The sequence below is a fragment of the Aplidium turbinatum genome, chromosome 1, assembly GCF_918807975.1.
Source record: "Aplidium turbinatum chromosome 1, kaAplTurb1.1, whole genome shotgun sequence".
NCBI lineage: Eukaryota > Metazoa > Chordata > Ascidiacea > Aplousobranchia > Polyclinidae > Aplidium > Aplidium turbinatum.
In genome coordinates, this window is record NC_137472.1 from 54617800 (window position 1) to 54689888 (window position 72089).

Sequence of the window (72089 nt, forward strand, 5' to 3'; positions counted from 1 at the left end):
TGTTGGTGCCAAGCTCGTGTGTTTACTTTGTCGTTCTCTGCATGTTTGCGCTAACAATAATAAAAAATAATTAATTATTTTTTACTTAGCCTTTGATGGAATAGGACCAACTTTCTTATCAGCTTTTAATTTTTAACACATGCGTGGCCTACGCCCCAGGCCAAGTTAACCTGGTTGAACGAACGAACCGAGCTAGAAAACGTTGCACAAGCATGGAAAACTTGTTTTGAGGAGCAGCTTTTACATAAAAAGTTTCTCCACGGACCCTCTGTTGTAGGCTGTAGGCTATTAAAGGTACAGTACCACATGGAACTAACTTGCTTTGTACAATAGCCTAATAGCTTATAAGTAACTCAAAAGAAACAGAACACCTTTGAGAAGGCACCTTTGTCCATGCTAAAAACCAATTTTAACACAAATTTGGTTGTAACCTAGTTTACGGCAGTTTGTAATTCTTTAAACATTGTAGGCTCCAGCACAAAAACTCTACAGGTTTAGCAAATCACATTTTGTCTTTAAAAGATGAACTCAAAATCAGTTTGCATGTAAAACCGCTTTTCAGTTTCCATTTTCTGTAGGGAAATAATTTTTGTTGTTTATCGCTTTGTGCTATTTTGAGCAGATATTTGAGTTAGGTTTTTTTTATCTTGATCTTGTCATGCCCACGCGCACGTGCAAAATTGTGTACAGGCTGATAGTGAAACAAACAGACATGTGCAGGGAGAAATACATTGCAGTAATGACAAAAAGATTAGAGCAATAGTTAGGTGCAATTTTGCAATTTGTTTTTCTAAGATTCTACTGCTTTTGCGTCAATAGTTTGAGTTTAAGCATTGAAAACTGATTAGTTCTGTCTCATCTTTTCAAACCATTGAGATACGGTAACGAGTTTAAATTTTCTGCGGCCGTTAGCTTGATTTTAAACAACAGCTGCAATTTAAATTTATTTTCGGACTTAGGATTTGAAGAAAATAACGGTAGGCCAATGATAAAAATGAACAGTTTTTAACTTTGATAATAATAGATATCGTGATATTTCAGTAAATAAAATTTAGCTGAAAAAAGAAAGGAACAGTATTTCAGTGTGTAGCCTATACTATCAATTTAATACATAAAAGCTTTCGGATTGCCTTGAAATTTTATTGAACATAGTTTTGCTTTTTGGCTGTTCGTTAGGCTATTTGTGTGCAATAGCGGACTTGTCCATCAGAAATATTTAACAAATGAAAACTGATTTACCCTAAACCAGGGGTGATGAACCTTTTTGCGGTCGCGGGCGTCAATTACAATTACATAGCGTCAATGAACCTTTTTGCGGTCGCGCGCGTCAATTACACATGAGTTATCGGGCCACACAACTTTTTAATCGTAACCTACTATGAAATTTTTTAAAAGCGACTCAAGATATTATTCATGAAAAGTAACAAACGGCAGATGAAAAGTAATAAAACCCACACAATTGAAATTATCTTAGGCAGAATCGAAACATAGGCTACAACAGTAAAAAATAAAAACAAATCAACTTGAGCAAAAAGGATAGAGCAACAGTACTTGCACTGATAATGAAGACAGTTTAATTTTCGAAGCGTTTGCTTTCATACGAGTATGATTTCTTCTTTTTTTTGGCTCTATCCTTTTTGCTCAAGTTGACTAAATGTTTCGACCATTATGCTCCGAAACAACAAATCAGTTAATGGAATTTCTTTTTCAAACAACAAACAAAAGCCCATGCGAATCATACAACTGAAGCTATCTAATGCAGCATTGAAGTATAACATATTAAAAAATAACATTGAAGCATTGAATTTTTTGCTTAGTGAGATTTTTGGAAAGTTTTTTGCTTGACTAAGCGTTCAATATTAGGTCTTCAATATATTCAAATATGTATTTCATCTGTCAGCCTCGACCTGTAACGACTTTTTGTAAAGTGCATTTTAGAAAAGAACTGTTCGCATAGGTAGCCTACGTGCTGCCGAAAACAGCTTTGAGATGTCTTTTGTCTTTAATGCATGAGCGATTGTCAAATTGTTTTGCGGGCCGCACAAAATTTTTTGACGGGCCGCATGCCGCAGGTTCGTCACCTCTGCCCTAAACCGAGCCCTAAACCTACACTAGAACCGTAAACGATGCCTACTTGAAAAATGGCAATGCCGTAATGGATTTTTGGGTTTCAGAGTAACAGAGCTTCAGACATATTTCAAATGTGTTGGCTAAATTCGACTTTTAGCGTAGACGCCGCGACTCTGCTAAGTTTATCATAGTTTAACGTCTGAATATATCTGTTTGAAACAAAGTTATCATTTTCTCCAGTGTAGACACTGCAAAAGAAGAAGTGTCCATTACCTTATACTGCATGGTTCGGTTAGACAAGAAACTAAATAAAAACAAAACGTGATATTAGTAATAGGCGACAAGACACACAATAGTTTTCAGCTTTTCATTAAAAGTATTTTGTACAACATTGGTTTCTAATCAAAGTTTATTTTTACAGCGTTTGGTTTGAGACACATGCAATCGTTTAATAGGCCTATAGGTTTACTTTGAGAGCAAAATATCGCAAATGCAAGGTACCTGAGATCAGAAATGTTTAGACTGTTTATAATTATTAACAGTTCAGACTTGATTTAGTTGTTATTACACGTATTTTTTGTTTTAAATTTTTGCCAAATAACTGTTGCATGAGTTACCCAAGACGCTGTAGCACGTTTCTGAAGCACTAATTAAACTGAAAGATTAGATTGCTGTGCAAGTGCTAGCATTGGGTATTTTTGAAATGAATGCCGGTTCCCAGTATAGTCTACTACCTTTGTAATAGGAAGCATAAACAAAAACACTCAAAGTCAAACAATTGACAGTCGCCCTGAAAACTGGAAAAAAAACTGGGTCAGCATCGTCTACAAAATTCAGATTAGAGAAATAAAACAAAGTTTCAGCGGGTTTAAACCCGCGGAAGTTACTTTGTTTTATTTCTCTATATGGTTCAACACAGCAAACTCTCTACCAAAGCTTTAAAATTCAGATTAATTTGAGTATCTGCATCTACAAATTATTATGGCACATAGATTAAGGTAAAAGGAAGTTAATTTCAACTGAATTCAGGCGAGATTTTAATTGAGTTTCTTAAAAAATTTAACTTTTTGTTGCCCAATATAGAACTGCTTCGGTTCTCGATTTTAGAACTGCTTCAGTTTGAGGCAAAAATAGCTTAAGATTATAGGCTACGAGCGGTTGTTCCTTATAAGCTGCTATTGTACATATCCCACGAGATTCTAGTATGCTCGTGACATCTATTTTGGTTCCAACAAATAAAAAGTTTTTGATACATCAAAAGTTTTTCGTGAAAGTCCACTTTCATTATCTATTGTCAAAAAATTGAAACTAGTAAGCTCATAGCCCATCAGTTTGCAGTGGGTTTGCCTAGTCTTGGCTTTGGTGTTTTAGCTGCATATAGCATGGCTGCATAAAACACCAACGGGATGTTTTTGCAAAAGGTTCTTTCAGCATATTGCATAGGCTACTAAAATGTGTTTATACAGTTAGAGTTAGAACAACCTAATCTTGTTACATCGGAAACCGTAATTTCCATTTTCTACAAGGTTTACTGTAAAATTACGTCTGATTGAATGAAAAAAAGAAGATTCAATTGTTTAAGTTTAAGACATAAAGTTGCATAAAAATATCGTCATTTAATTGAAAAAAAGACAAGTTATTTATCAATTTTATGTGCGTTCAAACCAGAACAGCTCATCCGTTGTTTTTTAATTCAGCTGGGCGTGTTTGTTTTTTTTAAAGCGATTGGCTTGAGAGACACACCAGATTATCCCTTGTTTTCATAAAACAAGACTTAAACAAAAATAGCCGACTGCTGAAGGCTAATCTGCTTTACCATCTGTCGCGTTGGTTGTTACAGAGGATTGGGGCTATCGGTAAGATACCGACATGAGCCATCTGAAAGTGATGATGACGGCATAGAGGATGACGTTGCACAACATGTTAGCCTGAGGTAATTCTTCAAGTTATAGAAGAAGAATTCCAAACAGAAATCATACTGTGCCCACTACGATCGGATCAAATACTGAACCAAGTGTTAGCTTCTAACTATATTTTACATCCAGTTAGTCTTGTGATACTTTTTTTACCAGTCTAGAGTAGAGTTGGATGCTGATTGCTGATACCAGTCTAATATGCTGTGCTAATGCTTACTCTAAATAATATACTGTATATTTCAGTCAATATGAAATTTTAAACATGCGTAATGTAAATGCTCAACGAGGACGACCTATTTTATAAAAGGTTTTGTACAATCTGAAGTAGAATTATGGACTTGTGCAATTGCACTGACATCGTACACAGCTTTAATCTTCTGTCTACATCACTTCTCATGTATTTGGACGGTAAGTAGTTTTGGTCTGAAAAGCAACTTTTAAAGCAGTTTTTGGGCATTTAAAAACATGTTGTGACTTGTATGACGATGCAGCCTGTTTGTCAATTTTAGTTTTAGCAAACAATAAAACTGCCGTTGTTCTCAAAACGTTTTTGAAGCAATTAATAGATTTATCAAATGTTTGAAGTAATATGAAGTAGCCTACTTACAGCCCTTTAAATGTTCGTGATTGATTATTATTATCGAATAACCTTTTGAACTGAAACTGTATAATCCCATTGCTGGCTGACTTGTGTGGAAAGAGTTATCAAGCATATTTAATAAGATCGTGAGAAGAAGAGGGGATTGTACCTAAAAACATCTGTCAGATTGGCTCATGAGTCATGATAGATAGATGTTTATTGGCTGCTGCAAAAAAGAGGACCATGAAGCTCATTACAAGTATTGCCTTTGAAAAGAAAGTGTTGTATATGTGTGGCAAGTATAGCAATAGCTTACACAGTAGCGCAGCAGATTGCAAAGTTCATCACATGCATAGATTGATATGCTTGATTTCTCGCTCTTAGAAAAAAAAAGGATGATCACGACAACCCTAAGCAGTAATTGTACATGCAAATGTCATCAGCAAATCTACACAAACACCAACGACTTTTACTTGACTTGAAAACCAAGCAACTTAGTAAATAATTGTGTTCTTAAACGACTTTGTCTGCGCTGTATGTTCATGAGCAATTGAGGTAAATGTAGACCTTTGGCTTATTTTGTAAAGGTTTTTCTTCCGGATATCTGTCACGTTTTTCTGTCATATTGGACAATCGCAGCATTGATACCATAATATTAAACAAGTGTAATTAGTTCAAAATCTGTGGCAACTGTACGCTCTTACTTTCAAATCCACAAGTTCTTGTTCTCGAATCACCAAACTAGTACGTCGCTTAACACAGTGGTGAGAGCGCTTGCATGATCCTCAAAAGGGCATCGGTTCGGCAGCGCTCGAGAACAAATTGCTGTGTATACACTTTGGTTTGCCACATAACATGTCAAAGTGTAGCAGTCGACCAGACGACAATACCTTTTACTGGTTTCAACTGCTTATGAAAGTAGTGAACAAAAAAAATCTTAAATAATATGAATTTGAGTGCTTAAAATTTAGATATTTTTTTTACATTCAATGCCTTTATGAACCCAAAGGGGTTCGAACCATTGATATGTAAATTTAGTGTATTTTTTTGAAAAGTGTGGAATGTAATAGGCTACATTGTAATGAATAAATTTGCACCAGTCCAGTGTCTTATTACTTGAATATATGCCACTAAATACCTATCACTTTCATTAACACTAACACAAATACTAACAATATATTGAATATTTAGCATTAAAGTTTTGCAATTGTCAACAAATTGAAAAGGAATGCTCAGAGAGGGAACACACCATCACGTCGTTTCACAGCCTTGTCTACGATCGCTTTTGTGAGCCGGAGAAATTTAAAATGATCTGCAGGAACGACCACACAAAGTAAGTGATGGGAACAGCGTTTGAATTAGTGCGAAAAGTTTTGAAACAACTCGGACCTCCAGTAGAAATACGAGTAGGCTATCTAAAAATGTTTGAAAATGTTTGAATTCATATTGGGCCGAGATTCAATGGCTTGTTGTTTTGTGAAATTTATGTGTTTATCTTAGTGATGTACAATAGCTACGCTGCTGTGAGGGCTTGAGGTAATTAACCCATGCAGTTTCACCTTTTATTTAAAAACTATGGTCTTGCTGCCACACGACTGTCAAGACTTATTTTCATTTTTCCAAACCAACACTAAGCAACAAAATTCTACTAGAAAAATTTAAACAGTGTCTAACGTTTTTGTATTTGACACTTTTTTTCTGCAGCGACTCTGCGTTAGCTCGCAGATGCCTCCAGGTCTCTCAATACGAACGTGGCGTTTCCTTCGATGATTGGTTTATAGGGTGGTCCCCATTTTGTCCTACTTACGGATTGGGTGCGAATCAACGAATTTACAACGACAGCCCAATTCTTTATTCACCTTATAATAATATGACTCCAAATTGCCGGTAAATTTGTGTAATTTTTGTTATTTTAAAATATAAACTTTGTTGTAACTTAAGTTATATATTATAATCTAATTCTAAGTTATGCAATTTATTTCAATGAACATTCGAAACAAATTTGTAAAAAGAAAAACGTAAAAACAAGTGCATAAACACATTTTCATATCCGTAAATAGTCTAAATCTCATCAGACCTACAGTTTTTGCTTCATTAAATGTTTCTTCACACAAAAGACTACGATGGTGAGAAACTAAACTGGTAAACGGAAAAAAGAGCAAAGTATTAAAACAAAATAGTTTTAACCTGAGCCCTGTCTCTGGTTGCTGGTTGCGCAATAGCTCAGTCAAGTATCTCAAGCAAGTTGGACAGTTTTTTAATTATGTCTTATACATTTTCAGGGTTGCAACAATCATTTCCATGATAATTTTTTACTTGTTGGCTATCGCTATCATTGTAGCAAACACGACAGTAATTTTAGTTGTTCGATTGGATCAATATTTTCACAGTCCATATGGTTATTTTAAAGCTTCGATAGCTATTGCAGACCTGCTCGTTGGTAAGTCCTTTTTTCAATATAATGTTTTAAATAAACGAAATTAAATGGCAAGTAGGCTAGACTGTCCAATCGAATATCTAAGCCAATAAAATTGAAAGAGTTTATGTATTTGATAACTTGAATTGAATTTTAATTGTTTTGAAAGAAATTGTTTTTCTTGTAACTTTGACCACGTACCAGAGACTTACCTGAGTAGTGTAGTAGCCGACTTATCACAAAACTTGCTGCGTTGATAGTAAGAAATGTTTTTGTGTTTTGTTGGCAACTTGTAAATATGCTTGAAAGTTTAGCGTACCGTTTGGCCTACTGCAAAAGCATAAGTTTAAATCAGTGTGTCAAGCTTATGTGTTTTGTTGAAGGTATTTTAGTCATTCCCGCATTGATGTATCAACTTCACGTGGATACTTTTCATCCACTGCCGTTTCGGAGTCCGGGAGTGTTTCCAGATCTACATAAAAGAAATACTTCAGCTTTCTTCATCAGTATAGGATTCTTTACTATACTCACTCTGAGCGTGTCTGTGTATTGTCTCACAGCATCAAGCTTAGACAGGTTGGTTGTTTGAACGAAGCAGTTTTTGTTTTCTGGTTACCTATAAATGGCCTACAAGTGTTTCTTAGTGAAGGAAATTTAACGCCTGTTAAAAGTAACCCATCATACATTACAATGCATTGGATTTTCTCTTTGTGGCTATGACTTGTAGCCTACAATGTCACAAATACTGTAGGCCTACAAGCCACTTGAGGAACTTGGTCAATAACAAACCACTGAGCATGAAAAAACATATTGTTTTACCACCACAATATGACAAAATTTGTTAAAATGCTTTGGATGGGATGCGTGTAGGTCCATGAGCCAAGCTCTAATCATTTAAAGTTGGCTTTTGATTTTTTCTTGCCATGCACGTTTGGACATTCCCCAAATTTTTTTGAAGATTTACTATGGTGTTTGATCCGCTATGAAGATCCCTTATGATACCGATAATAACACCAACATAGGCTACAGTGATATGGTACCAATAGGCTACAGACAGATTAAAAAAGATGTGGCTTTTAGCAGCTTACGTAGGCCTAGTATAGTCGCCAAGAGAACTTCTATTGTTTTTAGTTCCGTGGACACTTCAGTCTATTATGATAAATTGACAATAGCCTGCTTACGATTGTAAGTTACACTATTTCATGTTAATTGCAGTTTTAACAAACCACTAAGCCACTTTCGAACAGTACATTCGTTTGTAATTTTGTCCAAAGATGGAAGGCGGAGTTATCTTTGAGTCCAAGTTACATGAAAAAAAAAATTTTTTCTTGAAAATAATTACTCAAGTGGTTTTCGCAAATGATGTTATGAATTTAATTGAAATAGTTTTGAAGAAAATTAATTGTCCATTAAAAAGTAATTAAAACGCTCAACAAAGCGTTTGTCGATCAACTTAATACCTGGAAAATATACTTGTTCTGTTTTTGCAGATATTTATCAATCTCTCAGCCGTTCAAATATGAAGCGAAACGTTTTCTTACAAGAAAAAAAGCGTTGATCGCAATTTGCGTTATCTGGCTTTTGTCAGCTTTTTATGGAATATTCCCATTAACAACTCAATCCACTTCGTATGGAAAAGTTTCGGGTAATGCGCATTTACATATGGAAATAAAGTGTTTTTTACTTGTTTATTACTACAGGGAAGAAGCTTTGCAAAGAGATTGCGTTATGGTTGTTCCGTATTACAAATTAAGAACATCACATGATTAGCTACAGGGTCGTAACCTCGGGAAGGAAGAGGGGGGGGGGCTTGGGAGAGCAATCATCAATCAATTTTATTTTTTTCCTCCTAAAAAATGGGTTTTTAATACCATTACAACGTTTTAATGACATTGTATTACATATTGAATGACGCTTCATAAATGTTTGGCTGCATTCAGAAGCTACATTTTCAAACTCTTTATTTATGAGGGTGTATGCTGACTTCGCTGGCCCTGTGATCGTTTGCTGTCATCCTAGTACCAGTATCACATTGAATGTATTTATTTATGTATCTACATCAAATAAAGTTATTACTTTCTAAAACCTCTACAGCAGGGCTTCCCGATTGGGGGTGCTCGCACCCCCTGGGGGTGCGAGTAGCTGTTGCTGGGGGTGCGAGAATCCACCGGGGAAGAAGAGCTACAGTATACCTTACATAGAGATGGATTTTGTTTAACGAGAGAGGTGGTGATTATCTCTCAGAGCATTCTATGTTGGCCTATAGCTTACAGCACAATGCACAGCAACAAGAAAATACCACCCGACAAGTTGCTGATAACAGAAAGGTTGTGGTCCTAACGTCACCTATGATTGGTGGCGGGACAATGCGATAATATTGTGTCAGCAATTTTTTCATTGTTGGCAATTTCTGTTTTGAGCGCAGAATGGAAATTGAACAATTTCTGCGAGAACGAAAAAGTGCTCTTGTGCATACTTTCGAATCTCCTAAGTTTGCTCCTATGTTAGAATACTTGGCGGATGTTTTCCAACAACTAAATGGCCTAAATTGTTCGATACAGGGAAAGAATGTGAATATTGTGACCGTTTGTGGCTTTTTGCGTGCTTTCAGACAGAAACTGCCGTTGTTTAGTCGGCGTATCCTGCAGCAGAATTTCGTTCATTTTTCCTTGCTAGAGAATGTCATCTTAAAACACAGCAACTTGGACTTGGAAGAAAGTGAAGGCAGAAATCAGTTAGCACTTGGAAAGCCTGAGAGAGTCATTTGACGGATTTCTTCCCAGGAGATCTGGAAAAACCGGAAACTTGGACCATCAACCCCTTTGCCTTCAAATTAGAGAAGATGGGAGATGAAGATAAGGAACATTTGATAGATATGCAAGTATGCTAATCGACAAACCTGCTTAATGAGTCCAGTTCACTCGAAACTTTCTGGTGCAGCGTTCAAACTGGGTATCCAATTCTGGCTAAGGCAACATTGCAAGTTTTGGTTTCATTTGCTACCACTTGGCTGTGTGAATCGGGATTTTCATCCCTATTTTACATGAAGAATAAATACAGCAACGCCATGGACCCCGAAAATGATCTGTGCATTGCATTGTCCCACAAAGTTCCACGTTTCGAACAGATAATTGCAAAGAAGAGGCATGATAAAAGTCAAAGATCTTGACAAACGCCATTATGTTCTCAGTTTGTGTTATTTCTTTATTTATTCGCTTTTTAATTTTGTGCGATTGCGTTGTTGAAGGCTGCCTTTTTTCCTAATCGTTAGCCATATAAAGGCCGGTAAGCTGCTTTTCTGCGTTGTTTTTGTACGTATTTTGAATTTTTTGTCTCAGAACCACTCCGCTTCAAAACAGGGGTGCGAGATTGACTTCATCAATCCCATGGGGTGTGAGGTGATAAACGAATCGGGAAGCCCTGCTCTACAGCCTGTTTCACCTTAAAAGGGGGATCATCAGAAAGTCGTTTAAGGGTCTTCTGACAACTTCCCTTTTAGGGTGAAACAGGCTGTAAAGGTTTTTGAAAGAAATAACTATATTTGATGTAGGCTTAATTTGCTCTGCTTGGCATTTTTGCTTGGCCTTTGAGTAGTATCAATAGTATTTATTATTGTTTATTTGTGTATCTATATATTAATTGATGTATACGTGCTGTAGTGCTAAATCAAACAAAAATAATCTGAATCTATTTCAAACATTAAAGTTTTGTCCCACTGCATTTGTTTTCAAGCTGCGTAATTGTTCAGCTACTGACGTTTTGACGTTTCGTTTCACTTCCAAATATGGAATAGATTATATTTGGCCACCACTCGAACGATGGAGTGACAATATAAACTACGTTACGTTTATGGGAATAAGAGTTGTGTTATATTTACTTTGCCCTTTCCACAGTAGCAAAACGTTCTCCTACGTAATTTGTCTGCGTAACGACGTAAAGTACGCAAGTGTCATGCTGACGTAACACGTAACTTTTACTTTTTTAGCAACTTACATTCTGGCTGCTGAAATTGCTCAACCAAGAATCAGTCACACTTTTCCTTGGAAGGATTTGTTTAATTCTACCACTGTATCACAAGACATTACTTCCAATGTCACATTTTTGAATGAGGATGATGTTCAAGGCAGATCTTCCATTCCAAGTAAGATAAATCAGGACAAATTGTAAAAAAACAAAAAATTACTTTTGCAAGTGGTTAAATAAAACGTCATCACCAAACTTTTCATTACAAATCGCCTTTTAAACTCACCAATGATCCAACAGGCTTCGTCCACACTTGACACATGTGTCGCTAGTAAACTTGTTTTCATCAATTTAGCGTGATATTTGCTTTTTTTGCTAAGCGTGCCTGGAGGACTGGAGGTTGCTAAACTATATAGCAGATAAGCAACAACGGTTTATTTCGACTTCTTTTTGATTGATTCGGCTTGTCACATTTCTAAATTGCCGCCGTGCTTTAATGTGGGTGGCACTACATCTGGCAGCCGTTCTAGCTGTCAACACAAAGTTGATAGGCTATAGCAGTGGTTCTCAAACTTTTTTTTGTTGCGACGCCTCTGGAAAAGTTTTCTGGACTTGCGGCGCACCAGCAAATAAAAGTAAATGAAGAAACTTATGATTAAAGTTTTGTTTATTGATACAACAACAAAAAGCAATGCATATTATTTAATGTAACGTGTGGGCTTGTTTGTTTTCACAAAGTTCATTGAATCTTGAGAGAATTTTTGAAATTGCCACCAGCATTTCTCTTTCACTGTTTATTCGTGATCGATATTTGGTTTTATCAGCGCCAAGGCAGAAAATTTTGCTTCACATAAATACGACGTAGCGAATGGGATAATAATTCGCAGTGCTTTCTTTCACCAAACCTGGATAGTGGATAATCGTCATTCATTGAATCCAAAAATTTACCGGATTTCCTACTATGAAAGGATCACGAATCCATTCGTAGTTTGAAAAATTTTCCGGGAAGTATTTTGCAAATTTCGACTCGAGCTTGGACAAATGTAAATAAATATGCTTCGCAAATTTGAAGAGAAAAAAACGCACTTGCAACCTCAACTCTTCACTATTTTCAAACTGAAATAACACCAAGGAAAATGATTCAGAGTTTCCAATTTTTTTTTTGAAGGATAGACATCCAATACTACGTTAGGGTATCAGCAGTGGCAATTTTTTTAGTTAATTGCGGTGTAGGCTAATCGGCTAAGTGCATTGGACACATGTGTCCCAGCGGTCCTCAAAGGGTTAACCTCATTTTTATAATCATAAACTGAGTTCAGCCAAGAAACGGAACTATTTTGCGACGCCCTTGGAAAAGTGAAACGACGCACCAGGGCGTCGCGACGCACAGTTTGAGAACTACTGGGCTATAGCATACTATCGGGTATTGCACGTAATCCAGCCCTGAAAAAATGAACAACTTAGAAAACATAACAACGACGAGTGAACACATAAACTGAATAAAGACTTTTAAGTGTTTAAATACATTTTTCATTTACTCGCAAATGCCATATCACGGAGTTCACCAAAATAGCAGTGACAAATTCACTGGGTGAATCACATAATGTTTATGCAGAAGTGGTTGCAGGTCACAAACTAATCAAATTTAGCAAACGTCAGAATTTTTGTTATACAAAACGTGAGTCCTTTTACAAGTCATACTTTTAGCAAGTTTTCTGCGAATAAGCTACGATCTGGTGCGGCTAACTAAACGTTTAAACAATTTCTAGATTTTGTTTTTTGAAAATCAACAACTTCGACTTCCTTCAAAAGTAGTGGAAAATTATTCAAAACATCGCAAAAATGCGAGTTTTTGCCTGTGGCGTTGTATTCGCTAGATCGAATTTGTTATACTTTTGTATCTTGAACGTACTATGTGATTTTTATAAACCGCTTTAGTGTTGTACCTTAGCTATGATGAAATTGGCTTTTTTCCAGTTGCCACATGGCTTTGCGTTGATGAACGCGATTAGTAAACAATGTGCGAGCTTTGATTTATGCTGCCAAATGAATTTCTATCTAATGAAAGGCTTCTCATGCCACTTACACGTCAAACAGTTAGATAATAAAAAGATGAATATTTTATTAGGCTACTTCTTTATCTTTTATTCCAAAACATAATATGTTTATATGCAAATATTAATATGCATATAAATATTTGTATATAGTATATGCAAACACTTGCACTTATTCTTTTAAACTTGCAGTAGAAAGTGATTTAAAATTGGTCGCATAGTTGTTTTCTTATTGGCAAACCGCATGGCAGTAAAAACGTGCCACATCCACGCTTTGAAAGAGTATCTTCTTGTTTGGTTTCCTTTAGACCTGTTTAGACTTTATCTGTTTACTACCGTTTTCACTGTCAATGTTCCAACCTATGCAAACGGAACAGTGAGTCATTAAAACGAATTTTCACGAAAGAGACGAGGCATCACTATGATCTTAGCTGGTTAGATTTTTGCGACTGCTTCAGAGATGATCTGATGAAGCCAGGGGCGGCTCCAGCAAGTAGCTTTGCGAGGGCGATTTCAACACAACATAATGATAATTATGTAAGTCAATATTAATCCGACCTTGCAAATACATCATGAATAAAATTACTCTTCTATGTTTTAGGTGAGGAGGGGGGCAATAGCCTGCCTCTTAGATCCGTCACTAGATGAAGCAGCAGTGTAGAAAAAAATTGCTTCTTCCTGAAATTGCTTACTGTCTTAAATTGTTTTTTGCAACATGAAATGTTATTGACAATGTTTTTGTTTCAGTTGGTGTTTTACAATCCCCGATCCCCGACATTGCAACAACAACTGCCACTCAGCACGCAGTACAGAATAAAAGTATTTCCAGTAGTTCAAAAGGAATGTATTTGATTCTCAGCATGTACTTGTTTTCTCTCTTCATTCCTCTTATCTTGGTTTGGGTTGTAAATGTTTGTACAATTCGGGCGTTCAAGAAGAAAAATCAGGTTAGCCACAACAAGTAAAATAAAATGATGATTCAATGTGATTAGCGTTTAGCCAACGCTTCAATAATAGCCCAGACAACAAATCAGTCGTTTTTTATATTGATTCAACATTTGTAGACGACGTCTGTCAACGTCTGTAGACGTTGAATCAATGTGAAAAACGACTAATTTGCAATCCAGGAGGCCCACTTTCGCTTGGTGGTCTTTCTGCATTGAAAATGCTGTTTAAACTTTCAAAAATTACATTTTTTCAATATTGTGCTCTGATTTCCTTTAGTACGTGGAATAGTTGCTGACGTCTAAGATTTTCTTTGATTGGTTAAACGCAGCTATCAGCTTAAACATACAACCGTGTCAGGCACCGAGTTGCCTCGTGACATCTTCAAAAGAATTGTTAATCCCAGAGTAACGTACTACAGACGGTGCAGTTGGCTTTGTCATACTTTGGTGGCTATTATAAAAAAAAGAACAATAATTGTCATTGATCCATCGTCGGCAATTCGCTGAAAACCACAAGAGGTGGGTTGCTAATCCACAAAGATTCCCTTGAGATTCCATTGCTTGGTTAAGAATTTTCCCCAATAGCTGTCCAAACGCTTAGGCCTTCCTCTTTCCAATAGCGCAACTGGAGGCTTGTAGCAAAGTGGGAAAATACAGTATAATTAAAACGGAGACACTGGATCTTACTTAATACGGATAGTCGGATATACATTTTTAATATAAATGCCGTATTTTAACACAATACAGTATATAGGCTAGGCAAAATAGCGCTCCAGTGTTTGAACTTACATTAATTTGATATTAGTTTGTCTGATTTTTAAACCTAGTTCCTAGACTACTTGCATTGCCCAGGGCCTCCGAGAGAAGTCAGCACTGGTCGGGAAAAAACACGAAAAATGGGCCCCATAATATTTTTTAGCAAATATTGCATTGCATTTTCGTGTTAAGCTGAAATTAGCCTACTTTCCTCAGCATGAAAAGAACTTCGTTCAATGTAAAAATCATCAATATATAATCACTGGATTACACTTGCAGCAAAAATGCCACTGAGGCAAACTATTTTGTCTAGAAAGTTTTGTAAACACACAATAGGCCGACAGGCAACGAAAATAGTTCAACCAAGCATTTAATTCAGGAGTGTCCAAACTTTCTCCCACGCGAGCCAGTTTTGATAATAAGTGTTCGCGGGCCAACAGCCACAATAATTTTTCTGAAAACTGCAAGTTGAATTTATATAATTTTTTTGTGTATGCAGGCCAAAAATAACACATTGTAGCCTACAACAACAGGCGCGGGCCATACAAAAACGTCTCGTGGGCCGGAGTTGGCTCGCGGGCCGGACTTTGGACATGCCTGATTTAATTCAACCCTTTCTGGACTGTTTGCAACGCAAAGTTACGGATCACAGCATCAAATGATAAAATTTTGCGACGTCTGAATTGATGCACAACATGTCTAGTTAGGCTTTTCAATCGGTTTTGAGTCATAGGCCTACTAGTCATAGGCCTACTGGAGCGCAAACATTTCTTTACAAATTTCAGTAATTGCTAAAACCACGTTCTCAAAGCACAACCGTTAGAGGTAGCTACCGGAACACAAAAAAATCATAACAAAACTATTTGGAAAAACCTTTCGAAAGTTGCAATCAATGATTCCTTGTGTAGAGATTATAGGGTGGTTCGTTTTGGTTTGCAGCTGAAGTTTGCTGTGTGGCTTTCTGTCAAAAGTACCAACTCATCCAAAATGTCTTGAAAAATGTCATTGTTGTAGCCTACAAATGGTTTAAATTTGTCTCACATGCCCACAACTGCACAGTGCACAACAGACATATGATGAAATTTTCATGGAACTTCAAACTCATCGACGATATGTTTGAGTTTGTTGATACATTTGTCAATTCCAACAACTATCGAATCTTTTGCAATGTACGGTAGAATACATTTCCTTTGAATGATTCAGCTAGTTAGGTGGAGTAATAAAAGCGTTCTGTCCTCAGGAAAAAAAAGTCATTTTTATTTAAATTTATAATTGCCACTGCAACTTTGGCTTGCAAGTAGTAGCCTACTCTTCTCAGCTTTCTCTTACTTAGATTACATCTTCCTTTAATTTCATTAAATTCATCAGTGAATCTTGTTTAGGACCGTAATCCACATAATGCAAAGCAGTCACAAATTTAAAACTGCTAGTTGTAGGCTACTTTAGCATTGACTCAGCTTCCGATCAAGCTCTTGTTGGTTTTAACTTGATGCATTTAAGAAACGTCTTTAGAGCTCCAATTGCAAAAGGGTAATGTGAAGCATTGGGTTTGACTGCACCACGCCTTGATTACTTTCTCGAAGTCAATTTTCTTTGCGAGATGATAGGACAGCTTTCTTTAGATTTTTCAGAAATTTTCCTTTGACTGGGCTATAACTTTAAAGATGCCACAAGCTTACAGATAATCAATTACTCCAAAAAGGATAAGACATTTGAACAACGCTGTCTGTAGGCAACATTATGAATTCCAACCAGATTTAAGCAACAACATCCATAAAGAAAAAACTCAAATAAAGAAAAAACTCACTATACCTTCCAAATCACATCATGAGAAGCATGACTAACAAAGGCTACTTGACCACACGAAAACAAAAGATCTTTTAACTATGACAAAATTACATCCAGTTGCAGCAATAAGTTAATAAAATCAAAAGTTTTAAAACTGTTCGGCCACACTAAAAGATCACAATTCGGAATCAGCAAAGTTTGCACAGAAGGAAAAGTAGAAGGAAAAAGAAAACGTGGCAGACAACCAAAACGATGGCAAGACAACATCCAATCATGGACCGGACTCAACTTGAACTTGGCGACACTGGGCGAGCTGGCTCAAATCGCCACTCTTGGAAGCAAATAACTCATGTTGATGCGCAATCTGATGCATGAGGAGATAATGACTGATGATGATGATGATCCATAAACAAATATACAGGATTTACTTTCTTTAATCGTGCTTGGACTGATACCTTTAACTTTCCCAGATAACTTATGTTGGATACAACATCCTATGCATGGCCAAAGCAGATTTTGAAGTTATGGTTCAGTTGTCAAGCAAAAATAGTTCCCGCTTAGCTAAAATAGCGCCACTTTTCAAATTGAAACTATCAATACAATCGAAACCGTTCAGTGATACAGAAATCATTTCAGCTTCAGATTTTACGTCTTGAAGCTGTTCAACATCGCCTACATTAACACGAAAATGATTTGTTCTTGATGAGAAGCATCGAGAGTGACATTTACAATGATTGAGAAATACTTGGAACTACGCACTTCATTTAAGAATTTGTTGATTTTTTAGTTGGTACATTTTTACTTTAGTACTAAAAATGGGCCCCCCTCAAAAGTGCAAAAACAAAAAACTACTCGTTTTTCCTTTACAATGTTTTGCTAGGGGGGAAACTGGCCCGACTTCCCCCCCCCTCTCGGAGCCACTGGCATTGCCACACACTTAAACGTAGCTTTTACATTTACTGTAATTGCTTTAGTTGCGCAACATTCCTTCAATATTGTTCATATTTTCTTTCACTGTTGGTTGATGCTGATTAACCCTATTCGGACTAACGGGTGGACGGGTTCCGTCCATACCTAAAACTTTCATCGATTACATAAAAGTTACTGGCTCAAATTAGCTGAAGTTTTATGACTTTTCCTAAAAATTATTCATCTTTGTTTTAGTAATAAAATGACATTTTTATGTGGTATAGTTTTTTAGTTATCAGCAGTTTTTGACACCCTACTCATAAAATTGCCAGGTCATCTGAAAAACTTTATCATCTTGTACAAGCAAGTTAGCAAACATTTGTATTGTTTTGTGCCTTCCAAGATTTACTGCGTGACCTACATGACTACTGACCATTTCGGATTACATGCATGACTGGACCGTGTGCCTTTTACGAAGATATTAACGATTTCAGGAGATTATGACGGAGACATCAGAAAAATTAAAAAAAAATGACTACTTTTAGCAAAAAAGCAATAGGCTACCAAATAACTGGTAGAGTATGTGTGTCCACTTAAAATCTTAACCAGTTTGTCAATAATTTTGATTTAACTTTGCGAAAAAAGCAACCTCGTAACGTTTTCATATCAAAAGTTGTTTGCAAATGAAAGTGTGGATGGAATAAGTCCACACGTCAGGCCATTACCTCACAAAAATAGCTTAGTCCGAATAGGGTTAACCTACGCATCGGATCTGCCGCTTGCGAATTGACACGTTTGCAGATGCTGAATCAACGTTAGAAACAATTGACTTGCTGGTGGAATTCCACGCTTATGTTTTTCAAAATCAAATAGCTTACTTTCACGTTAAATATGCACAAAAATGTCTTGGTTGATAAGCATGGGCAAAAGCATTTCTCCTTCAAATTATGCAAAGAGCGGTGGAAAGTTGTTCTATCATGATTCTGCAACTATCATCGATTGTGATCGAGTCGATAAGAACTGATGCCCACAGGTTGTTGCGCAAACAACCTATTTTTTCTACAATGGGAAATTTTTCAAAGTTTAGAATAATTGATGCTGTAGGCAGGGCCCACAAGAGGGGGGACAACCGGTGCATTGCGCCGGGGCCCGGTGAGTTCAAGGGGGCCCGACAAAATGTATAAATTCACGCGATAAAAAGATTGATTTCAACGATTTTGCATAAAATATTGTTTTTATATTAGTTCCGTATGTCGAAGGAGGCCCCCTTATGGGTAGCCTAGGCCCTAGGCTATGCCCATTTTTAAAATTACAGAGTTTTCAATTTTTTGAGTTTAGGGAGGCCCGACAAAATGTTTAAATTTGCGTACTCAAGTTGATTTTGCATAAAATATTGTTTATTATATGAATATTAGTTTTGTATTTTGAATGGGCCCCCTCATGGGTATGCCCTTTTTTAGAACAACAATATTTTAATTTTTTTGCGTTCAGGGGGCCAATAAAATGTTTAAATTTGCTTGTTAAGGTCAATTTTGCATAAAAATTTTTTAATATTTTGAAGTTGGTATTTCTTATATGAAGTTGGTATTTCTTATATTGAAGTTGGTATTTCTTAAATGTCATGAACAATAGCAATGCATTCATCCTAAGTTTGCTGCCCTAGTCTCTGCAGATTTCAAGGTCAGAAATATTGTATATTAATGTAAAGCTGTAAGCACACATATGCAACGCTATGTCAGCCACGTCGGATAGTATTGCAATTTTTATCTTCGAAATGGCTGATTTTACCCACTTGTTGCCATGGTTACAATCAGGTGTTGCCAGAGTTAGGAAGGGTTAGGAGTTAGGAAAGGTTAGGGTTTTGATCTTTGCCCAAGACTAAAAAAAATATCCAAAGTACAAGTTTTTGTTTTCAACAGCTATAAACTTTTCCTCAAATTAGGGCAGAATTCCATATCTGACAACGCTATTGAAGCTATATTTACACTATGTAGTGTTTTAGCATTTTACAGCGTTTTATCTTTGTGTATAATTAGTGTGTATCTGTGAATTTAAAGTTATATTTACAATAGTGCATTATTTGTGAAATAATGGAGTGTTAATACTTTAATCTAATTTATCCTTTGTGAGAACGCGCACCGCAAATTTTGCTTGTGATTGGTGAGATATCACGCGACATGTCGCGCTGGGGGGCCCGGCAGGGCTCTTGGAGGCCCTGGCTGTAGGCCTACAGTAAGCTACAGTATTTGAGCAAGGCATGCTGCCAAGGGCTGGGATAACAGACTAAATAAGTCATTGTTTCCAATAATTGTCGGATGCCTGGTAATGAGGTAGCCTGGATGGCGCTTGATTAGGCCATCGGTTCGACACCTCTCCAGAGCATGCGGCTGTGTATTGGCATCCATTCGCTGCTTCCAGCTGCCTGGTGTTTTGTATATGTGATTTGCAGTGTGATGTTGTCGTGATGGACGCAAGCTAATGTGCATGATCATTATGTTTATGTGACCTTGGTTCAATACCCTGGAGCTTGTGATAGGCTATCCCAACTTATCTCTAAATTGTGTGAGTGTTATAGCCAAACCAAGGCAGCCATTTTTTGGAAAGTTTTTCATATTTCAACAAACTATCATGACGACGATACTGCACCTGTGTTGAAGAACTTTAGTTAAACTTTAACTACGCCCACCCAATTTATTACGCTCTTGGTAGAAGTGAGCGGTATGTATCAACATCTGGCTTAATCCGGATGTCGAAGCAGGTTTGCATTATTCGGAAGCTAACGCCTTATCGGCTGCGCCATCCCACCTCGTTTTTAGTAGAGAGACATTATAAATGTGTTGTCTGAAACTGTGTGCACTGTAGGTCTTAGCTCTATGTTGTTTGTTTGTAAACGTGACTTGTAATAAAAGATTGTCACCATGAAGACAGGGATAGTAGAAAGTAGCCTATACGCTACTGTCCCTACATGAAGGATATATGATAAATCAATTAAGTTTATCAAGACGATGAAACACCTACTGCAGGATTTTAGTGGCAAAAATTAAACTTTCAATATTTTTTCCAGAAAAAGTCTTCTCAAACGCAAATGAGCACCAGAAACGGGATTGAAGTTATTGAGCACAATCATTCTTCTTCATCACCTTGCGTATCAACATGTTCTTCCGTGCTCAGCATCCAAGCCGCAATAAATGATGAGGCTGCTAAAAACAACGCTCAAAAGCTTGAGCAACATCTACAAAACACATTTGAAAACACTGTAAATAATAATCAATTTTTAACTGTTCCATCTTGCTTGAACTATGGACGAAAGTCTCTGCCTAATATTCTCACACATACTGCCCCGAGCAGCAACAGACAGCAATCACGATTGTCTTCAAGTGTGAGGTCATCATTTAGCAATGCAAGAAGCAGAACTGTCCGACGTAGAGCGTCCAGACAATCTGAAGGTAGGCCTAATCGTTGTTTGGAAAGTCGTAGTAATTAGGCCTACCATAAAATGTAGTTTTAACTTAAAACCTTTACAGCCTGTTTCACCATAATTGGGATCATCATCATCATCATTACGTTCTTTCCTCGCATTGAGGGTTGGATACAATGCGCCATTGTTCTCGACCATGAGCTGTTCGTACTGCATTTTCATAACTCAATTTTGTGTATTTAGTGATGTTTGATGTCCAAATCATTCTTGGTCTTCCTTTGTTTCTTTTACCGTTTATTTTCCCTTCTATTAATGATCTTTGTAACTAGTTTTGCCGTATTGTGTGTAATTGGGATCATCTGAAGGTTTTTATAGGAATTGACAAGTCAAATCCAAGTTTTTCTTTCAGGACAAGTTGGCGCCAGAATGCAGAAAATTTTGTTGCGGATGGTCATTGCCTTTACGATTTCCTTGTTGCCAGCAATATGCAGCCTTGTCCTGCATATTTTACTGGCTCCTTACACGGATCCGTATAACACCAAACGATATTCTAGCAACGTCAAGTTATTTCAGGTGAGTTTAGGTTTGTTCTCGAACAACGTATTCAACTTACTTCAGAACGGAGTAGGCTAGGCTCAATTTGGAATCTTCACCATACAGTTTAGTCGCAACTAAGTTTACTATGTACTCATATAGATTACGATAAAGGTCCGAACACATCATTAGTTTAAAAGATTTTTACAAAACTACAATAGCAGCCTAAATTTGAAGTAGCCAAGTTCGGAAACATGTAAAATTTATGTATTTTTTCAAAACTTGTTGGTTTTATTTAGGCTACTTGTTATGTGCTGTTGTTTTGGTGGCATTCTAAATGAAACAATAGAAACATCATTCAGTAGCAACTTAAAATTCTTCGTAACATCAAGAAACTGGAACAGATTTTAGTGACATCAGCATTTTTTTGTTTGTTTCTTGTCATACAATTATAATGGAAACTGTAAAAAACATCACAAAATTTTTTATCTTCCTCCTATGCAATTAATTTTAATAGAGGTTATAATAGGCCGACATTAGTTATCTTTGAAACTTCACTTATCACTTGCTGACTTTGCAAAGTTATTGCAAATTAATCTTTGAAACATTTACTACAGAGAGCAGACAGCTTCAAAGATTTTCCAAATTTTATGCAAAAATTTCATGGACTGAATTATATTATAACTTACTGCATCTATTTTAGTATGGAAATTCTAAAAACAGAAATTCGCTGTTTCGTGCCACTTGCCAGCTGAGCTATGTTGTAGCCTGTTTTCACTTCTCGTTCTCAGTAAACGAGCAGTTTTAAATTTGACATTTTTTTACTCAAACAATAATGAGTTATTTCAGAACTTTTAATTTCTTGTTTTGCAAGCGATGACACAGCAAACTAAACTTTACTGCATTAATAAAATAGGCTAAAGATGCCTACAGGGGGGACATTTTTTTAGGTCTTATACTGACATTGCCGTCAAATGCAAACGCGTGAGCATCGAAACTTTAAAATTAGTTTGTGATCGGTTATCCGTACTTAACTTTCAACCTTATTTGGTCTCAGTAGGCTACCAGGTTGCTTGATAGGTTACAGTAAAAAAAGTACCGAGAAGTTTGGATGTGCCTGATGCTGTTACTTTTATGAATTTTCCTTAAAAGCTACCGGTATTTTTAATTAGAATGGATTTGCTTACATCAGCTCTGTCTTCTTATTCGGGAACAGTTTTGTCAATTGCCTCATATACACTGTACTGGGAACCAGATTTCGTGAAGTCACTCGAAAGCTTTACGCTGGCAAGGTGAGTTTTATAACCTTTTTTCGCAAGCTTGCGTTTGGCCTACCCAGCCATACAAAGCTTCATAGCCTTCATATCAAAAATGTAATCTACAAACCCTCCACTTTTGTGGATATGTTTGACTACTAAGATTGTACCAGTAACCTACATTAATAAATGTTCATAAAACTTAGCCTACATGAGCTCATTTATTGCTGTGCGGTAGCAATAAACACCATTCAAAAGAAAATAAGAAAAACTAGATTCATTAAATTATGTAATCTCAACCCATACAGAAAATTAGCCGTATTTTACATTGATTCAACGCCTGCAGACGTTAAATCGATGTAAAAAACGACTGATTTGCTGTTTGGGAAGTTTATTTTGAAGAACTGCACTTCCATTCGACAGCTTAAAAAATATTCGATTGTTAAAACGGCTTGAAATATTTACGAATGGCGGTTAGAAAACCTTTTTCGTATCCAAAAAGTAGACAAGTCCTTCAACTTGGTGGCATATAACGGAGAAAAAGCTAGGTTAGGCAGTGATGTTTCTCACTCGATAATTTTTATCATCCATCAAGTCTATGAAATGCCTTGCGGATATGGACAGCTTTGTCTGATGCAAATAAATTATTATATTATTATTATTATAATTACATTGCATGTCATAGGGCTACCACGAGAGAGTGAATAGTTCCAACATCTATGCTACTTTTATCGGGTTAATCACAATTTTGCAAAAGATTTCGATCCTTGGTAACGTATTTTCAGTGCAACAACAGAAAGAATGCGAATAAATATCGCAGATTTTGATAAGATACTGAATTTGGGGGTGGTTTTAAGATGGCGGTGAAAAACCGCAAGGTTAACTGCCACGCACGCTTAGCAACAAAATAGGCAAAACAATACAGCATAATAGATTGCGTGTACTTCCTTCTGGACCACCCTGTCAACGCTACTGTCTCTAACGGAGCACTTTAGTGTTATTGAACGGTTTTCTTTTTGCGCTTGAAATCCCTATTTTGGAAGTTGATAGGTTTTAGATAATGAAGAATGCAACACTAAAAGACACTGCTTTTGTGTTTAGATTTCTCAAGTCCAAAGCACTTTTCGCCGAATGTCGATCGCCATTGATTCCTTGACGAAGAAAGATGATCCTTCGCCTATCCCTGTTGTTGTTGAGCACCGGGTGTAGCACAACCTCGAAGTTTATCAACTATCTTCAACTACTGTATGCAATTTTTATCTTCAAGTTTAGCGAAATAAACGTTCTTAAAAACTGACTTCCATTCTTTGAAAGCAAGTCATGTTAAAGACGCTGCAAATCAAAACTGCACAACAGGTTTAGACTTAATTGATTTTGATCTTTATCCTCTGACTGTGAAAGCTTCGTTGAGAGCTTCATCCTGGCAGTTTTGCATAGCCCCGATAGCTCAGTTGGTTAGGGCGTGACTTCGTGAACGAAAAAGCTTCAAGATCAAGCGGCGCTGGTTCGACTCTCGGAGTGTGCGCTTGAGCAACGCAAACTGAGGACTGCTCTCCATTCAGCGGCACCTAGTAAATGAAATAATTTCCCAGCAACAACTTGTTAGTTTGTTTTAATGAAAAAGTAAACAAACAACACTTTTAACAATCGGAAAACTTCACTCTGTTTATCTCAGTAAACGGCCCTTTATCAAAAGCCTCTACAAATATGCAAAACTACCAGGAATAACCAATCAAGGCTTTGAACTACTGACGCAGGCCGGTTACCCAGGCTGACAGAGCGGAGTTTCCGATAGTTGTTGATGTGAAGGTAACGACCTACATGTGTTCATCTCATATAGGCCAAGAGAGCACAAAGCGTCGAAATCGAACACCGATCCTTAACCGGGAGGGTTTTTTAATTGAAGACGTGGGCTGTACTGCTACTTGTAATATTTGCATCTAGTGGATGAAATAATTCCCCGGCACAACACTTCAACAATCGAAACTTCACTCTGTCGGTAGCCAGTTTAACAAGAAAAAATCCAACCATTGCCACTGAAACCTCGAACCAATCACAAGCTACGTTTTTCGTGACGTGAAAAATGGCAAAAAGAAGATGATACAAAGCAAATCAAGTGATGGATTCTCTGTCAGCTGCTTGGCTATAACACACGCTGGTGTTTGCATGGAGGTAAAAGATTAAACATTGAAAGAACTTTAACTTGCTTCATCTCAAAAGTTGTGGTTTGAAGTTACGTTGTTCTTCGATTAGAAAAGCCACAAAACTTAGAACCAAGAGTATTCGTAGATTTCAGGTTGATTACTCATAAAAATGATGGTTCTCAATAAAGATTCTAAAACGGCTTAAATTCAGTTAAAAGCAGACATTCAACAAAAAATAAGACACAGGAAAAGACAAGAACCTTCACATTTGGCCGACTGAAACACATCTGTCTTCAAATGTGCCTTAGCTTTGTATTCTTATTTCACTTTGCCTACAGCACCTTGCTACTTTGACAACTCGTCAAGCAAATGATATATTTTCTTGCCTGTTCACTATTTGATGTTGAAAGTTGTTGTAAAACTTAATTAAATGCACGAAAATTAATCACATTTGTTTTATTGTAAAAATATAGTTACATGCTTCATGAAGTATAGAAAAACTATGTAGTTCGCCAACCCTTTAGAATGAGTTTTATGCGACTAAATATGAAAAGAAGATTAATGTACTGCAAAATCCATCATATACAATAAATACATATGGTTTGTGCACTATGGTATAGGATAGAAGTAGAACAAAGAACGTGCTATATATTTGCAGGACCAAGGCCAAAAATCCTTTTAGCCCTTTTCTAAAATTGATCTACGACACATTCAAAATACAAAGACTAGGCTACACATGAATTTACAGTGCAATACGCTGAAAAATATTTCAATACGGGTAAGCATGATGATGAAAGTTTTTACACCAATCCAATCTTCGTGGATACGAGGCAGCTCGGTTTTACCTTCGTCGTAAAGGGTCACGAGGAATTAAAAACTTCAAAAGAGGAGATTAAGTGCATCGAAAACAACATTTTAAAAACTGCTTTGAAAATAATCTCCGAAATACAAGTTTCAGGATATCCTAATCTTACAAAGAGGAGCTGTTACACACAAAAATGCAATAAATGAGCACTTGCTAAAAACAGTATTAAATATACATAAAATATACATTTTCAGGCAATGAAAGAGTCAAAACCCAAACCAATAAAATCTCTCATATAAATGTCAAAATAAAATCTGATCTGCTACAAAATCTCTTTCAGTCAAATTCTACGCTAAATAGAAATTTAGCTTTCAACATGTTGGCGCTTTGCAGAGCTTGGGCCGTAGGATGTCGTGGCAAGGCCAGCTTTTGAATTGGATCTATCGTCGTTTGACGAAATCGAAGAAACACGTGATTGCCGCTGACGTTTGACAGTCACGTGATCGTCAGGATCATAAGGATGAACTTTAGTAACCTGGCCGATGCCTTTCGTGGTTCGTTCACGGAACAGCACAGTCGAACCAAGGCGCAAATACTCGGGATGGCAACAAAACTTGAAGGTCACATTGGACTGCCGGTTGCACTCTAGCGCCTTCTGTTAAAACAAAAATTACTGCATGTCATTGAAAACAATAAATTTTCAAGACAACTGCAAAAATTACTGTTGTGCCATAACTGCATTCTGGATATGTTTAATACAATGTAAAGACTAAGTCGAGTAGACCACTAATTAAGCCTTAAGTTGGTTATTGACAAAGTGTGAAGAGTCCTTTCTGAGCTCGCCACAGTGTATTACACCTTTTTTACCTCGTGGAAGAAACCAAATCACTCAAACTAATGTGAAAATGTGGTCAAAACACTCAAAACGTTCATTGAACAAGCAAAGTAGAGTACTGTGAATATGAAAAATGATGTCAAACTTGAAAGAGCTGTACCTCGTCGTTGTCTATGCTGACAATGGTGGCTGTTTGTCGCACATTACCAACATGGACGGTGCACTGAAACCCTTCTGATATGACATTCGTCGGGTGGTAGAGAACATAGACAGACGCATCAAACTTCAAGTAAGAACTCGGTTTTATAGCGTTACTGACCATCACCATGCCCTGTGGGTGTAAACTATGCATCAGTAACTTCAAAGAACATGGCAGACGAATTCAGTAATCTGCACAATGCACATGGGACGCTTGCGCCATTGTGAGTCATGGAAATAATAATAATAATATGTTTGTATGTAGTATTCATCGCTTCACAAAGCGACAGTGCCAACGCAGCCATGTACATTACCACTTCAAATTTATTCCTTTTGTTGATGTGAAGCAGGAACGAAATACACAGCTTTGAAAAAGTTTTCAGGTATGACCTGACAGAGTAACGCCCACACGCCACCAGTTCAAAGACACTTTAACCACAAAGCCAAAACGCATTAAAAAGGTTGGAAATTTGGTCATATCATTAACCGGCAAAACTGAACATGAATATAAAATTGAAATTTTGAAACAACAAAGCTTCATGAAAATTTGACTCGTACTTTCCGCAATGCATCTTTGCTGATATCGTTCAATGATAGAGAAGCAGCTTGGCCTGCTCTCACCACCCGACAAGGAACACAATTGCGGTGAATGGTTGCCACAGTAACAGGACGATAGCAACCTTTCTCAGTGGGTCCAACCTGCAACTTGTCTCCTTCAGCGATCACCCCGCTGAAGAGAGAACCCCCAACGACAATTCCAACTTCACGCACCGAATATATTTCATCAATCTGAATAAATTTGACAGTTGCACGTTAGAATTACTGTAACCTGCAACAGCTGTTGTTTTATGGTGAATAAATTCCACTCATTTAATATGTTTTCAATGATTTTTAGAAATATGCATCACCTGGAATTCAGCTGGCTCCTGCATTAGCCTTTCTTGTTCCCGAATATTCTTCCGAGGGGGCAAAACATTAAAGAATTTTGTCAACAATTCAATATTTTTTCCAGTAACACTTGATATCTTGAAGATGGGAACAACTTTTGACCTAAGTATTAATAAATATTAAAGGAGTATGCTTCAGACGAACCAAAAGTGACATTTTAGCAAAAAAATCAATTACAACTTATCGATAAGGAGGTCTCAAACCTCTTTTCAGTCATTTGTTCGCCTGCTGTGTAGGCATCATCTTCCGTGCAAACAAGAAACGGTATTCGAGAGCACGCTGGGGAGGAGAGCAAGCGTTCTAATTGCTTGCAAGCTCTATCCGACACAGACTCAGGGCACAAATCAATTTTTGTCACCACCGCAATGATAGGTACTTTAAGTGCCATCGCAAGTCCCAAATGCTCTCTTGTGGTTCCCACTAAAATACATAGATTTTTTTAATAGTAATATATTTTCATTGTAAATTAACATATTATTACAACATAAAAAACAGTAACACAAACAGACATCGACAAGACAGCACAAATACCTTTGAAACGTGTCTGTCAATTAAACAAATACGCAATATTTGCAGTTTGACATAAGCCATTTGTTCCTTATGCTTTTATGTTGTAACTTAGATTGTACAAATATTGTTTTATAATAAAAAAAATCTGGGTTTTAAGTAACACAATCTGCATAGTAAGCTCAAGTTCTTATACAACATGGATTAATGCTATTGTGACATACCAACTCCTCTATTAGCGCTCACTACCAGAATTGCGAAATCTGGGTGATGAGATGTGAGGCCGAAAATGGTTGTGTTCAGATACTTGTGGTGGCCGGCTAGATCAACAAATGTGATGATCTTAGATGAAGCTGCACAAATATCTTCAGCAGTCTTACATTCAGCATAATTTATCACCTGAAGCACAAGTTATTCAGACATTAAAACAAAGCCCAATGACAGACACTAAACTCATAGTTCAAAAAAAGTAGAAAACTGATTATGAAAACTTAAAAGTTCATATAAACTTACATTTTCATAATTAGTGCTAAATTGTAATTTTTTTGTCCTTTTAGTGCACAAATTACCTAATAATGAAGTTAAATATGAAATGACAGTATCAGCTTGCAAAATATGTAAAAAAACACAATTCACAATAGTTCTGTTCTGTCGTTTACACCAACTGAAATAGAGTATATACATACCTTTCCTTGGTTGCCAAAGCCTAATATTTCATGACTGATGCAAGAAGTTCGCCCAGTTTGTATTTCATGTAAATGGCGAAACAAATTGAGTCTTGCACGACCTCTTCCATTGTCTAATTGACCTTGAGTGAGAACGCTAAGCAATGTAGATTTTCCAGTATCAGCGTTCCCGACAACTGAAATTCGAATATCCAGAAACTAAAAAAAAGATCAATATTACAATGTAAGTCACCAGTCACCACTTTGAAAAGTTCAGGGACACCTGATATATATACTTGACAGTGTTTCTCAAACCATGAGCGGTGGCCAAAATTTGGGCCACTGAGAAGTTGAATGTAGGTCAGGAAACCTGTGGTCACAAGTTCTCACAATTAGATTACAGGGGAACTAAGAGCAATGTGAGATTATAAGTGGGTAGCACGTGTCATTTCAGCAAAAAAAATTTGGGCCGCAAAGAAAAAGGTTTGAGAATCACCAAATATAGAATGCATAGCAATCTACAATCAAGTGATTGATGTTTAAGATGTGACATTATTGTTCTAAACAGTTTACCTGTTGATCATCAGGAACTCGTCGAATCAATATTTCAGCAATTTGCTTTTGATGACCGATAGCATTACAATTAACATCTTGTTTTCGTAGCATCGTTACCACTGCGCCAAGTCTGCAATATCAATTCACAAATTCATTTTCAAAGCAGAGATTATCTCAACAAACGTATCACAGAAAAAAAGTAGATTTCTGCATTTGCTTTCTTCTCGTCGTCAACTCGTTGTCAGTCTGCACATACGGTATTACAATAAAAAGAAACCTTCAACAAATCAGAAGCGACATAAACAATCATGCCCAGTAAATGCTTTAACACAAGATTATAAACTGTTTTGTCCATTTGAATGTTTTTTGAAAAATTATCTTGAAAAATCTAATACACACTGTAAACACCATATATAAAGCTGTTTGTTCATAAGAAATAACCTTGAAGCCATGAGCTTTAAAGTATTCATTGTAGCTTTCATATCATCATCGTTGAGACCAGCACACAGGCCATTATCTTCTACTCCGATTTTATAAATCGCTTCTCCTTGACCTTCCTGTAGTCTCCATTTCATCTGCGTCACTAAATGCTCAATCCTTTCAGGGGTTGGATTGAGCAGCTTTAGTTTGTACTCTATGTTTCCCTCCTCAACCTAATTGAAGACATAGCAAGATATAGCATATCATGGTAATGACGCCAATAACTTCAATAGTTATTATGTTAACTTTATTTTATTTGTCATCAATGGCATAACAAGAAAATTATGAAATAAGCTAACATAAGCTATATATGTGATATATATACTAATAATAACTACTATTGCATGTTGTGGTTGTAGTGGCAATATAATTCTATAAATGCTTTTGCCACCCATGCAAGACACTGCATGCTCTCAAGCAGTTTTTAATTTTAAATAACATTCTTCTGAAGGTCATATAGGCATGCGTAACACTTTACCAATAAGCTAAATGAAGCACACAAATAAATAATGAAAGTTGGCGAAACTTTTAAAGATTTGAATGAACGTAGGCTACTCAAAATAGATAAGTTACCAAGGTAGTCTCTATGAAAAGTATCTAGGCTACACATTGCATACAGTCACAAAAATTAATGGCACACCCAAAAGCAATCATTTTTAAACCAGTATATGTTAGGTGGTCTACTGATAATGTTATGTTACTACTATAACTTACCTCAGGAGGAAGGTTGTAAAATTCCTCAGCATGCATGCTGATGGGTTCTTTTTGATGGTTTAGGCTTATTGTTGGCAAGTCTTCAGATGAAAATGTTGTTTTACCTTCACGTTGATGCATTTCAGGCAAGCAAAAGAAGCGAAGGAATACTTATGTGGTAAAACTTGAAGGAGCTAGCCTACCTTATTGGTATGATTTTATCATTATAATGGTTATGTTCCACAATCATGTGGATTAGGGACCGTTGGTCACATAGTTTATTCCATTTTTTATTTCTACTTACAGCTTCATATTCATATTAATTACTTTGTCAGCTATGGTACATATCTGAAAAGCATAAAAAACAGCCCATGATGATATAAGAAATATGTATAAAAACAAACCTAAATTGGGATTTAACATTTTTATCAATGAAAAATCACTAGGTAATACAGATTTAGGTATATACAAGGAAGCCAAGTTTAATGGAAGCAACTTTATTATAAAAAAAATCGTTTTTCACCATTCTACAAAAATAATACTCTTGCCACTATCATGTTTAGATAATTCATCACATAGGTTTATGTAACAACAAAAAATGCACTGAAGAATAAACCTAAACAGGGTGTAGAATTGTAGATTTGAAATCAACCAAGTCACATCAACAGCAATGTAGATAAGTAATCCACTCTTCCAATATCAGCTCGGTTTGTTTTTACGGTATTTCAGACCAATATGTAATTAAATGCTTCTTAGTGTGAATTCATCTTATTTATAAGTTTCGGTGCAAAGCTTGACCTTCTTTCTTACATTGTTTGAACGAAACTCCGGCTAAAGGCCGCCAAACTAAACGATGATGCAACAACAGCTGGAATGTAACAATCCTCTCTTCAAATTGCGATATGTGGCGCAACACGATTGTTGACCAGAGTTGCCAAGTACTCAAGTAAGATTCATATTTCCGGTTTGAAATCAAGACATTTTCAAAAAAAAAGGCTACTGTTCACTCCAAGAAGAAAAGAGAACACAAGAAATATATGCAGTAAAAATTAAAAGAATGCACAATATGTCATACTGTAACACAGCCAAAAACACAAGCCTAAATTCAGAGATGTACGTATACGCGCAAATTCTACGCCGCAGACTTGCGGCGCAGACTTTTTGTTTACGCTAACGCTTGCGGCCACATTTTTTGGATAGTTTGCGCTTGAGGCTACGCCGTAAATTTTTTGCTGTTTTTTAGCGCATAGCGTCAACGCATACTTTTTAATGTCTTTTTTTCGCTACAACACGCCATTACCTTCCAGCGCTGCAGTTGAAAGAATGTTTTCACTTTTCAATGGGCAAAGACATATTGGAATCAAAACACAGCAAAATGTCAGATGAACACTTTCAGATGCTTGTGTTTCTTCGTGGAAATTCAAAATAAAACTTGTTTGTTTCGTGTGGTTTATACCATGTGAATGTTTGGCACCTAGCAAACAAAATTAGTTTACGCTAGTGTATGCGCTGACGCTGACGCCGCCAAACTTTTTTAGAAGTTGCGTTGACGTATTCGGCGTATGGTTTTTCGAACGTTTGCGTTAACGCTGACGGCGTCAATATTTTTTGTATGCGCGTACATCACTGCCTAAATTTAATTTTTGAACACTATCAGTTTTCTCCGCGTTTTTCAGAGTCAGTAGCAAATTCTTCACTCTGCAGGTTGGTTTTGAATCTTTATCCTCGCACTGAAAAAATACTTGTACAGAATTTTGACGTAGGGTGGTTATCGAGATTGAATAATTTTTTTCGATTGAGTGTTATTGCAAGATAATTACAGTAGAACTCGGTTAATCCGGATCTTCGCCTATTCCGGATAAAACTGGAAGTAGGCTATAAATGATTTGTAATATTTTTCTTGAGAAACAGCTTTGGATTATCCGGATTATTTAATCCGGATCTTCGCCTATTCCGGACAAAAGTTGCGCTTTCTCTATCGCTTTATCCGGATTTGCCCGACAGTTTTGCCATTTTATGCTAAAACTAAAACTTTGACCGTGATTTTTTGTAAGTTTTCCATAGAAAGTCGTCTTCGGTAACTGTTTTCAAAAGTTTTGAGTGACTTCAGATTATTCCGACACGCATGTCTAAAGATGTAACTTTTGCCAGTGTGTTCTTGCGTTAGACGCAGAGTCTACAAATACATTCATTTTACATGCATACTGCATTTCAAAAGAACTCTATCACTGGGTCGCTAATGTGGTGATCGCGCGTCTCGGAATTAGCAGATGACCACACTAATGCGTTCAATTTCGGTGATTTTTACCGATACCCTTCTATCTAGGTAACGTCAGGCTTGATAAAACCGTCATCGGTTAATCCGGATCTTTGCCTAATCCGGATGAAATCGCCGGTCAAATCGAATCCGGATTAACCGAGTTTTACTGTATTCCATCTACTATAGGTGCCGCTGAATGGAAAGCAGTCCTGAAATGCGTTGTTCAAGCGCATATCCCGAGAGTCGAACTAGCTTCGTGTAACCTTGAGTCGCTTAAAACCACTGAGCTAACGGGGCGGAATGTAAAAACGAAATGTAAGAATTGATTTTAATAAAACTTTAGGCCTGGAAACAAAGAAAATTTAGAAAAATTGTGAAGAAAATGTGATTGTGGTCATTTTAGCACAAAAAACTTCTCTGCACAAAAATTAACAAAATTGGTGAAAATCTTACAAAGATAATTCAGTTTGAATGAACCTTGAATTAGGCTACCTAAAATTAAATCAGTTAAGTTGCAGTTGCAGCGTAGGCCCAGGGGAGATGTGCCACCTATGGGACAAAAATGACATTATTACTGATAAAATGCTGTTTTAATTCAAATTGTAAAATAAAGGAATTGCGTTGTGAAGTTTAGTCATTGTTTCATAACATGAAGTCAAAACAGTAACAAATTTAATATTAGTTTATTGCTTTTTATCTCATTAAAAATGTCACTTAAGTGTCCCATAGGTTAAACAATGTTGTTAAATTTAGTGCTTACGGAATAGTACTTCACAGCACTACATAAAGAAAATCACATCACATGTTTATTAGACATTCAAATGCACAAATATTTAGCAAAACAAAAGATGAAATTTGCAGGACAAATTCTGAAAATTTTACCTCCCGGCTTGCCTACAACAACTGATTATATTGAAGGTATGGTGGAAAGAAAGAGATGCTTGAGAACTCGGAGAAATAGTGTAAACTGACTCGTCGAGTATAGGATAATAGGATGGGACATGTCCCAAAGGTAATTGATTGTATTGTCCCATTGCTTAACCAACCACCATTTTGTGTTCAACTTGCCTGAAAATCTGTCACAGTTGGATATGTAGTTTTCTGTTGCTATAGTTTTAAATCTAATCATATGACTCAAGTTTATTGCCAGGCCCCAGTTGTTATAACACTGCTATAGTATAGAAACGATTAACAACAGTCAACCATTCAAATTTACTCTGACAGCTAAAAAACAATTAACTGATCTCACCACTTAAGTACACAGCACACCAGTAAGTAAACCACGCTGGAATCAGAGTCACTATATACAGAATGATGTAGTGTTAATCTCGATTCCATGATAAAAATCTCGGTTCTTATGTTCACACATATTCAGAAATAATGAGCTGTCCCACAGGTGATAGTGTCCCATCGATGGCACATCTCCCCTAATAGGTAAAGTTTTTAAAACTAAGTTTTTAAAAGCCACAAATGGAAAATACTTTTTGTTGATTTGTGCGATTTTTGTATGATTATAGCCTATCTTCTGCAGATTGGCAAAAATTTGATGGTAAAATCTGACATCGACAACAAAACATCTGATGACTGATTTATCTTGCGGTTTCTTGACAGCAAATGTTATTGCACTGACGACTGGGTATCTTTTTCCGACATTAGATTCTGCATGATATGCAAAGCATTTTTATAGGCTAATTCATGCATCTACGCTTTTATACAAACCTAAAACGAAAAAATAAACATAGGCTAAAGCAAATATTCTCGATTAAAAAATAGAGTTAATGGTAAATAAATGTTCGTCAATTTTGTGTTAAAAAAGACTCTTTCAACAAAGGTAAACAGCAAGATGTCTCATCAAGTGTGTCTCTTTACTTAACAGAAAATGTAGTGTGGCTGTTGCAGAATTTATAAATAGTTCTATTAGATTTTAATGTAGGCCTACAATTTTTTATGTTATTCTTCACGGGGTGACAAGTTGAGCCAACCAAAAGCAACATACAACCGCCGACAAACTCATAGAAAGGACAAGCCCTCGGCTGGTTGAGGAAAAATGGTTTAACGCACACAATAAAGACAATTAAAAAGCTTTTTAAAATGGAAAACTTAAGCATTTTCAAAATTAAAGGTAAGCTAGAAACAAATCTCGCAACTCACTATAAATTCATGGTATAGCTTAGCTAATAGTAACATACTGTAGACAAATGTTTCGTTATCAGGCAAATGCAAAATATGTTTTCACATCACAAAATATATTTTAATATTTTAATAACGATATAGCCAGCACAAAATTTTGTGATGGGACTGGGAGAGAAAATGAGAATTTTTTGCCCACTTGATTGAGCCTGGATACAAGTCATCGAACACAGAGCACCCACAGGGGTCTGGATCTCCCTAAAAAAATTGGAAAAAAATACTTGAAATTGCGCAGTCTGAAAGTAGCTTCATCCAAAATCAATAGTAAAACTTTGTGAAATGATGCTGTGAAACAGAGTGTAAAATTTTTATTTAAAATGTTTGAAGGGAATGGAGCAATTGCGGCCTTTGCCCCCATGACTACGCTCGTGAAAATAAGCTACATATATTTACACTATTACACTTTAATTATATTTTTAAGTAATTGTATATTGACCAACATAAAATTGGATTTAAAAAAAAGCTTTGTAAATATTATAGTATTCTTGTCATCTAGCGATTGTAGAGTATGTTGTCTTATTTGAATCAGGCTACATAAAATACTGAAGCAAAAACAAACAAAACCTTTAAAAATCTTATTGTAATTTCTAGTTAATTAGATGGTAGCCTACTGCTATTTTGCATTCATAATTAGATTCGTAATTTTAAATCAAGTTCAGGTGCCTGTTCATATTTTTTATTCATTTGGAAATTAATTGTTTTTATATCAGGGTGGCATCTGACTTTTTTGATCATGTAGTATTTTGCAGCCATCCTAGTACCGGTGACACTTTCAGCATTGGTAGGTATTTTGTAAAACATTACCAAAAGCTGATTTGCCTGTATTGATCAACAATCGTAGTTTTCTATCTAATTAATTCTGCTAGGTGGCGCTGTAGCGCCAATAAAACACTTTAAAAAAAATTAGGCATGGATCAGATTTAAAAAAATGCATATATTGAGTATGCATCATCGTGTGCTTGTCAGTGATAAAAACATAAAGCTATGGTTTACATGTCCAAACATTTGCAATACACTAAACTGTTTCTTTATGTTTAGTTGTACTCGTGATGAGTTGTTAAGTTTTACTGACTTAGTTTAGATATCAAATTTAGTCATTTCTTAGTTTTGATGACGGCTACATAGAATAAGATACTACAAAGAGTTAAGTAATCTAAAACTTAAAAACATTTGGTGATGATTGATTTATTACAATTGAGAAGGGGTAGCTTTAACTTTGACAGCTTAACTAAGATGGAACATAGTTCAGCTTCTAGAAGTTATCCTCAAATTTGGCCAGTTGTTTCTTAAGTTTCATTTGTGTGAGTTGAAATTGTGTATAATAAATATTTATTTATATTTAGGATCAAAGTTTTAAAAATGGCGATCAAACATTTTATGTACCTTTGCTTGCTTTTAGCTGTCTTTGGGAGTGGGACGTTAGGAAGTGTCGATTACGGTAAGATAATTGATTAGGCTACATAAGTTATATAAACTTTTGTTTTATGATTAGTTGTCGAAATATATTTTAGAAAGTAAAGATTCAACAGCAATTTGTGATAACAAGTTTTGTTATATTACATCTGCGCATGTGTGTATCAACTTATTCTGCAGATGTTAGATGATGTAAAACATCGATGTAAAACAATCTCTACTAAATAAGGCGATTTTGTTGAATGCCGACGGCTTGTTTCAAGATATCACCAATAATTGTCATTTCGAGATAACAGCAATGTAAAAATTTAGCTTTCCTCCAACCGTAGATAAACTTAGTTAAGTGGAAGTTATGAACTAAGTTATTTGAAAACAACTCACTTTTCTTAATGTTCTTGTAGAAGGTGACTCAGTATGGATACAAAAAGTTCACGAACTGGAAGCCATAGGAGAAAAGATGGAGCCCGAATCAATGGTAGCCTAGATCTGTTTTAACTTGCATTAGGCTTTGATACTACTGTAAAATAAAATTAAACCTTTTTGTTACCGGTTGTAATGAAATGATTCCAATGATTAAATCTCAAAATTCACCATCTATACCACAAGCTTCTGAAATCCAATCAAGGGTGAAACAGAATGTCAAGCATTTTGTTTCGGAAAGTAGGCCCAATGTACAATTATGGTCTAAAATAATTATCCATACTTCTGTTGATTTGCTGAACTCGGTTCTTTGCTTGGCATTTATCTTTTTTTGTATACTATTGATACTTTTAGTGTGTATCAAAACGTCATTTATGTTTTTACATGACAACTTCACGTTTTACAAACTGTATAAAGTTTCTGCGCCCACACAGCAGCCACTTTGTCTAGCCCAGATTTAGTAAAGAATGGTCAGATCCGTACCCGATCTGGTAAAGATCCGGACCAGATGGGGTGGTTATCTGAGTGCTTTAGTACATAGCAGTGTCCCCCTTCGCAGTGGCGGCTCGTGGTATTTATAGCAGGGGGTGCTGCAACCGGAGGTAGCCTATACGTGAAAGAGCGAGCGCCAAAGGCGCGATGCCAAGGGGTCTAGGGACATGACCCCCATAAATTTTACCTTATTTTAGTGGTATTTCATGAATTCTGAGGCTATTTGAGCAATTAATTTCCTGATGTTCATCAAGTTTAAATAGGCTGTTTTAGCATGTGACCTTTGGCCTTAACTTATTATCGTAAGTTAACAATGAACCTAGGCTACATTTAATTTATAAAAAATCAACCAGGTTTGGTAACCACAAAAATTTATTGGTAGAGCTTTTCTTAAATTTAATTTAACAACACTAATGAAAACCTAGTCTAATTAAGCTTTATCTTTTTGTGGAGAAAGCAAAGCACATTAGCCTAACCATGTAACTGCATCAGTCGCAGCCACCTAATATCGTGTTTGAAAACAACAGTATTTGCAACAGTAGCTAGCCTGACCACGTGACCAGCAACTGCAAAATTTGCAGTTCGAAATTGTGGGATTTGAAGCAACCTGAGCCAAAATATGACGTCACAATTTCTCTTTGTTCTTCTTTTATAAGATCGCAACTGCAGGGCTTGCAGTTCAGAGCTGCCAAATACAAAACTTAAAAAATCATCATATTTTTTAAAACCCAGAAATTATGAAACTTCTAGTCGGTAGGATCTATAGAGAACACGAGAAAAAACGTGAAATTAATAAAAAAAATAAAATACTGAAATGTGCAGGGGGTGCTGCAGTTTTGCAGTTTCTATGGACGAGCCGCCACTGCCCCTTCGGATTGGTTGGCATGACTATGGCAGATCATACCAACGACAACAACTTTTTAAAAAATGCACTGAATCTTATTTTTTCTTGGCTGCCCCTCTATATGGTTTAGCTGGCTCAAATTAATCATTTTTCCAACTAATTACCAACTCAAATGTCGACTAACACCCCATAAAACCCGGACGTGATATAAGTGTGTTTGAGGTTTATTAAGATGAGCAATGATAGACATTAGGCTAGGAAGTATAAAATAAGAAAGTTGGTTTTATTTGAAATACAGTAGCCTACATAAATACAATTGCATCAAATACACTAAAAACCTTAACGAGCTGTTTCATCCCGTTTGAGGCCCATAGGCGTAGCTGGAGAGGGGGGCAAAGAAGTCATGGCCTCCTAGATTTCAAAAATTTTAACTATTAATAATTAAGTTTCTAGCATGTACGAGATTTAGACTATGCTATTTCGAAGTTCAAACGTTTAGTTAACTTGTCATATGTTAGTTTTGCGTAACGCAGTTCACTCAGAGGGGAACACCTTAACGAACTACATTAGTTTGTCAATTCAGCATTTTTCGTCATAATATGCTTGAATAAGTGGATCTCCAAACAAAGTATTATTAACTGCTTAAAACCAAAATATTTAGCTCCCTTAAAATTTTGGGCTAGCTACTCCATTGTTGAGGCTATCGGAAGGTTCTTTGATGTAATTTGCTCTCCTCGGCTTTTTTGGTTGGCATTGAACACTTTGTTTGTAATATTAACAGTAGGCTATTTATTGTTGAATACCATTGCATAAAATTACATTTTTAACGTCTTTTTTGCTTTAAGGTAAACCATCGACCTCGCATAACTGGCCTTGAAAATTTTGATGTTTCATTTGAATGCACTCCAAAGCCTCTAACCGGTAAGTGGTTGAGGTAACTTTGAAATGAATTTAACAAAAGTTGCATTTAAAAATATTTGAAAGATTTTAAGGCTATAGGATTTGTAACGCACTTAAATTGTCTATTTCTAACTAAAAAAAAACATGAAAAAGTTTCCTTAAATTTTAGAAGTAATTTTATAAAATGTAATGCAAGGAATAATTTTAATGTAACAATTCAATCAATAATTTCAAGACAAAGAAGAATAATAATATAACACATTTAAAACTTTTTCAAAGTGCAGGAGCAAAATGGACAATTTTGTCAAGGACTGGATTAGCCTATAGGCTAATGTTAAAAATGCCATAAGGTCAGTGGTGGCGAAGTAGGGGGGGGAAGGGGATGGGAGGGATATATCCCTCCCAATATTTTGGCAGCATCGCCCCCCAATAATTCAGAAAAAAGTATTTGCTATGAAGTTGTAGGCTAATTCGATTTAGTTGTTTGCAAGCATCTCGAATGGCTGTTTTTCTTTTATTGATGTTTGATCACAGTTCTAAATTATCTTGGATTTGACGCTAGACAATGAAGGACCTTCACTGAAGGTACCGTATTAAGGACAAGTTGGCTCATGTCACTGGCCACGGTACTGCAGTAATGAAGAAACTGCAGAAACAAATTTGGGACTTCTGCTGATTTTGAAGCCCTTGGCACTTATAAAGCAATTTAGTATCACGTTGCAAGGAGAAAAGCTTGACATTGACTTTTGTGAAAAGCTGTTTCAGACCCTGAAAATCACTTGAGAGAAATATCGTGATGTGGAGTTTGAGAACAATTACAAAAATGTGGTTTCACTTCCGGAAAAATTTGCTGCTAATTTTATCACGCCTTTGCAAGCACCACGGCAAAGAAGAGTCCCTGAAAGATTGGGTGGAGGGTGGAGGCTCGATGGCAGCTACTGAAGACACTCAACTGCATTATAAAATACTTTACAATCAGTTCATGGATAGAGTTATCTCTGAACTGACCGAACGGTTTGAAAGTAGCCTGAATTCCGATTCGGAAAAGTATAAAGAACTTGCACGAATTTTCAAGACCTTCTTAGTTCCTGAAATGGTCAAAAATTATCCAGAGCTGAATAGACAATCGATGAGTTATCAAATTGATTCATTCATAAAGGCAACAGGAGCAAAATCTCTGTACGATGCTAAAAGAGCTTACCAGGCATTGTCCGAGTTGGAAAAACCTCTCTCTATTCTCAAATACTCCAGCTGCTTAAGATCCTCTTAGTTTGCCCGGTAAGCTTTGCTGCTTGTGAGAGGTCATTTTCCAATCTTCGTAGATTGGAAACTTGGATGAGAAGTACTTTGGGACAGGAAAGGGTGAATGCTAGCATTGTTTGCAACATTCACCAAAATATTCTCAATGACATCAGCATAAATGACAATGCTGATGAGTTTTCAATGCGCACTACCGTAAGACGCGATATGCTCGGTTGTAATAAGTTCTTGTGATGTGTTTGAAGGTTAGTATTTTTGTCATAAATTCGCAGATGTTCTTCTGTAGCTTCGATTGTTTTCAGTCTCCTGACTAGTGACTTTATCCTATACTGCACTAAGTGAAGTGATTTTAGTGAAGGAGAGGGCAAGAAAAAAAGTGTAACTTCTGTTTTTTTGTTGGAAAAGCTAAGTATTCATTGGAAGGTGATAGGTTCGAATCCCGCTGGAGGGACCAATTGTTTTTCTTTGCTTGTTTTTTAATCTTGCAGCAGTCTTTTACAAGAGCACTGGTAGCGCTTTTATCTCCATGATTTATTCATTTTCTTGTTTGTATATTATGCTGTTAGCAGCTAATTTACCGAGGTCCAGTGATTGTTTAATAAACTTAATATCAGTAGCCAACCACTAAAAATGTGTATAAAAGTATGCATCCCCCCAATGTTCAAAATCGTCTAAAATTTGATAAAATTTTGATTTATCCCCCCCAATCCTCAACTAACTTCGGCACCACTGCATAAGGTAAAAACTAAAATTTTGATTTTTTTTCAGTATATGATCTAGTTAATTTCAAGACACGTATTATTATTATTGTGTCAGACCTACTAAAGGTGTTATCGTGCTAAATATTCTTCATAGTTTTAACGAAGAAATACTCACACTTCATAAAACAGAAAACAATGTATTGCAAAATCCTATAGCCTACAAATCTTGTCACTGCTGAATGTTGGTTGGTTGCAAACATCGATCACATGCTCATTTCGTTGAGTTGCCAAACTTGTTTGGGCAAGACTTTGGCTGCTAAATAAAATTCTGCCACATTTTACAAGCATGGATTGTTTGAATAAAGCAAAAATAATGCGAAATTTTTTTGAAAAATGCAGCGTATATGGCAAAAGCGATCTTGTTTGCTGCTATAAAAGTTAACTGCTGGGTATACAAATAAATTTGCAAACATTAAACACTAAGCTGCAGCATAGAATTTAAAATAATTTTAGTTAAACACACTCCTAGGGACGACAGCGCTTTCACCTTGCTTGATTCCAGTAATTTAAGTGTATTTAATGTGTCGTTGCTTTGTTTAATTTGTTTGTTCTGCAACTACGCAAGCTTTTACCAAAATCTCTGCAAATAAATTTTTACAAAAACACAACCTTGCATACCACAAAACAAAAATATTTCGATTTTGCAGTGAAGTGTAACATTGATAATGTAACAGATGTAATATTGATGATTAATTTAACATTGATGACAATAAGTTGAATGCATTCTTTGTTAGCTGCAAAAATGTGGAATATTTTTGCATTTGTTTGCAAATAAAATGAACTCTTTTTTATATTATACAACTGTTTTTTGTTTCAACAACTTTACTTTTTTTTACATAAATATGCTTTTTCAGACATTTACTTGTCCATCTCTTGCAAAGATCAAATAAACAGTTGAATAATGAAATAACAGCTTTCACATAATTGCACCACGACAACGTTTGAACTGCTAAAACTGATTATTACCTTTGATTTACTATTGTTATATTTTAGTGCATCAACTCAGGCCTCAAGACATTGACGTAGTTGGAGCGCTTGGAGATTCAATCACGGTATTCTGAGAAATGTGCTTGCAGTTTATAGACTATCCCAGTGGTTGCACGTTACCGTTCTCGGTTCATGGATCAGGAGTTGGGCATGATTCAGTTTTCAGTCGGTTACAGAACTTGAAAAAATTTAAGCCAATGCAAAACTTAAATGATGTCATTATGATGAAATGGATCAGACAAAGCAACAAACCAAATCAATCTAACCTGAACGCAAATGGCATGTTGGAGACACATAGGTTCCAATAAGCTTGAGTGCCAAAGTGTGTTTGCGAGCATTTCAATGTGGGTGCCAAAGTGTGCTTGCGAGCATCAAAATTTGAGTGCTAAAATGTGAGTGCGAGTGCCAAAGTGTGCTTATGAGTGCCAGGATGTGAGTGTGAATGCCAAAGCGTGAGTGTCAAACTCAATTTAAACTGTACAGATCTACTCTCAGTAAATTGCCCGAGAATACGATGCTTGATATTTGATGACATGATGATTGTTGCCATGATGAAACTTCTTTACTTTAGGCTGGAAACGGAATCGAAGCAACTACTGTACCTGGGATTGGAGTAGAAGACCGAGGACTATCCTGGACTATTGGTGGAGAACAATCATTGGAGTCAGCAATCACTATACCAAGTAATAACTATAACATAGCCTAGTGGTGAGAGGCCTGGAACGGCAATCGAAAGGTCGCCGGTTCGACACCGCTCAAGAGCATGCGGCTGTGTCTTTGGCAGGACACTTAAAGACATGCCTGAAGGTGGACACGAAGATTGGCTTCCTTGACTTCCCGTCCAGTTAATCTGAATCTTCAACCACCGGGTGTAAGCCTGGATACGACAAAACAAAACTTTTTATAATTAAATAACATGAGGCGTTCTACTGGTGCAAATTAAGCTAAACTATCACAAGATGTATACAGTGAAAATCTGCTTTTATTCCGACGTTTCGTCAATCAGACACCACTGAGTTCTTCAGGGGGCTAGACCAGGTAATGACTACCTGTTTAGCATGGCAAAACAATAACTTTTTCGTTGGTCATTATTAGTTGCGTGACCTATTGGTAGAATGCATGCACAGTCCTCAAAGGGACCCCATTGGACAGCTACCAAGAACATGTGACTGTGGCTTGGTAAGACATTTCAAGGCGAGCCAAAAGAAGCAGCCGACTCTATTGCAGTGCAATGTTTTTCCGCTACCAGTTGTCTGTTGTAGGCTAGGTATCTGTAATTGGTACTGCATGTTTTCAAATTGGACACAAGTAAAATGATTGTGTTTTATCACTGACAAAAAAAAATGGTAAAGTAACTGATGAATTATTTTTTAAAGAAAGTATCAAGTGTTTACACAGTATTACCTACTGCAAGTGAACGTGAGCAGAACTCATAAAAACACTTTAGATTAAATAGTAAAGAAGTCGAAAATACAGTAAATCACTTGGTTATCTGAAAAGACTTTGATCGTTAAGATTTTTTTTTCACACAAACATAAAATATTATTGCTCTAGTTCCATTGAAGCATCAATAACCGTTTTTCTTGAAAACGAAACTCAATTTAAAAACATTTACTTCAGATATTTTACGAAAGTTCAACTCCCAAGCCAAAGGTTACTCAATTGGAAGCCAAAGACCAACTCGAGACTTATGGTTCAACGCTGCTGTGGCAGGAGCTCGATCAAGGTAATTCATAGATGTATGAGATACTCACAGATATGGTTGGTTTGGTTGGTTTTTGAATCTTTATCCTCGGACTGACAAAGCCTTGATTGGTTAATCCTAGTAGATTCGCATATTTGTAGAGGCTTTTGACACAGAGCCGGTTACCGAGACTGACAGAGTGAAGTTTTCTGATTGTTGAAGTGTTGTTGCCGGGGAATTGTCCCATTCATTAGGTGCCGATGAATGGGGAGCAGTCCTGAATGCGTTGCTCAAGCGCACACCCCCGAAAGTCGAACCAGCACCGCGTGATTTTGAGCCGGGCGCGTAACCACTGAGCTAACGAGGCGGACAATATGCTGTTAAACTATAAAAGCAAAACTGCTATTTCGCTTTTTTTTTTTAAAGAAAAAATAAGAAAAAAAAATAAGAAAAAAAGTAAAGAAATTAAAAAAGTTGCTTTAATTGCATTATGTGTGGAAAATAGGCATATGAAAAATCAGGGTTGCAAACGCAATTTATTTTCTTTCCACTGGATGAGTTAAAAATGGTTTGCGAATTTCCAATTGCTGTAAGTTCAACAATTTTCAATTTTTTTCAATGTTATGCTCATTTATTTATGCAGTGTTTTTAATTAGTTGATAGTAATCAACTCTGTATAGGCGTGATGGCGTGATGTAGGCCTAGATCCTGAAAGTTTTCTTTTAAAAATTATTGAATTGCTAAGCTCACACTCCATCGGTTTTTATTGACTTTGCATTAACAATCTTTTTCCATTTTAGTAGTCGAATTGAGAATAAAAGTTGACATCGCAATTGAAAACGTTGGACAAACACGTATTTGATTAATCACCATAGGATGGCTGTTGATTATGCTTTAACGTTTTACATGATTTCACAGAAATATGCCAGACCAAGCACGAGATTTGATATGGCGAATGAAAAATGATTCTGTAAGTAGGTCACTTTGAACTTCTTCATATCTGCGGTAGCCTACAGTTAAACAACTCCTGATGTATCATCATCACCAGCCGTCTTCGATCGGAAGGTTGGCTGTCATTTGCTTCCACATGTCACGTTCTTCCGCTACTCTTTTTTCTTCTTCGATGCCTATGACAAGTCATCCCACTAATTTGCATCATCTCCCCTGATGTATACAACGTGGAATCAAACTAACACAGTTTTCATGAAAGTCAAGTTTATTAATTGGGAAATAACTTTTAACGCAGAGAACAAATTACGAAAACGATTGGAAGTTAATCTCAATTTTCATCGGAGGAAATGATTTGTGTGCCCTTGGTTCTGACACCGATTCGACCCCTGAAAAGTACATTGAGTACTTGGAAGAAGCACTAGATATTTTCCACGCTGAGGTAAAATATGTTAAAAGTGTATACTGGAAATTATTTTGGATATGTTTTAACAGGTTCTCATGTAAGTTGCAGACTATAGCCTACGACATCATATCTTGTGGTCATATTTTATTTATGGTAATATTTTTCATCTTTCAGATACTCACCATAGTCATTTTTTATGTTCATTAGTTATTGCACTCATATAGTCTAATCACGCTTATGGCCGAAATGAATAACTTCTTTTAAAATGCATCATGGTGATAATTGTAGCACAGTTAATTGGTTATGCTGTAAATGTAATTGTAGAAAAAACACCGTTATGCTGCGTCTATGTTGCAGTTACCACGCGCACTGATCAATGTAATTGAAATTCTTGAAGTATATCCACTGAAAGATGTTGGAACAGGTGTAGGTGGGGACGCCGCATGCCGGGCAGCACAAGCTCTTTTTTGCAGCGCAGTGATCGGAGCCAATGAAGCAGAACTAGAAGTGGTCAAAGAACAGAACAGAATGTATCAGGTATAATTGAAACACTTTTGTCACACAGTCGTCTGGCAAATGACCAATCCATTGAGAGGATAATTTGGGCCTGGTACCGATGTCTCTTAAGAGTTTAAGATCATTAAGGGCCCGAGTTCAAAAGTACCTTCTGCCAACGGTACTGTAAATGACACAAGCACTCCGAACAAAATTATTTTCAACTCATATCTTTTTGCAGAATTTAACTCAAGATTTGATTGATAGTGGGAAGTTTGACACAAGAGATGATTTCACGGTGGTGCTGCAGCCATTTTTCAGAAATACGATTTTACCACGTTTAGAGGTAGGATATGTTATGGCTACTTACAACAAAACGTCACAACATATACTTACAAGATGTAGAGAATATGATTTATAACGAACCTGAATATTTTATCGGTAGTACTAACAAGGCTAACTAATGTTTAAACAAACTTTTTTTATAAAGTAATTTTCCAGTAAAACGATGTAAAACCAAGACAAGCGTTTCAACCATTCAAGTCTCAGAATGCAGAAAATACTATCGCTATTACATTATCGACATGTTTGTTACATTTTCGTTTTAATGTGTAAAACTGATTATAAACTGGCCACAATAAGTTATAATGCAATAAAACAGACAAGCTTGCAATCCTGTTCAAGTCTATATAATTTATTGGTAAAGGCATGCTTCAGTAGCCTAAATATTTTACAGAACGGCTCCGTGGATTCATCGTTTTTTGCTCCTGATTGCTTTCACTTCAGTGACAAAGGACATGCCATGGGCGCTATAAACGTATGGAATAACATGGTAGGTACTGGTTTGCATTATCATATTATGTAGCCTACGGTACTCTACCTGAAATTTAATTTTTGCAAAAAGAGAAATCACTGAGCAACGAGACAGCGACTTTGCATGCATCACTTACGCCAGTTCAGCAATCTTTGACTCTCCACGTTACAAAAATTTTAAAGACGTTGCTGTTTTTGTTCAGCAAACGTAAAAGCATTTGTTTTATGTTCAGTGATAAAAATTGTATTGCAAACATAAGTTTGAAGTAAAATCAAAATTAATGTTTGATGTTACAAAGGTTAACACAAAAAGCTTGCCATAAGTAAATATGACTTTGCAAAAACTCTGCAAGAAATCGTACGACTTTTCTGATGGTAAGTTCACCAAGGTTAAGACAAAAATTTCAGCTGGCAAATCAGTCGTTTTTTTTATATTGATTTAACATTCGCAGACGTTGAATCATTGTCAAAAATGGCTGAACGTTGGCTTAATTTTTGTTTAAAGTTGCAGATTTTTTTCTGCACACAGACCATTGCAAATTAGAAACCACACTGTTGGGCTGCACTGTAGTTTGCCATTATTAGTTTTTTGCATTTGTTTATTTTACAACCAAACTGAAACCTGCAACCCTCCTCTAATCGTGGCCTTAGCAAAGTGAACTCCAAGCCTAACTGATTGATCACCTCTTCTTGACAGACCTAGTAATAGTTAAAGATATTGTGAGCGTATTTTAAACATTCAAATGCTTTGTTTTGTTTTGTTTTTTCAAAAGAAAAACTTCTTATTTTCAGTTCGAACCGGTCGGAAGCAAATCAACAACATGGAGCATTTCAGACTTGAAATGTCCGACGAAGGTATTCACTTGCAATGGAATTAAGATTTCATATTAACAATTTTGGTTTCATGCTTCGTTTTCTACATGCAGTTTAGCTATGGTTTGTAGACAATTAAAGCCTATTACGTGTTTCGCATTCGCAATATTAAAAGACATTTTTCAACAGTAACCAGCATCTTAGGCTATGTGCTACATTTCCATTGAATTTCTTTTTGTTTTTCACTTAAATATTCAAGATAGGGAGCGATTGGGACGGAGCCTCCACGTGTGTGATCGATTTTCAATCACCGGCGCTCCTGAATAGAGAGGAGTTCTTGCTGACGGCGTCTCCTCTTGAACCAATATCGTCCCCTGGGGAAGGATACATAGGCCACCCACCCCAGTATTCGGCCTAGTTAACTATGATGCAACAAATTAAAAGAAACACAAATGACGTAAACGAGACCAGTCGCCGCTCAATGCGTGCAGGTGTCGCGTCCGGTAACGCAGGATCTTTACAAGTGCCACAGGCAGAGCACTGGCCACGGGGTCCGCGGGATCGTCATTCAGCAACCGTGGTACATTATGCCAACTCAAACAATGCAAGAAACTTTAGGAAAAAGATATCTAGAATTGGAACATGGAATGTTAGAACACTCCATCAAGCAGGAAAGTTAGATAACGTGTTGGTAGAGCTAGACCGAATGAAACTTGATTGCTTGGGTCTATGTGAAATTAGATGGACTAATTCGGGAGAATTTACTAAAAATAAAAAAAGGATTTTCTATTCAGCCGGCTTAAAACATCAACATGGAGTAGCTCTAATACTGTCTGAGCAATTAGCAAAGTCAGTGCTCTCCTTCTGGCCAAAGAATGAACGAATGCTAATGGTGAAACTCAAATCAAGTCCTTTCAACGTAAACATTATAGTTGTATATGCTCCCACAGCTGACTCGGACGAACATGAAATCAATAAGTTCTATGAGTCCTTGAATGATCTCTACAAAACTTGCAAACCAAATGAAGTTACAATGGTTATGGGAGATTTTAATGCCAAAGTTGGATGTATGGAGGAAGGTAAAATTGTTGGTCAGTTTGGGCTTGGTGAACGAAATGAGAGAGGTGACAGGCTGGTTGACTGGTGTAGGGACAAAAACCTGACAATTACTAACACTTGGTTTAACGTACATCGAAGAAGAAGGTACACCTGGACAAGCCCAGGAGACAGAGCAAGAAATCAAATAGATTACATTTTGATGAATACTCGATACAGGAATGCTGTTAAAGATTGCCATGCATACCCAGGAGCAGATATTGACTCGGACCACAATCCAGTCGTTGCAAGATTTCAACTGTTTTTCAAGTGCATTCAAAAACCAAAACCAAACCTAAAGTTTAACCTACAGTCTCTCGGTGATTTAGATGTTTGTGCAAACTTCAAACATGATGTCCTGAAAAACTTGCCAGATACTTTGCCGCAAGACCCCGAAACTTACTGGAATGTATATTCAACCGTTATCAAGGAAGCCGCATACACTAATATTCCTAAGATGGACCAGAGCAAGAAAACTTCAACTTATTGGTTCAATTCTGAAATAAGGAATTTAATGGACAAACGTCGTAAATTGAAACAGGATCCAATACAATATCGTTTAGTAAACCTTGAAATTAAAAAAGAATGTCATAAAGCTAAAGAAAAATGGCTTGAAGAAAAATGTCTAGAAATTGAGAAACTTCGACTTGATGGGAAACACATGTTCAAAAAGATAAACGAGCTTGTAGGCAAAAAATCAGCACCAACATCGAAGTGTATCAGAGCGGCAAATGGAGACATCCTTCATGACCCAAAAGATGTAACTCAGAGATGGGAGGAATATATACAGGACCTCTTTCGGGATGCAAGCAGAAGCAAGCTTACTGAAGATGCATCTCGAGATGTGACAGGTCCACCGATCTTGAAAGCCGAATTATGTGGGCTCTGCATCAAATGAAAACAGGAAAAGCAGCTGGGCCAGATGAAATCTGTGTGGAAATGCTTAAAGCTCTAGACGAAGAAGGAATAGACATCATATGGAAGCTCTTAGACAGAATATATGAAAGTGGTGTGATTCCTGAGGACATGTTGAAATCAGTATTCATTGCACTACCCAAAGTTCCAGGAACACTTGATTGCGACAAACATCGCACTATTAGTCTGATCTCACACACTGTGAAATTGCTGCTAAAGATCATCCTCCAACGCTTAAGAAGGCAATTGCTTCCAGAAATAGGGGGCAATCAATTTGGCTTCATGAAAGACAGGGGAACAACCAACGCAATCTTCACGATGAGAATGCTTGGTGAAAGAGCAATCGAAGTCCAGCAAGACCTATATCTAGCATTTGTAGATTTTAAAAAAGCCTTCGATAAAGTTCGTCACGAACAGCTTTTTGAGATGCTGAACAACATTAACGTTGATCACAAGGACCTGCGCATAATTAAGAATGTGTATTACCAACAACAAGCTGCAGTTCGCCTACCTGAAGGTCTGTCTAGATATTTTGAAATTCAACGTGGGGTCAGACAAGGCTGTGTGATGTCACCAGATCTGTTTAACTTGTATAGTGAAATGATTCTCAGAGAAATAGAAGGTATTGATGAGGGAGTTTTAGTGAACGGCATCTCATTAAACAATATTCGCTATGCTGATGACACTGTGCTCATAGCGACATCCCCGGATGGTTTACAAACACTAATTAACAAAACTTCAGACATCAGTGCAAAATATGGAATTGAAATTAATGACAAAAAAACAAAATGCATGACTATCTCCAAACAAAGTCCTGAACCCCACTTTGTACTTCACCAGGGAGGCAACACAATTGAACAAGTGTCTTCTTTCAACTATCTTGGTTCTCTCTTAACAGCGGACGCACGATGTAAGAAAGAGATACGAAGAAGAATAGGCCTAGCTAAAGACGCTTTTAATAGACTACGACCTATTCTATTGGATCGCAAGCTTTCTATTCTTCTGAAGGTGCGACTTCTCAAAGTGTTAGTGTGGTCTGTTCTCCAGTATGGTTGTGAAACATGGACTTTCAACACAGAAACTAGGCGTAACATTGAAGCAGCAGAAATGTGGTTTTACAGAAGAATGCTCAGGATTTCATATACTGATCACATCACAAATGCAGAAGTTTTGAACCAAGTACATCAAGATAAGGAACTATTGAACAACATAACTCAAAGGCAACTCAAATTTCTCGGTCACATTATCAGAAAGGAAGATTTCGAAAATCTCTGTCTAAGCGGCCGCCTTCTCGGGAAACGTGCTCGTGGCAGACAAAGAACAACATTTATATCCAATTTCAATACATCAATCAGCCAACCAAGAACACTTTGGGACACTGCGCGACAAAGGGAACACTGGAAAAATTTACGAACTGAGCATCTAGTTCATCAAAGGCCGCATCGGCTATGATACTGTTGATGATTCAAGATAATGCTTCACTATTGAATTAAACATGTAAGTTAGTGCATTTAGCTAAAAATGTTCAAAGGCACAACCTTCAAGACACAATCAGTCCTATTTGGCAAGAATTCTTTTGCCCCTCCAGGAACTAACATCTCCCAACATCTATGCTTACAGCAATCGAAACCCTTTCAAATCGATAAGATATAATGCATTATTGCGAATGAAAACATGTTTCAAATCTTAATATTTAATGTCTGCTTTAGGAATGTTTGCCCCGTTAGCTCAGTGGTTACGCGCACGGGTCAAAATCACGCGGCGCAAGTTCGACTCTCGGGGTGTGCGCTTGAGCAACGCATTTCAGGACTGCTCTCCATTCATCGGCACCTAATGAATGGAATAATTCCCTGGCACATTTCAACAATCAGAAAACTTCACTCTGCCAATCTCGGTAACCGGCCCTGCGTCAAGAGCCTCTACAAGTATGCGAAACTACCAGGAATAACCTATCAAGGCGTTGTCAGTCCGAGGATAAAGATTCAAAACCAGCCAACCTGATGATTTAAGATTCCTTGAAAGCAAGGAAGAAACATTTCATGACCACCTTTAGGAACGCCAATAAATGTTCTTCCAAAAATACAGACGGATGCTTTCAAGCGTGCCCAATTCTTTTTCGAATGTCTCAACATGGCTCCCACTACGCGGTTGTGCATTCACCTTGACCGTTTAAATTTACTTTTGTTTCAGGATGCCCCGTATATTTTCACAAGGTTAAACAGTGGGATATCGTCAGGCAAATCGAACACACACAAAGCTTCGCTTCAAACGAAAGATGATCAAGATGTTACCAAACAATCAACAACAACTGGTTGGTTTTGTCAGCAAAATGATATCTTATTTAGTCACTTGCCTTTGTAAATATGGTGATGGTTTAAGCATTATTTATATAAGTTCTTATTTTAACTTACTAATCAACAGCATATGTGACTATTGGTTTTGGCTTACCATTGGATTGGTTATATGCTATACGTGTCATGAAAGTGATTTTACATCTGTATCTACGAGCATATTCTATTTTGCAGTTGCTGTGGCAACTTTAGACTTTCAAAGTTTTCAGTCATGCCAACCCTGTAGTTTGTTGGGTATGCCGGGAATTACCATGCCGTTGGGGTCATTTTATTTTGGGCCGTGTGCATCCAAACCATTCCAGATTGTATGTTCGTTTTATTTGGTTGTCTTCTTCCATTCTTAAAACATGACAAAACAGGAAAAAAACTAGTCTGAGCAATATTGATTGATGCTTCATAGCTTGATTCCAAACTAATTTTTTTTAGACTCAATGACACGTTGGGAGCAGCAGATGAGTGAGCTCAAAAAGATTGAGTTTGAGAGTGAGGTAAGCTATAAAGAAATTATAATAAACTCCATGACGCTTTACAACCTAAAGCATCTGCTCCTCAAACATTTAGTGACGTTTATTCGTAAAACAAAACCAAACAACCTGTTACACGAAAAAAAGTGAAATATTTAAGAACAATGATTTTGTAGCGACTAAGAGTTCTACTAAAAATTATTCCTTTTATCTTGTAGTAAAATTTTTTTTATTGTTTATTGTCAGCTATGCTAACATTGGATCTGTAGGCTAATATTGATATCAAATAATGACTTTTTGCTGAATAACGCAGATAGACTTTATATTACTTGCAAATGTAAATACGTTAAAGCATTTGTTGCATTGTTATCTTGAACCAATATTCAAGTTTTATTTTATTTGCAGCGATTTAACATCACAAAAATACGTTAAATAACCAAAATGCACTTTATCGATTTGTAGAGATCCCAGGAGAAGCCACGAGCAATTGGAATTGACTACTTTGACATAAATTTTCTCTGCTCTCCAAAGGCAACAACTGGTAAGCTAATTCCTCAATTTCACCACCTCAACAACATAAAGAGTCGTGCGAGGTCCCTGTTTGCACCTGTACCAGTTTTATTTTTAATTTTTAAGTGTAGAAAGTTTTGCATTTGTTTCCTTCTAATAACAAAAAAAAATATGTATATGGGAATTTCACTTTGTTTACAAAATTATATTACATTTTAACGTGTTTGCATATTATTTTAAGAACTTAAATAGCTTTTTCAAGCAGCTAAATGAATTGCTTTTCAAATTGTCTGATTTTTTCAGTTCATCAACTTCGACCGGCTGACATTGATATTGTAGGAGCTATGGGAGATTCAATTACAGTAAGTAGCCAAACATTAACTGCTGGTATCGTTTGATGAGAACGTGTGAACACGGTAGGTTATATTGATTGACATATTATAACAAAACATATAGCCTAAGGTACTTTTTTATCTTTTTCGTGCAAACCTTTTCTTCTTCGCCACCCCAAGGGTCAATGGGCTCTGCTTTTTACCACCCGTGATTGGTGGTGACGGCTCAGGTTAGACGTTTGGGCAGGCGTGGAGCAACAATTGTTTTGATTCGTTGTCTACTTTATCCAGTTACCATGTTTTCTCGCAAAGAAACATACTTGATATTGAGAAGTTTGGCCCTAGCTTGTACTGTACATCTTTAAAACAATCGTTAAACAAAGAGAAATAACTGGAGTTTAACTCCAAAAGATAAAAGTTTCTCTTTGCAATACCAAAAACAACAGATGAAAAGAATTGGTTTAAGACACATCTTGTATACGCCGATGTTATACTAGGCTGCTTCCGGTGCTGATGCAGATACCATTCCTGGAGTTGCTGTGGCATACAGAGGCATATCATGGACTATTGGTGGTGATCACAATCTCACGACCTCGATTACTTTGCCAAGTAGGTTTTTTAACGTAGGTTTCTTCTTCTTCAAGAAGAAGAACGTAGGCTAATTTGACCAACAAATTAATGTATGCATTAAAGGGTCTCTGGACTACAACGCATGTGAGTCGAAGAATAAATTAGCTCTATAGGCTAAGCTTGAAATCAACGCATGTCAAAGTAATCATAGGCTAATACTGTAAGAATATTTATAAACAGCTTATTAAAGTTTAATAAACTTCAAAAGCGATATTGTTAAAGAACTTAAATAATTATATAGCAATTGCAAATTTGGAACTAAGTTTAAAAATTTCTATCCACTAACATAATGCGCAATGTGCATATAAAGAAGTTGTGTAACCTTATAACATGTATCTCACTCGTACATTCATTAAACAAGAAACAACACAGCAAAAATACTTGCAGATATTCTCCGAAACTTTAATCCAGCTTTGAAAGGCTACTCTCAAGGCCAAACCCCAGGGGATAGAGATCTGCTTTGGTTTAATGCGGCTGTGCCAGGAGCAAGAGCAAGGTAGGTGGGCATAGGCTACTGCTGCACAATATAAAGTTAATTGAATATATTTTGAAGCAGCTTTATTGCTCCCGAATAATTGGTCCATCCATCATTATTTCTTAAATCTGTGCATGATTTTACATCGAGTCTCATCAAGAGGCAAAAAATAGTCTGGCAATCAATGAGAATAGACTGGAGTTGAAATGATTGCCTAAACAAACATTTTTAATTTAGTTTTGTTGCTGAAGATGTCCAAATTTTGTCTTTTGTGCTACAACAGCATATAAACAAATGTTATTATTAATATTTTCATTACAATTGTTGTTAGTTTATTCTGCAGTCTAAGAGCGTTTTGGCTTATTCGGGTCTTGATGATCCACTAAACTCTCATTGATTTTGTTACAGGGACATGATTGACCAAGCAACGAACTTAATCCAATTGATGAAAGATGATCCAAGGACAAATTATGAAAATGATTGGAAAGTCATATCCATTTTTATTGGTGGGAACGATCTCTGCGCTTTGAAACGAGACGATGACGCTTCACCAGAATCTTACCGTGATTTCTTGAGAGACGCTTTAGATCTACTTCAGAAAGAGGTTAAATTATTATCTAAGATATTTGGTATCGGGTGTGCAGAGTGCTGATGTTACGAAATTCATATGTAGACTATAAGCCTACACATTTTGAAACAAACATTAAAGTATTTTATATTGCAGCTAACTTTATGACATTGGCATATGCATGGCCACCTGAAGATACGGCCTGATTTGTCACATTTTGCAGAAATTTCCAGGTTTTTCTAACTTTGGGCGAACGTTTAAATAAATTTTCCTAAAAATTAGATTTTTACTCTTTCTTTATTCTTTTCCCCAGATGACACAATAGGTTTTGACATCCTCACAAGTTGAAAAACAAAGAAAACTTGATTTTGTAAATTTTAGTCAGACTGTTAATTTTAAATAACAGTCTGATTTTGCGTTTTTTAACTTACTTTTTCTCATTTGCTACTGCTTCCCCAAGGCAACAAAAAAGTTTTATGTCATTAGGAAACCGCAAAAAGTAAAAACATCTCAAAAAATGTCAGTCAAGCACTCGCAGTAGCTGTAATCAAAATCTGCAAAATGTGACAAATCAGGCCGCATCTCCAGGTGGCCATGGCATATGTTTAAAAAAAAATTTTTATTATTACTACCAACCAAGGCAAGACTATAAAAATTTAAAATTTACCATAATCTACGTAACAACTTCATAATTTTCATGTTTAAACTTCAAGAACATCGGCACAAACAAAAACAAAGTTTAATTTTTTGTATGTTTATTTTCCATCTTAGGTTCCCCGTGTTCTTGTAAACGTAATAGACATTTTGGAAATCTATTTGCTCCCTCAAATTCCTGATGGAGAAGGAGGAACACCAGCATGCAGGGCTGCCCAGTTGTCTGTCTGCAATTACATTGCGTCAGCCAATGAGACTGATCAGGTGGATATCAGAGAACAGAACAAGAAATATCAGGTAGGCTACGTCAACAGTTTTAATACTTTGACAGCAGCTCAACACCAGAAAACTGCAAACACTTAAGTTTCGTCGTGAAAAATAAGCCACTGTAGGCTATAAATCAGGGATTCCAAACTTTTTCTATTCGAATACCGTTAAGCAGTTTCATACAGTGTTTGCGTACAACCTAAGCTACTTCCAGAAAATCTCAAAAATATACAATAAAATAAACATCCATACAAAGCTATTGTGTAGATGGGTTTCACTGCGATAGAAAAATGTCTATTTTCTACTCTTATAGCGTCACCATTATTGCATATTTATAGCTTACCATGTTCGGCAGCTGAGTGTCAAATTTGCAGTCAAAAAATAAAATTATTGTGATGTTGTGTAGTCAAAATTGAAAACAAATCACACAGAAAAAAAGATTTAGTCCTAACCTTCCGAGCTAGCAAATCTAGCGAACATTAAAACTAGTTTTTAATCATTAAAAATAGTTTTACTTTTTAGTAATGCTTATAAACTTTCACGTGCATTAGCTTACATAAATTTCTACGATTTTCAGGCTTTGACAAAACAACTGATCGATAGCGGAAGATATGACCAACGTGATGACTTTACTGTTGTTCTGCAGCCATTCCTTAAAGACACTGTGTTACCTCGCACCGAAGTAAGAAGCCTATTACTTTAACTTTTTTTTTTATCGCATCCTACGCTCAATGGTTGAAGCAACACATTAAGTGGACTAGAAAATAAAAAATCCACTCTTTGTGTCCATTTTTAGGAATGGTGTTAAGCGTCTTGCCAAAAACACAGTCTTATGCTTTTAAGCTACCTAACGGAGTGAAAAGTCTGCGTGTCATAGATGATGTAACCAAAGACTGACTGCTCTCCAGTAGCCTTTCAGTGTACTGTAGTCCAGGAACATCATGAATCATGGGGTAATAAAAGGATAGACCTTCAGCTCCAGAGCCTGACACGACAAAAAAGAAGAGGTGTCAAACAAACATCTCTTTGAACGTCGGGGTCCTTACCACTCGATATTCTCGATATTACAACACGTTCTAACTTGCTCAATGGTCAATCATAAGGGCTCATCGGTGGTGTCATCTGAATATATTTATTATCTCAATTGTTTCATCAGAGTGGAAAAGTGGATGCTTCCTTTTTCGCCCCTGATTGCTTTCATTTTAGTTCGAAAGGTCACGCAATGGGCGCCTTGAACTTGTGGAACAATATGGTAAGATTGGCATGAAATGGTAGAAATATTACTAAAAATACTGTAGCCTAAGTTGATATTACCAAACAAAAATACACTGTTTTCAATCTTGGTTGAAAAAATACAAAAAGGGGTCGATAAGTCAACAACTAATTTCATAGTCATAACTTTGACTGGTTTTGTTTGGGTTTTAATCAGAGATTCATAGTATAGGGATCGCCAACTCGGCTGGAAATCCGACAATCGGAGTGTAAAAGTGTTGCCAGATATTTTTTTTTTATTTTTAGAAAAAATGTTATTTTGGCATTTTTAAAGAGTAGTGGTCAACCAAAGCTTGTCCGTTTAAAACTAACCTGAAGTTTAAAGTTGCACAAGATTGAGTTAAAGTAGTTTGTAGTTGTGTTACTTTGCAATAAGAATGTGCTGAATTTATGTGCAAAACTTAAATAAAACTTGCAGGTTTAAAAAAAATTATACTAACCAGTTAAGAACAAAAAAAATTGAGAAATTTAAAAATACACCTCAGGAATAAAGAGTTTCACGTTTTAAGTGTTGAAGCCGGTAATTATTTTTCAAGTAATATGTTTTATGTACAAGAGAGGTTAAATTTGCCAAAAATATGATAGTTTGATAATTGAACAATAAAATTGCTTTAGATAAGTTTTAAAATATTTATTTACGGGCAAGTTTTGGGCAACTACTACTTTAAAAATGCCAAAATAATATATATTTTTTTAAATGTAAAATCTATCTGGCAACACTTTTACACTCCGATTGTCGGATTTCCAGCCGAGTTGGCGATCCCTATAGTATGAATCCCCGGTTTTAATTTGCAGTTTAAGCACAAAAAGCACTATACCTGTATTACAACTTGCAATTTTTTATATTTCAGTTGGAGCCTGTTGAGCAAAAGACGACAGTTTGGAACATAACAGACTTGAAATGCCCAACTGCGGTATTTTGTCATTGATTAATGTTATTTTATTGCTCATATACTTAAAAATTTAGAAACAAATGACCACATAATTAGAATACTATTATCACAAAGTAAACAATCTCTACAAATAAAAATTATTTTGAAACAGAATACTCACATGAATAGTGGAAATCTGAGAATTTATCAAGATTATTAGATATTCTAGCAAGAGTTGCAATGCTTATGTTATGTGATAAATGCGAAGTAAAGCAGAAACATACAAATTTGCTTCACTAACGTTTCGCGCACCATGAAAATGCTCATCCTCAGAGCGAATTTACATTGTAGCTATAAATGTTGAAGAAAACATTAGAAGAAAACTATTTAGAAGAAAACAGAAAACAAGAAAACATTACAAGAAAACATTAGAAGAAAACATTTTATAAGTTAAAAATTGTTCTTCATTTGTTATTGAAAGAGACTTTTCTTGATATAGTTATTTGTAAAAAACCTAATTATCCGAGTCCGAGAGTCTATGATTCTGTTGTTATCAATGATAACATAGACTCTGAAATGCAACTGATAACTTAGACTCTGATAACTTATCACCAAAACCGCAACGACGTTTTGTTTGCATTTCAGGAGTCTCCGTTTTTCTTCACGCGTCTCAACAGTGGAATAGTCTACCCAAACACCACTCAAGCGCCTTCAACAACAAAAGGTTCCAGTGTTGTCACCACTACTCTACCTTCTGTCATAACAACAACAAAACAACCTTCTGTCGTAACAACAACAAAACAACCTTCTGTCATAACAACAACAAAACAACCTTCTGTCATAACAACAACAAAACAACCAAGCAAAACAACCACAAAAATACCAGACAAAGAAACAACCACAAAAATACCAGACAAAGAAACAACCACAAAAATGCCAGTTGAAGTAGAAGAGACAACTTGTTGTGCCGGCAATAACTTATTGTCTCTTTCAATGCACATCTGGTCTCTTGCCATTTTTTTGTCGCTGTTAATCCGCTGACAACTCTGAGCACATCACACCAAAAAAACTCAAATTCAAGTAATTGTAACTTCATTTATATCATTTAATACCTATTATCTTGATGGTAATCGTTATGGAAGTCTAGCCTATGACTGAGCGCTTGGCTGAATCAAGGTCACTGCGTATTGACGTTAAGTTTACATAATCTCACGTATTGTCACTTGATTGTTAAGTGCACTAACGACATCGCAATATTCTTTGTATAGTATTTTTTCAACCTTTTCGTAATTTTTTGCTATCTCATGTCATATTATTGAATTATTATTGACTCTTACAACGTCATTTATGCAATGCAAAATAGGCTACATGGCCTCAAGCCTCGTGGTTTGTTGCGAAATGTAATATATTGTTGCTATTTTATTTCATTTTCAAATTATTAAGTTTTTATGCAACTAGTAGGAACATGTCCTATTCCAAATGAAAGCCAACAAAACAGTAGGCTGTGACAATGTGGTTTGACCTATTTAGAAATACGCTTAAAAACTTCATAGTGTCTTGGTATTATGTTGCATGTGAATGTAATGTACATGTGTAATGTTTATAATGTGATTTTGCTTTGGAAATTGTTCTATGAATTGTTGTCTTTGAACCTTCAGAAACATTTCATGTTCGATACCCCATCTAGAAGAATGACTTGCAACTGACAATTACGTATAGCCTAAATTCTAGTTTTATATGAAGTGTTGAACCATAGTTGTTGGTAACAGCTGTTGCTAAGTTGGAAGGTTGGACAATGGAAACCAATAGCAACTGTAGTTCAAAATGATTGGCTACAGTTTTTTTTACAGCGTGGTGCTTTAATGAAAGCTCTGTGTTTATTCTATGTTTTAATACCATGCTAAAATCTATGCAATCTCATCAAATTTGGAATGAAAGCCAGTTCTTGGTGAGTAAACAATAAAGAATGCCCATATAACTTTTATTGTCATTAATAATAAAAAATAGATACACTTTTCAGGCTTACCGTGTTTTCGCTACAAATGTTTTTTTAAGGTCATTCCTCATCATAAATGTTTTGTAAGTGGCATAAAAACTGTTTAAAATAATCACGTTTTTACTTCAAACGTTTTCTTCAATCATAAAATAAACTTTAAAAGTATTTCAATTTCAGTAACTCTTATACTTATAGCCTAATTTTCCAGATTTGTAAACATTGAATGAAGATCAGCGTTTGCTGACCCTCGTAAACTGTGCACATACACAGTGCCGATACACTTTGCTCGGTCAGTGATCTCAAACTCACGTGGTTATTTGTGTGATAGTAACTCATCAAAAAAGTTTTATTATTGCGGAAAAATAGAAAATTACAGCATACAAGGTTTCAGTCACACAAAAATACATCTAACGTCCATATAGGTCTTTATACAGTAAATAGTATACAGTCAACATTGTAGAGCCCAATCCTATCTACAAGGGTGGATGATTATGTTGCCAAACCGGAATTCATATCATCTTAACAAATTAATCAGGCTTTTTACATTAATTCAACATTTGAAGATGTTGAATCAGTATGAAACAGATTGATGTTTTAATTGGAATATCATTTTATTTTCGTTGACGTATCTGCTATTCGGTACAAAAAAGAAAGCCGAAGAAACATACAGTAGGCTATCGTTGTTTTCGAACAGGCGTTCTTAAACTTTTTGGGCTGCACCCTCTTTGGTGTAATTTGTAAAACTTTGTGCCCTGCCAGAAACACATGTTCTTGGGAAAAGCCTTGATGGCTAGTGTGGAGGCTACACCGGTATGGTTAGCGAAACACAATGCTCGCTGTTCTATAGTGAGTATTCAGGTAGTGCTGACGCCAGGAAGATCGCTCTTTCTTTCTCCCTACAAAGTCAAAAAGTGTCCAGCAGTTGAAATCATCAATATAGTTTTACTGACAAGATAATGATTTTTTTTCTCTTCTAGTAATAACAAAGTTTTCAATGTTCTGGCATTCTTTTGGTAAGAAGGATTGACTTTATAAAAAGGATTGAGACAAATAAAAACCATTTATTTAGCAGCAAAATGGCACACCACAGAAACATGGTGACAGAAGGAATCGTTTTTAAAATCTTGAGGTAACCTATAGCCGTATTTAGCAAAAGAAGACAAGAATTTTTTTAATTAGATGTGTGGTGATAGGTGAACAAATTTATTTTACATTCAGTTTCTACAGCTACCTATCTGGAAATTCTTGTAGGCTGCTACATACTGTAATTGCAATATGAACCACTACTGTACCTTACAAGTGCGTAAATTAACAGATTTAAAGCACCAAAATTTATTTTTAATGATTAAAATATTAAAGGGTTTATAACCATGAACCCATTTTAAAAGGGCTAAGCCAAGGCATGTTATATTGCATCTTATGCTTTGTTAATCAATCAATAAATCATCATCTTTGCTTTGTTATTTTACAACTTGCCCACAGCAACGTCGCAAGTAGGCTACATATAACGTGATTACTCCTGCAGGGAGTAAAAATGAAAAGTAAAGTTCCAGGCAGCCAGCAGTAAGAGTCACTCACCACTTTTGAAACCACGGGACCTTCGACTGAAAATACAGTAAATAAAACGTGGCTTTCCAACAACGCGGAAAATGCACTATGGCGATATAGCTAGACCAAGCAAAAAAAACAAAATGGCCTTTATAGTGCTGTCAAACAATAATTCATTATTAGCGTCACAACTCACAATCTCTTAAGTTAAATTAGCAAATGGATGGAAGCAATGGTAACTTGATTTGAAGCAAACTTTATATCAGTTATCTTCAACGTCTTTTTTGCAAAGCTGCCCTGAAAATTTTTTGATTATTTTGCAAAAAAATTAATTTTTTTAGCTACAATGTTTTTTGAATTTAGCATGAAACAGAATGAATGAACTCAATTAACCATAAATAGCACATACCCAAGCTAACGTGACACTGGCGATGGTGTTTTTCTGCAAGACATGGAAGCTGGTTGCAATCTAGTCAGCTTCAGTAATATTGCGTTTTCACTAGTTGCGTTCATATATTTTTTGTCTCTTTTTGTAGCTGATTTTGATTTTTTTTTGTCAATGTATTTTAAATTATTGTTTTTATTAATTTGTGATGGTAGGCTAAGCAATGCAAAAAAAACTAAAAAGAAACCAAAAAAAAGATAGGAGTGGATGTTGAAGAAACGATCGGTGAGAACAGCAAACGATGGAATTACGCAGAAAACTATGTGGTTATTTGCCAACAGTGGAGGCATAACCGGTTTATGATGATGACTTACTGAATTAGATTTTGCATGTAAGTCTATCCAATTGTACTTGCCAACGCTCTACAGCACTTGTATTCAATCCAAGCTTTGAACTTTGGATTGGTTAATAAATTTCTTACTTTGGCAGCAAACCAATGGCTTGTCAGAGGCCTTTAGAATTTAATAGAGTAAAAGCCACGTTAATTAAAGCAACTCTTATTGAAGCTCCATAAGCGAACGCAATCGACATCATAAAGGGAATAAGCACTTAGAGATATAGCCATTATGGCTTTACATGCAAGAATGACTATCAACCGTGATTTTGAACCAAATAACTGGGGAGGAAGACAAGCACCTTCACGTGGTCCCCCCCGTCAGTAACATACGAAATTATACAAAATACGTATGCGAAACGAAGCTGGTCAAACAAGAGCTAATGAGACTGTTCAGCGCAGGGTGGGTAGGAAAATGCTCTTTTCAGGGCACGGCAGTGCTCGCACTGTCGAAAAGTACCGACGACCCACCGTACTGCAGCTGAACACCGAGGGCATCACGGCCAGCAAGCTCAACATCATCGAGCACCTGGCCACCAAGCATCAAGCCCTCATCATCCTCCTCCAGGAAACTCACTGTACATCTGTGGATAAGTTGGTAATAACCAACTTCACACTCGCAGGCGCAACCTGCAGCAGGAAACACGGCCTCGCCACGTTTGTCCATGACCGGCTGAGCTGGTCCTTGGTTGACCAATCCCAAGCTCAATCGGAGATCGAGTGGCTTTGTGTAGATGTAGCAGGCTACAACATCGTCAATGTCTACAAGCCCCCACCTTCGCGGATAACATCAACAGCCATCCCAGTGTTCCCCCACCCCAGCCTCTACGCTGGCGATTTTAACTGCCACCACACTGACTGGGGGTGCAGCTCCATCGGCGGCGACGGAGATGGTCTGGCCGCTTGGGCGGCCGACAGCGACCTCGCCCTCTTGTACGATCCTGGGGGCGCGCCGGGCTTCCGCTCCGGTCGTTGGAGCACTGGCGCAAACCCAGACCTGGCTTTCGCAAGTGATGACCCCGATGATCGCCAGCCGGACAGACGTGTGTTTGGGGGTCTCGGCACCGACCCTCGCTGGTCGCGGCCCCCTTGCTTGCCGCGCCTGTTCCGAGCGGGCCTGTCGAGCGATGGAGCTTCGGGAGGGCCGGTTGGGTATACTGCAGCTTCCTCGCGGACGAGGCTGCGCAGTGCCTCCCACCCCCACACACCATCAAAGTGGATGAAGCCTACCAGGACTTCTGTGATGCAATCATATCTGCGGCAAAAGAATCCATCCCGCGAGGTCGACGGAAAAACTACATACCTTGCTGGGATGTGGAGTGCGACAGGCTTTACCGCGATTTCCTCCGTTCCCCCCAGGGTGCCGCCACCACCAACTCAGCAACAGCCCTGCTGGCAGGATTGGATTCAAAGAGGAAGAAGCGCTGGACAGAAGCCATAGACTCAATCGACTTCACGCACTCCAGCCGCACAGCTTGGAATACACTCAACAACCTCACTGGCAGATCACGTGCCTCTCGTCGCCAATGCCCCATTTCAGCAAATGCCATCGCCTCACAACTTGTGAGAAATGGAGTGCACGGAACGAGAGACCGTGAATCAACAACTCATACGACAAAGAAGAAACCAAATAACGATTATGAATGATGATGATTATGTGCCTGATCTGACGCATACATTAGCGATCATGGTCTTCCAAAGTTCTCTGTCCTTTGACATCCTTATCATGAACAAAAGTTAAAAAAAAAACACTTGAATTCGTGCATAAAATACTTACTTTGGCTCGAAAAGGTGAAAAATTGTATGAAGAATAAGAAAAGGATTGCAATGCTTTTAGCTTTGGATAAAACTGAGGTGTTGGCGGCAATTTTATCAATCGCTTGAATGAAACAAATTGAGCCAAAAGTAATTACACTGTAGGCTATTGGCAGGCTTGTCCATGGGACATTTTTTTCTGTCCCATCCCATAGCAATTCATGCCTGTCCCGTCCTATCCCATCCCATCCCATGGGATTCCCATCAAAATACAATTCAATAAATGTTATTAAATTTATGGAAATTTAAGTCTAATGTGTACTAGATAGGACTAAATGTACAAAAAGAGATACAAAACAACAAAATTTATTGACTTTGTTAACTTTAAAGTTCAGAAAAGTTGTCTATCTATGACAATTCATTATCATTGGCACTCATATTCCGAGTCACTGTGCTCATTCAGCAAATCCATGGGAAATGGAATTCGTGCTGTCCCATTCCATCCCATCCCATGGGACATTTCCCATGGGATTCCCGTGGGAATCCCATTCCCATGGACAAGCCTGGCTATTGGTGGTTGGCCTCGTGAGTTTTCAATAAGTTTTCGATTGTACGTTGATGAGAAGAAAAGTGTCAACAAATTTGAAAATGATGGTGTTGTAGGGGTTTTCATTTGGACTCAAAAATATTATTTTAGGCTGCTTTTAAATATACAAGTTTCGAACACCATTATTCGGTGATTGTTGAATTAATGTATACAATGAGAGAGAAAGCGATTCTGCAAATGAGTTAATTTTTCATATCAGTAATTCAATTGATCTGTTTGTTTCGTATCATTTTTATTGTTGGCTATACATAATGGCATTTGCAAAAGTTACAATTTTTAAAAGCTGCTTGGTAATTTTCGAGAAACCTTTTTCGGTTCCTCAAAGCAGAAATGTTGAGATGAAAAGTTTATTTATTTCTGTAAAAAACGGTTTTTAGCAAAGCGTACTGTGTGGTCTCTTTGTCAATTATTGTCTTACTCTCACACATTTTTTTCAACGCATTTGCGGTTTCCGCAACTTATAAAAACAAGGTAGTGCAATAAAAAATAGAAAAATGACGATTTGAAACGAATAGGGTGGTTGAGCTACCATGACTGACAAAAAGTCAGTGTGACGAAACAGTAGACTCAGTCAAAATGTTACATATCTACTTTTCTCGTAAGGGCGATGGGATCAACCTTATAAAGAAACATAGCTTAAAAAAATATTGCTTTTCATTCCACAAATCTTCATTGTTTACGATAAAAAAGCAAGAAAACGATAAAAAATTGAAAAGTAATGTACTATGTACCCTATTCTAAAGTAACTGAAAATCATAGAAATTTAGTTTTAACAAATTAGTTTTACTGCCGGTCTTCTTCGTTTGAACCTTCTTCGCCACTTCAAGGGTCGAGGGGCTCTGCCTTTTACCACCCTTGGGCAGAGGCGGCGACGCGGTCTAGATGTTTGGGCAGGCGTCGAGCAGCCATTTCATTGATTCGTCATCCAGTTCAGGCAGACTGCCGGTAGACACCAAAGAAGAATATGATTATTAATAAAATATTCTGCGGGTTTATGTGAAACGTTTGAGTTCAGCAAAATAAATCACTTGTGTTTACCAACCTTGGACGTTTAACTTTTAAGAAAGCCGTCAAGAATTGGAAATAGGTGTAATATCCCATGTTATGAGTGGAACCACTGCAATACTTTACAGTAATCTTATTATATCCGTGATGTTTCCAATTTAGTTTGTGATAACAATTGGAAATGACTTCGCCCGTCGTAGGATTTCTATTTGGGGGTTTCTTTGCCTACCTTGCTCTTTGCTATGTGACTATGTCTAAATGCATCAAGATGTGTTCCCCTCACGACCATCAGCACTCCACTCTTGATAACGCACCATAGCCGATCTTCTTAGCAAGTGTCTATTTATACGAATCTTGAAAATATCAGCTATATAGGCTACTGTATAGGCTAATAACGCCATAGTCTAAATATATATTCTTTTTGCTGGTAAGTTTTTTATTCCTTTGGGTCTTAAACCTTCCCTATGTTGACGTGTAGGCCATTGTTTTTGCTGTGATGATCAGAAATAAAAACAAACTGAACTAAATTGGTCAAGCAAAAATTTGTTTCAAATTGTTTTCACGTTTTGTGATAATCTCATTCTCTTGCTTTTGTTCTATCTCGAATTCAAAGGCACTTTAGTTTAATTCAAGAGAATGCAAAACGCAAAGCATAACCGAAAGCAAAATGCCACCTAAAGTTTGCAATTTGCACCTTTCAGTCACAGAGGGTCACAAAAAGTATTTCGAAAATCCTTGGAAACGAAATTACGTTTCGTTAAAATTTTAACTTTTGTGAAAAAATTTTGTTTTGTTTCTTGTATGTTTCCAAACACTTTTACGTTTTAATAAATTTTTTACGTGCTAATTACGTCGCAACTCTGATAACAGTGATTATTTCAGCGTTTTTGAAAAGGCGTTTTTCTAATTCTTGCAGAGTTTATGCAATGAAATCTACTCGCGTCGTTACTTAAAATCCTCAATTGTAAAGTCAAGTAATCGTTTCTACTCTTTGCAGCCATTTTATTCAAGATGAGTTAATTGTAGATGAGTTAGCCTAATTGTAAAACTCGAGTGCAATAAACCAACATATATAAATAAATGGAATGTGTCTTGTCATAGTGAAGTTATTATTTCAAGCAATGTTTCTGGTTGGTCTGTTTCACATTAAGGCAGTTCAGTGGTAAAAACTTCTTTGCAATCTGGTTTGTAGAAAACGATTCTATTTTATTTGAAAAGAAAATTCATTAGACATGGAATTAATATTATTCATCTGTAGGCTAATAGCGCTACCACTGGGCCCGGGGTAATTCAAGAACTCGAACCTTTCCAGGAGATCCGAGAACTTGAGAAAACCTTATAATGTTTACATGTAGTGCGCGCATTTTCAATCTATTTTAGGAAATGACTTTTGCTGTTTGGAAAACCCTTGGCTTTTCGCATATTATTGTTAGACTGCTGTAGTTTATTTCCGCTAGCTTTGGTAAAGCACCAATTTGCGTTCGAGATTAGATTGGCACGCTATTGACTACCGGCGGTTTCCGTTTCGCAAGCCGGTTTTGAAACAAGATGTGCGTGGCAGCTACACGGGTGCGGGGATTTTGTAAGTCAAGCTTCGGTGAAGAACTGAACACAATACAGTTTAAATGGATTTCTTGGAAAGCACCGGTATCTAGATAGAGGCCAAATGATTATTTTTACATTTTTAACATTTTAGATACTAAATCATTACATTTTTTTACTAGATGATTGACTGGTTAGATACGTATAGTGCAACGGTTGACAATGATGTCAGTTGCAACATTCAAAACCAAGGTTGTGGAGTCGGGATAAAATAATACGATTTCTAATCTTTAATTCATAACTGGCCTACTCCAACTTCAGTGTTGTCAGATTTCTGAGGGTTTCCAGATTTTTTTTAAAGTTTTTGTCCTTTTGTTATCATTTAATTTCACTTAAGTTGCGATGGGAATTCAAACGACGACATTTTCCAAAGATTAGCAAGTTTAAGAGCGCAATTCAGCAAACAAGAAAACAGTTTGAAAAAAGATTGCAAAAAAAAATTTGACTGCTCATCATTTATCATTTGTTATCAAGCCGGAGTGGGAATCGGAGTCGGCCTTTTTTAACAACTCTGACAGTAAATATGCCAAAATCCAACTCCGACTCCATAGTCCTTCTTAAAACACAATTTATAAATGACGTAACCTTAGCCCCAGAACAACCACAAGTACGCGACTACTTCTGCATTTTACAAAAATGTCAATTTTGAGTTTGAAGAAAATAACCAAGAGAATATTTAAAAAAATTACATACTTTATTTAAATCATTGTTGATTTGAGTCTAATTTTCAAAAGAAGTTCAATAACGTACACAAAAACATCACAACAAACATCAGAATTTTTTTTATTATGATTTCAGAGCCTTGTTAACCGGGGGCACGGCTGATTAGAGACCCTACTATTTCAATCGTTTTTGGCTGTTAAAAAAAAAGGTCCTACAAAAGCTTGATATTCAATAGCTTAGGCTAAATCATGCAAGGCGTATTTACGACTTCTCATTCCCCCGAATAGGGGCCCACCTTCGCCTAAAGGTCCACGCATATATATATATATATATTTTTTTTCATGTAACATATGATAAGTCATTTGAGTTAGCAAAATGATGCTACCTCAGTCTTGAAAAAAAGATTTTCAAAATTCTTGAGACGGTTGTTAAAACGAGCGCCTTTAACAGAATTCCCCATGACGTTATACACATTATACCTAGATCTACTAAAATAAGCCCATATTACCGTAAGGGGCATTTCCTAAACAACAGCTTAGCCTACGTTCTCTAATATGCATTCATTGTACGTTTAACAGTAAATAAACGTAAATCTTGTTATAGCAATGTTAAGTTTTTTTACCGGGATAAAGACATTTTTACAGTACAAAAACCTTACAGGATCATGTACGCACAGGCGAAGAAGTGAATAAGTAGTTCAGACATTTCCTGGCCATGCTTATAAATTCTCAACTTCTCTGCAATTGTGTTAGTTGCACGCAATCATGTTCCATGCTTTTAATAAAACATAGAGTAGCCTAGGCCCAAGGGTGTTCAAAAATATATTTGTGGACTGAAGCTAAAGGTTTATATATTTTTTTGTTCACTGATATGTTTTTGAAAATCCAGTATTCAGTTTTGAGAAGGCAGTGACACGTCGTATAGCCATTAACCTAACCAAGATCAATACAGTAGACACTGTCCTGATTTCCAATACATATGAACATTATACTGTATGTACTGTATATACTGTATATGTTATATGTAAATTTAGTTACAATAAAATTGAACCAAAAAATAGTTTTTTAAACGAAACATAGTGTATATAAATGTATGCTTTAAAAGAAAAGAGATTTTGGACATTTTTTGAATTTCCAACCAGCTAGGCTACTGATGTTTGCAAACATGTCATTTCTATGATAATTTTTTTTTTTTTGAAAAACTTAACCTTCGCATAACCATTATTGAATTTTGTTAATCGATTCAAATTTTCTTCTGTCGATTCATTATCAGTTCCTTCTAATGCTTGGAAATGAATTAAGTAGAAATTTCAAAAATGCTTTGCAAGTCGTTTCTGATTATACTTGTGTTGGCTTTTAATGTGTATGGACTAATCACTTTGTGCCAAGGTAAGTAAATTCATAAATAACTTATACCAACGCTTTGTCTTTTTCTCAGATATAGACTGATTTTTCCTAGCGTTTTGTTTAATTTTGTAGTCTGCTGCACTTAAAACGTACTGTCATTTTAGTAGGGGAAGGTATTGACCCATGACCATACCTGACCCATGAACCACCCCCTTCCAAATTCGAAATAAACCTTATAGTAGATTTTTTTTCAACTAAATAAGTTGCATTTAGTTCAATAGTAGCCTATTTCTTGGAAAGTTCTGGATTGAATCTTTTAAAATTTTGCAAGTCAGAGGGTAGGGTGTGATTTTGAGGTGTTTTAGTAAAATTTCTCATTTGCGTTTGGAGCTTTACAGAAACTTAAATACAGCTAGCATCGAGATACAAAATTCAGAAATTGTAATGGGCTATATTGCAGGATTTATCACAGTTCTTTTAGACTTTACTTCATTCTAATTAAGTAAAGCTAAGATGGAACTTTGTCACCAACAGTTCTGACCCATGATCCACCAAAAACCTTGTCCCTTGAACCATAGTTCATGGGGTAGCATACGCCTAATTGAGGGACAATAAACACGTTTCATTTACTTTAAAAATTATTGTGGAGTGTAAAATATTGAAAAATGACTAGCGAAGCTAGTGATATCTCAGCAATTGTTTTTGTCCTTCTCCCACCACTTGCAGTAACCACAAAACAAACAGTCGACATTAAAAATTTTTGAACCGACTTTTCGCAGTTTAATATTGCTTATTCTATTTCTGCAAACTGTTAGTAGTGTGTGCATGCGACAGTATATTTATTGTATCTTAAAAGTTTGCTCTAAATATCTTTAAGGTCTAACTTATCAGAGTGGTTCAAGGGTCCATACCCGGTGGTTCAAAGGTCCAAACGCGTTTGCACCCTTGAACCACTCTGATCACCGTTAATGTTTCCAAATATTTTTGTTGATCCTATAATTATATGTGGTTGAATATTTTACACAATATACTGAAGTGATCACACTATGTTGTGCTGAAATTTCGTCATCATAGAATAATTAGTTAACTAATTATAGAGAAAATAAATCAATAGCTTTTTTTCCTTGGTCTGAACCTTAAAACATTTGACCAGGCTAACACTCACAATAGTATTTCAATAAGATTTAATTTATGTTATGGAACCGGTTTTCTTCCATTTTCGACTCAGTTATGCTGACGATTCCTAATGGAAGAAAACCGGTTCCATAACATAAATTAAATCTTATTGAAATACTATTGTGAGTGTTAGCCTGGTCAAATGTTTTAAGGTTCAGACCAAGGAAAAAAAGCTATTGATTTATTTTCTTAGTGATATTGCTTTCTGTATTAGGTAGATCGCCCATTTGAGGAAGTGTCATAGTACCAGATCACCTTTTTCAGTTGGTTTTTCCCATTTTTGATTAACTAATTATAGCTTTTAATGTGAAAAAGTGGCTCATCAGTCATCAGTCCATACCTTCCCCTACCATAAATAATTGTGTTTCAGCTCGTTTTGAGGAAAGATTTTCTATTCAAATGCTGTAAAAATGATGCATAGTATATACAAGAAAATACGAGTCGTTCGACTGAAAAATCAGTTATCATCACATTTTCGAGTTTTTAAAAACTGTATTGTTGTCACAAAATTTCATAAATGTTGCGCAAATATATGAATTAATGCGTTCTTATGTAAGCGCAAATGACAAAATACACGAAGAACATTTTCGAAATTAAATTCCCTATAGTAAGACTAAGAGTATATGTTCGTATTACAGCACCAATAAAGCAAACGTTATAATTTATTTTGGATACTATACAATATACATCGGATATTTTTTCAAACAGGAAAAGAAATTTGTGCTGCCACTACTATCCATAAAAATGGTATGATGTTTTCGTTTAATAAAACATTGCCACTATTGACCGCTTACTCCAACGAAAGATGTAATTCAGGTATGATGCCTATTTTTTGATAAATCTTAATAGTACAGTAGGCCTATAATCAGTATATCTTAGTATAATCAAGATATTAATAAAGTTTATACCGTATGCACTGTATATTGAGTATTGACTAAAACGAAGAGACATAAATTTTTCTCGGCTTTTTGCAACGTCTTCAAGGTAGCTTCGCTCGCCCTACCACGATAAGGGTGGTGCATTCATGGAATATGAACATTGGAGATCTACATCAGTTGCGGCTTTAGGCAGGCGGACGAAATTTATTCCGTGAATATTTTCTCCGCCTTTCCTTACATAACAATTCTTTGAAGCCATAAAGCGTTTTCAAAAAATAAGCCATTGAAACAACTCAGCAGTCAACAAAGAAATTTTTGTTTTAAATTTAAATTTAAGCCAAAGCTTTCAAGCATTAGTGTCCACCAGTAGCGTAGCCAGGAATTTTGAAAGGGGGGGGGGGTTTGACGACCCAGCGGCGGGGGGTCTGGGGGGCCTCCCCCAGAAAATTTTGAAAAATTACTTTGAATTTGGTGCATTCTGGGAGCATTTTCAACAAAAATGTGAGTATGAATATTCCTGCAAAATGGTGCTGTCCGGTGGCATAGCAAAAGGATAAGATCATGTTTTCTTCGGCATTTTTCAGAAATAAAGCTAACTCTCTATGTTTTCTTGTTGCTAATTCCTGGCTGAGATGTTTGAATGTTTGGTATTGGCAAAACTCGCTCTTTTAATGCAGTTTTGTTTAAAATTAGACAGTTTTTTTTTAGACTGAAAGCATCATTCTCAATATCGTGACGTCACACGCGTGCCAAAGGGGGGTTGTAACCCCCAAAACCCCCCCCCCTTGGCTACGCCACTGGTGTCCACAGAGATTTAACCTTGATTTGTTTATTATAGGCAGGCTAAATGTAATGGAAGTGTACGTTTCAAATAAAGAAGCAAAATATACTGAAAAATCGATCAAATGAAATGTCTTAAAAGTTTTGTGGGCAACCCCAAACTCCGGCAATTTTTTCATATTCTTTATGTATATCAAGTTTTATTATGATTTATTCTTGCTTACAAATTGTGTCTTGGCAGCACTCGGTGGCACCCCAAAATTGTTTTTCAGGTTCTCTACTAGTCTACAGTACGCTAAACAGTAGTCCCCGCTTATTAAAGGGGCAGTAAACCCCAAACCATACTTTTCGATTTTTTTGTTTGTAAGTGCTCTAGACATGTATAATAAGTAGTTGTCGTTGAAGTTTTCCCTTAATTTCATTGCG

General features: G+C 36.5%; 3 protein-coding genes across 4 annotated transcripts; 2 read left to right on the forward strand and 1 right to left on the reverse strand.

The window, feature by feature from the left end:
* Positions 1 to 4318: 4318 nt before the first annotated feature.
* On the forward strand, positions 4319 to 23855 carry LOC145767340 (uncharacterized). The gene is made up of 12 exons (XM_082579146.1): positions 4319 to 4394; positions 5758 to 5899; positions 6271 to 6453; positions 6849 to 7006; positions 7366 to 7558; positions 8473 to 8627; positions 10968 to 11123; positions 13747 to 13946; positions 20464 to 20845; positions 21227 to 21390; positions 22524 to 22643; positions 23709 to 23855. Exons 1-12 carry the CDS (start codon positions 4319 to 4321, stop codon positions 23814 to 23816), a joined length of 2037 nt encoding a protein of 678 aa, XP_082435272.1. The 3' UTR covers positions 23817 to 23855.
* Positions 23856 to 25198: 1343 nt separating this feature from the next.
* On the reverse strand, positions 25199 to 30779 carry LOC145772019 (GTP-binding protein 2-like). 2 transcript variants are annotated; one of them, XM_082583831.1, is made up of 10 exons: positions 30459 to 30779; positions 29706 to 29917; positions 29283 to 29394; positions 28731 to 28928; positions 28269 to 28443; positions 27741 to 27957; positions 27498 to 27639; positions 27148 to 27378; positions 26552 to 26722; positions 25199 to 26211 (listed from the first exon to the last, which is right to left on the reverse strand). In XM_082583831.1, the coding sequence occupies exons 1-10, from the start codon at positions 30576 to 30578 to the stop codon at positions 25921 to 25923; spliced, it is 1869 nt and encodes a 622-aa protein (XP_082439957.1). In that variant the 5' UTR covers positions 30579 to 30779; the 3' UTR covers positions 25199 to 25920. The 2 variants fall into 2 exon arrangements, with proteins under 2 accessions (XP_082439957.1, XP_082439964.1); XM_082583838.1 differs by lacking the exon at positions 27148 to 27378.
* Positions 30780 to 36240: 5461 nt separating this feature from the next.
* On the forward strand, positions 36241 to 60354 carry LOC145772036 (phospholipase B1, membrane-associated-like). The gene is made up of 24 exons (XM_082583847.1): positions 36241 to 36325; positions 36702 to 36775; positions 38902 to 38977; positions 41971 to 42029; positions 42536 to 42647; positions 43585 to 43690; positions 44567 to 44618; positions 44895 to 45038; positions 45360 to 45539; positions 45739 to 45843; positions 46234 to 46329; positions 47103 to 47165; positions 51324 to 51444; positions 51911 to 51972; positions 52411 to 52489; positions 52762 to 52820; positions 53288 to 53399; positions 53808 to 53916; positions 54304 to 54499; positions 55235 to 55414; positions 55962 to 56066; positions 56541 to 56636; positions 57508 to 57570; positions 58174 to 60354. The coding sequence occupies exons 1-24, from the start codon at positions 36247 to 36249 to the stop codon at positions 58567 to 58569; spliced, it is 2724 nt and encodes a 907-aa protein (XP_082439973.1). The 5' UTR covers positions 36241 to 36246; the 3' UTR covers positions 58570 to 60354.
* Positions 60355 to 72089: the final 11735 nt, after the last annotated feature.

Bases quoted from the DNA above. Each gene is read 5' to 3' on its own strand.
- LOC145767340 (XM_082579146.1), top strand. From the start codon at position 4,319: ATGGACTTGTGCAATTGCACTGACATCGTACACAGCTTTAATCTTCTG. The intron at 5,900-6,270 runs GTAAGTGATGGG...TTTTTTCTGCAG, and splicing joins TGCAGGAACGACCACACAAA to CGACTCTGCGTTAGCTCGCA. The intron at 6,454-6,848 runs GTAAATTTGTGT...ATACATTTTCAG, and splicing joins AATATGACTCCAAATTGCCG to GGTTGCAACAATCATTTCCA.
- LOC145772019 (XM_082583831.1), bottom strand. From the start codon at position 30,578: ATGCATCAACGTGAAGGTAAAACAACATTTTCATCTGAAGACTTGCCA. The intron at 28,444-28,730 runs GTATGTATATAC...CTTGTGCTTCAG, and splicing joins GCTTTGGCAACCAAGGAAAG to GTGATAAATTATGCTGAATG. The intron at 27,640-27,740 runs GTTTGAGACCTC...ATTAATACTTAG, and splicing joins GAACAAATGACTGAAAAGAG to GTCAAAAGTTGTTCCCATCT.
- LOC145772036 (XM_082583847.1), top strand. From the start codon at position 36,247: ATGGCGATCAAACATTTTATGTACCTTTGCTTGCTTTTAGCTGTCTTT. The intron at 42,030-42,535 runs GTATTCTGAGAA...TCTTTACTTTAG, and splicing joins CGCTTGGAGATTCAATCACG to GCTGGAAACGGAATCGAAGC. The intron at 42,648-43,584 runs GTAATAACTATA...CATTTACTTCAG, and splicing joins GTCAGCAATCACTATACCAA to ATATTTTACGAAAGTTCAAC.